Source organism: Mercenaria mercenaria, chromosome 15, assembly GCF_021730395.1.
Source record: "Mercenaria mercenaria strain notata chromosome 15, MADL_Memer_1, whole genome shotgun sequence".
In the NCBI taxonomy this organism is placed as follows: Eukaryota; Metazoa; Mollusca; class Bivalvia; order Venerida; family Veneridae; genus Mercenaria; species Mercenaria mercenaria.
The window spans coordinates 56,278,567-56,332,191 of record NC_069375.1 but is presented as its reverse complement, the minus strand read 5'-3'; the positions used below and the strand labels follow the sequence as shown (position 1 = coordinate 56,332,191).

The following is a 53,625-nucleotide window of genomic DNA, read 5'->3' as shown; positions in this document are numbered from 1 at the left end:
CAAAAATGCAATGGCAAAGAGGAACTGGTGAAGTGGGGAATGTATAGGAGTTCACTGTGGATGAGAGATAATAAGATACAATATCAAGAAACTTGACAAAAAAATTAAAATACAAGAACAAAGAGGGAGTAGGAGGGGTTGATGGATACTAAGATGCATTATCGATAAATAATCTGAAAGTTAAAAAACATATGGACTGAAACGTGGGGGAACTGGGTATGTGTGTGTGGGGGATGTCGTATTAGAGTAACCGTAAATAATACTATAATACAATATCAAGAAACTGCACTGGAAGTACAATATATGGGTTAAAAACGGGAGGGTGAAGGAGTGTGTGGTGGGGAAATCTGGATAATTTTTTTCTTTGCGTGGGGTGGGGGGATTTAACGCCGTTTTTCAACAGTATTCCAGTCATGTAACGGCGGGCAGTTACCTATCCAGTGTTCCTGTATTCTGTACCAGTACAAACCTGTTCTCCGCAAGTAACTGCCAACGTCCCCACATGAATTATCAGACGTGGAGGACGAATGATTTCAGACACAATGTCTTTTATCAAATCGCTACGGAGAACATACGCCCGCCCGGGGATCGAACTCGCGATCCCGCGATCCGTAGACCAAACGCTCTACCTACTGAGTTAAGCGGGCGGGCAAGGGATACTAATATACAGGGTCAAGATACTGGTTATATGACCCAGGGAAGTGCCTACGCCTTTAGTATCTTGAACAATGGTTTGGGTCCAATCGTTAAGGTGACTATGTCTTAGACTAGCTGACAAACGATGTAGAATGTCCTTTGTTAAAACGTAGAGCTGGTGAGACCAAATATCTCATATATAGAATTTTCCTCTGGCTACCTTGCCTAAATGATTCGTGTACCAATGATTCGTAAATGATTTCTATTATGAGCTAGACAATTTCAGGGATCAGGCAAATCACTAAATGTTTCAAACTAACAATCTTCAATTAAAAATGATTAGCTCAAACTCCTAGAGGCTGGAGACTCTGTACTTGACTGGTCTTTTTTTGTTGAAGTTCCCGTCAGACAATATCTTTGTATCAACATCATACGAGTCCTATCGCGTAGATGCTCGGCCTCTGTCCTCTCAAACTCTATATGATTGCCCTGACTCCTGGATACCCAGCGCCTATATGCTATCACATGAAGCATTCAACTACCATATAGGTATATCCCCTATGCCTTGGCTGTACTTCGCCAATAATGCTGAACCGTCTATAAGCTGGAACTCTCCTACTATCTCAGTAGATTACCAAACTCTGGGTGTCTGTCTCAGCTTCCCGATGCTCAGCCTATATATGCTATCGTCTATAGCATTCAATTACCTTTAAGGTAAAACCCCTATGCGCTGGCCCTATAGCTTGAAACCTTATCGAAATTCTGCCACTCTTCTTTAGTCTGAGAACTTCCAAAGTCTCCTTTTTAATATTTTATCCGCCCTGACAGGGTAACTGCAATAGTCTCCTTCTCAAGGTACTGGGATAAATTATTAGTTGAATTCTCGATGTGTCGTCTTCAACCGCTGGATACCGAATGCCCTCTCCGTTATCCATCTATCTATTTATACCCCAGCAGACATGCTATTTTTAGAACTTGTTTCTGATTGGGCCAAATTTAAACATAACGTTTTACAACGAGTTCTTGCTCTATCAAATATCTGGTTCCCTTTAACTTTTGTACATGACATAATGTGCGATGCTGGGATCCCGCTATCCACATTATGAACCCAAATTAGCAAGAAATGACCCAAAGTCTATTATAAACAGCAATTCAACAATAATTATAACGAAGATAGCATGAAAAGGGAGTCGAGCACTATCTGTGCTTATGTGTTACGTTAGCAATACATCAAATATACAAATTATTCTGACATACAGTATAAAGAAACTGAAGTAAAAGTAAAAGTTACAGTGGAAGAAGGGGTTATGTGGAGAATGCAGGTTATGTATGAGGTATACTAAAACGGTATTACGAAAATGAGAGTAAAAAACTGATGGTTGAATGCCCAAAGATGTACTTTATATTGTTTCTATTCAGTTCTCATCTGTAAAATGACTTAAAGTATGGATACATTGGGATCTATCCATCGAGGTAACACATCAAGGCAACAGCAAGACTAACCAGTTTCTGTATATCTCAGAACATGATAAATTGCACGAACAGAAGGAATACCGGCTCCAGGTTTTGGTAAAACGTTTCGAATTCAGAAAGTAGCTTTGTTCTTATTTTATTTGTTTGTAAAGTTAAGTAAAAAAAAATAGACCAATGTGACGTATTTACAAAAACGAAGTTCTCCCTTGAGGAGATATGCTGTATCAATGTGACGTAAAACAGAAGAAATCAAGTTGCGATCTATAAAACTGAATGTTGATATGTAATAGTACAATATAATATGCAGTGCTTGATATTGTGATATTCATCCGAAGGCATTGCTCCTCACTGAATGGATGTCACCGAGCTGCTCAGTAGTAACAACATTGGTCGACAGAATTTTAATAGTATATACGCTCCTGTAATATATGGACAAGTAAAACTGCATGTACATAAATACATCGTCGAAATGGGAATTTTGCAGTACACATTCATAAAAAAGCAATGCATGACCAAAATACATATAAATGGTTCAAAGAAACACGGTTACCAGTAGAATATATTTATATTTAGTACAAAACCTGATATATACGACTTGTTTTTATTTCAAAATATGGAGGATATTACTCGGTTTAATTGGTTAATTACTTCGTACGAGACAAATTAGTATGTTCGATGAATTAAATGATGTAGCAGGGAAACAAATCTTGGTAAATCACTATTTGATTATAATTTATTGTTCTTATGACTAATTATTACTAATTTTTTCTTGTTTCAGCAACTGACTTTGCATTATAGTATAAAACAAACATATATGCTAGTATACTATTGTAATGAATTCATTCTGTAACACGGACACATAAAATGTTGTCAAAAATATTTGCCCGAAAGACGATTTGAATAAAATATTTCATTCAAGTTGAAAGATGTTATATACATATAAAAAGTAAATTATCATGAATTATGTAATTAGGATTATGTAAATTCGATCAGGATAAAACAAAAACGATAAAATGCACATATCTTCCTACGGGAAAGCTTATGTTATACGCAAAACGCGATATTGAGATGCGCGACGGAACGATACGACGCGCGACACTTTGATTATAGAAATGTTGGTTGTCATTCCGTTGTAACATTGTTTTATCGCACCGTATCCTAACTTGACATCACTTCACTACGGTGGTCCAAAACCAATTCAGAAATATGTTTCGATATATTTTTGCTACACTTAGATGAAACAAACGCACATCAATTATGCATTTATTAAATATTTCGAAAAATGAAATCAATATAAACATAAAAACTATTTCATTTCTTATTATCGTTTAATATCATAGCTTTTTCCAAGAACAAAAAAAAAACATAATGCTAAGTATGAATTTCAAGGTAACGCTACGCCACATACAATAAATTTTACCTTTACAAAGTCATTGATAAAAAAACAGACAAAGCAATATATGCCCTCTTGGGAGATGTACCTAGCATAATTATTTCTTCCCTGTTTGAACGATTGGTATATTTTTATCTTCTTGTGAATAGTTGGGTATAAATCGCCCTAAAACCTGGCTTTCTAAATGCTGTTAGATATACACCAAATTGTAATTTCAAGTCTGCGTACACAGCTAGTTTACATAGTTAGCTAAGTTAAATATATTTCAATATCTAATGTTAAATATTACGGTGAAAATCATTAACTAAACTGTTCTTGTAACATATTAAGATTGCTAGCAATCCCATGCTTTGTAGTTGAAAATACTATTCTTGAATTTCTCTTCCGCCACTCTTTCTATCTTTTCATTTTGCGCAACTGTGAAATAATTCTCCCAGTCTCCAATGATACCTGAAACATATTTAATTTATGAATTATACAACTCACTTGATGCAGCATTATGACTATTCCGTCTTTGAAAATAGTCTTATATATGTAATTACTTAGGCATATACAATAACTAAGAAATGTAATGCATTTTGTAGTATGCGTTAAGTGTTTTCATTATCTTTTTATTTATTTATTGATATTCTTCTTTTATATTTGTTCTGGTTTCTTTTTCCATCGAACGTGAGTGGAATATATATTTACGATAGCATTCAGACGTACAGAATATATTATAAACTTTCTGATAAATGATTAAGTAGATCAAAACGCACAGCAAACAAATCGTATATAGCGGATATATAGTATTACTGAATAAACTGTGGTTAATATGTAGTTACCATCTTGATGTAAAATACAAAATACAATAGGCTGTATAAAGTATATTAAGCCAAATGTATTTTATTCTATGACCTTAACTAATGCAGCTGCAAACATGGATTTCAGAGACAAAACATTCTGACGAAATCTTATGAAGATTAGGTACACGGTGTAGTCTATACAGTGTTAACCAACATTTTCTATTAACGACACAGCGGCCTAGTTTCTGAAGTTAAATAACCCAATATAAAGCTTGGTCTAGATTTCACAGAGACAAATATTTTAGCTTTAGACCAGTTAGTATCTAGAGTATTTCCAAGATTTTTTTTTCTCTCGTTTCCATCGTTTTAAACTAGTGACCTACTTTTAGACCTCAGGCAATACATATTTTAAACTTCGCCTAGATTTCTCAAAGACAATCATTCTGACAAAAATTTACGATGACCAAAGAGAACGTGTGGCGTCTAGAGTGTTAACAACGGTTTTCTTTAAGATTTAACCTTGTGGCCTAATTTTGACCACCGTTAATACAACCTAGTTTCCATAGTGTCAAACACTTCAACTAAAGATAATGATGATCAAGAAAAATGTGGCCTCTAGAAAGTGAACAATATATTTCCATGATTTGATATACCACAGGTAACATAATATTTTTAGGTATTTTACAGATAAACATTCTGACAAAGATATATGATGATCAAAGAGGAAACATGGCCTCCAGAGTTTTAACAAAGTTTTTTCTATAGTGGAAGCTGGCGATTTGATGTTTGACCAGAAGTAGCCAAGTTTCGAATCTGAGTTAGGTTTCATTAACGCAGACATTCTAACAAAAATAAATATGATCAAATGGAAAACGAGTTAACAAAGGTTTTCTATGATTTGACATGGTGACAGAGAATAAAACCTCGAGTAACCTGGTTCTAAACTTGACCTAAAATCATTTTGTTTGTTTTATGAAAATTAAATGTGGATTCTAAAAGGTTAACAATCTTTTTTTTCTAAGATGTGACTTAGTTATTGACCTCAGATAATCCACTTCAGACTTTACACAGATTTCTTAGAACCAGATATTCTGATACTGATTTATAGTGATCAAGTAGATCATGTTGTCCCTAGAGTGTTACAACATTATTTATGATTTGACCAAGTGACTTAGTTTTAGACTTCATGTAACCATATTTCAAACTTGATCTAGTTTTTTAGAGATAAACAATCTGACTAAGTTTTATGAAGATCAAATAGAAAAAGTCTCATCCTGAATGTTAACAAGGCTGTTCTATGGTTGGACCTAGTGAAATTATTTTTGATCTCAGATGACCCAGTCAAGAACCGTCATGGGATTTTATTGCCGTTGACATTCTGACAAAATGTCATTGCGATTTGGTTAGAATTGTGAGTTCGTCAGTGCTATTATTCAGATTTTCACTACAGAAGAAGAACTCGGGGAGATCTAAACAGTTCATCCCTGAACAAGATTAGATACATAACAATCATTGCAAAATACAGCTTTGTGACTCCTGCAATACTCTGTTGGTCGGAGGGGTCATGAAAATTGTTTTGCCTCAGTTGTATATAGCTTTATCTAAACGAATATATTTTGACTATTAATATATATCTGTAAAACTAAACATCCTTATTATGAAATTTAATTAGAAAAATGTAGTACGTCATTCTAAATGTATCAAAAACTCTTGAACTATCCACTGCATTGTTTTGTAGTGGAACTGGCAATTCTATTATACCTTAAATGTCGATTAAAAATCAACATACTTTTGTTTGTTTTAGTATCAACCGTCTAAACTTATGTATGTATTATAATGTAAGTAAAAATATTATAAATGTCCTGCATATTTACATATACCTCTGCACAGGACATTAAGGATACGTGTATATTTTGGTATGCAGTTACCTTTCCTATAGATAATGGACTTTCCTTCCTCATCAATCAGAGGTGTTTTGACCTTTCCACTCTCTACTTCAGCCTTTAGGTTTGAAAGTGAACATTTGTCTAACACAGCTTGAAGTCGTTCGTCTGAATGATTCAGTCCAAGGTAATACTGAATCTGCCGAAGTTGATTTAAGCTGTCCTACAAAGCCATAACATATAATATGAGCCGTGCCATGGGGAAACCAACATAGTGGGTTTGCGACCAGCATGGATCCAGACCAGCCTGCGCATCCGCGCAGTCTGGTCAGGATCCATGCTGTTCGCTAACGGTTTCTCTAATTGCAATAGGATTTGAAAGCGAACAGCATGGATCCTGACCAGACTGCGCGGATGCGCAGGCTGGTCTGAATCCATGCTGGTCGCAAACCCATTATGTTGGTTTTCTCATGGCACGGCTCAATTATAATATGTACAACTTAACTTTTGTGACTCTGTGTATTTCATTGAGAGAGTATAGCCTTACATGTAAGGTATATATAACACAAAATAAAAAATGACCCTTTTAATAGTAATATACGCACATAATTATGTACATAATACATTTCGTCTTTATCTAATTTATTATATAACGATTGTAATTTCTAATATTTCCCCTTTACTAAATGTACAAATATCGATATTGTACTTACACTCAAGGACTTTAAAACGCCTCATCCCTAAATGGCAGTTATATTATTCTTGCAACATGTATTTAGTTATTTTATATTCACGAATTAATATTCATTAAATCTGATACGGTGGTTTCGTTTATGATACTTGAAGCGTGACCATTATCGCTCATGCTATAATTATAGGTTATTAGCTTTGTATCGGAAAATATGCACGAGTTCTTCAGCGGAAATATTGCGCGACTTTAGCTGCGCAATATTCTTCCGCTGAAGAACGAGTGCATATTTCCCGATGCAAAGGTAATAACCTTTTTATTACATACGCATCTACCCGTATAAATATTATGTAAATATCATATATATGTTCAATAGCCTGAATATAATTGACAATACTGAACTAAATAGAAATAAATAGTGCAACAACACACACTGAATTAAGTCACGCACCCGATATGAAATTCAGGCGTCAGTGTATGGAAAAATATCGACGTTGTCGGTAACCGATAAATAGGTACTTTTATAAAGATTGATTGCTATTACATGTTGAAAGTGATTACAAACTCACGAACAACATCTTCATTAAAATTTACTGACTTTTATTAAATAAGTTAAAATATTAAAATAAGTTAAAAAGAACGGCCGTATCTTTTGGGTTTCTAAAAACTACAATTGTTTTCCCGCCTCTTTCAAAATGCTCGGTTGGTAACCGTTTTGGCGGGATATGTGACGCTATGATTCTATTGCCATCTCGTTTTTATAGGGCATTCCTGATATTTAATCACGTCTATTAGACAAGGTGCAAAAGATGTCAACGCGTCAAGTGGGCCATCGTACATCAGGCAATGTAAAAGATAGGAAGTCCAGTGTGTCCCTGAATAAGAAGGAATTGGAAACACAAAGTAGCTAAAATAGTTAGTAACATGCATTGTTTATAACATTACTTGAAGGATTTGGTCATTATCTGATATTCTATTCAGTCATTTCAGGCATTGTGCGTTTTCCGTTTTCATTGAGAACGTTGCTGTTGAAATTTCAAAATTTGTTTTCTTTTAATTTAAATCAAATGAAAAATATGCTGAAATAAGGGGGATTATAATCACAAAATCTAATCCCTGAATTTTACAAGATAACTGATATTGCTGACCGTCACTAAAAACAAAGAGCATTCAATTTTATAAACTAAGCGCACCTTAAGAAAATGACGATTCTCAAATCGAATCAGAAAAGCTTTATTCGAGCATTTGATAAAATATCGACCCAAAAGTGGTTGAAATCTTAAAAATGTAAAGAAAAAAAAAGTAAACATGCATGCACTTCCAAGGCAACCGATACTGGGTCTAGGCTCAATGCTCCGTTACCAAAGCGACAGTTTCCGAGTACTTTTTTGAAACAGATCAATATAATTCTAAGACTGACCTTCGAGTTAAATTGTTTATTCTATAGTTCAGTCTTCTTTTAGGAGGTTCGATCGCGACCTAAGCGGATCATGAGCCTTCGACATATTTGCCATGTAGAGTACTGCATGAGGGCTGCGTTCTTTGAATTTGGCTTCTCTGGTGGACTTTTACTTCAACAGCAAGAAATATTGTAAATGTTCGGAAGTTTATAATATACTGACGAGATAAAGAAACGCCTCATTGAAATTTGGCGTTATTTTTTTCCTAACGCTTTTAATTGTTGTGAAATGTAGTAAATCTACATGTACTCTGACCGACAAACACAGTGAACAAAAACTCGCGCGATTTCATTCAGCCATTCGTTCACTTCATGTACCTGGTCATGATTTCCTCGTGCAGTCCGTGCATGTAAACCATGTGGTTTGATTGAACGATTTTTGCACATGTACATGTGTAATACGACACACAACCATATTTTCAGCTATTCTCTGAAAAAAACATTAGTTTTCATAATGCCGAGGCTGAATTCTGAAGAGAGGGCTCAGGTTTTGGCTATGCTTGAATGTGGGCGAACGCAGGAACAAGTTGCTAGACGTTTTAACGTCTCTCGTTCGACAATTGTGCGTCTTATTCGACGTGTTAGAGACACGGGAACGTCTATCGATAGACCACGTTCAGGTAGACCGCGTGTAACGTCAATACGACAGGATAATTATATACGTCAACGTCATTTACGTGACAGATTTGTGACGGCGCAATCTACGTCACGTATAGTTGTAGGTAACCGTGGACGTCCAATTAGTCGACATACAGTGAGAAATCGACTCAGAGAACGCGGAATTACCTGTCGTAGGCCCTACCGCGGTCTAATTCTAACGTTACGCCACCGTCAACAACGTCTTAATTGGGCCCGCAACCATCACGGCCAGCGTTGGCAGAACGTAGTGTTCAGTGACGAGTCGCGTTTCAACTTGTGGAACGCCGACGGACGTATCCGTGTCTATAGACGACGCCATGAACGCTACGCAAACAATTGCGTTTTGGAGCACAATCGTTACGGTGGAGGTGGAGTAATGGTGTGGGCAGCAATCAACCATAGGTTTAAGTCCCAACTCGTCGTTTGCCAAGGTAATCTCACAGCCAGGCGTTACATCGACCAGATATTACGTCATGTAGTTGTCCCTTTATTCCGTCAACGTCAAGGATTAGTCTATCAGCACGACAACGCGCGACCTCACGTTGCACGCGTCACCAGGGACTTTCTACAGGCTAGAAACATTAATGTTTTACCTTGGCCGGCGTGTTCACCGGACTGCAATCCGATTGAACACGCGTGGGATTATCTCGGACGGCGGTTACGCCAACGTCAACCCCAGCCAGCAAACGTCCGGGAACTGGTAGCAGCGCTGCACCAGGAGTGGGCCAGAATCCCACGGTATCTGTTACGCAACTGGTGCGGCTCTATGAGGCGTCGCTTTGCTGCTGTGGTTGCTAGCAGAGGTGGCCACACGCGCTACTGATTTTTCTAATGCAATTTCTCCGACCGGGCTATTAAAATTCAAGATTTAAGCAAAATGCGACAATGAAATGATTTCTTATTGACCATAAATTCTTGTAAAGCATCTAATTTGCGAATGGAATGGTTCTTTTCTAATTTTGAATCACGGTTAACGAAAAATTGTATACCGAGTTTGAATGAGGCGTTTCTTTATCTCGTCAGTGTAGATGCTTTAAAACTTAGAACCACCTAGTTCATTTGTCAGGATATGCAAAGTTCTCACTTATTATGCATTATCATACACCACACTATATGTACTTGCTTTTTACTATCAGTTATATGATAAATGGCGTCTTACGTCTATATACCGAAATGTTGAAATTGAGTGACTGATAAGCTGTATTGTCTTACCTCGCCGTTATATATAGTTGCAAATGTACTTGCTTTTACTATCAGTTATATGATAAATGGCGTCTTACGTCTATATACCGAAATGTTGAAATTGAGTGACTGATAAGCTGTATTGTCTTACCTCGTCGTTATATGTAGTTGTATTGTATGTATTATTTCTTACGTATCATGATAATAAATATTGAATAATAATGATGATGATAACAGTATTTGTTTAAATCAATCTACAGATTCTTGTATAGATATCAACATTATTGAAAACAGAAATTAACGACTAAATAGATGTAACGTACCTGTTTTCAAGTAGTTACTAACAAGAACGTCCCCATCTTGATATGGAAAACTCTTTATGTAGGACAGCCGCGTATCTAACCTCATTTGCATCATTGCAGTTGACATAACCAACTCTTCAAAGGTAGAGAATTTAAACTGTTCCCCGTTTTCATATTCAAGGACAGAAACATTGCTTGACTCTTCTTCTGCTTTATTGTCCTAAAAGATGACCATTCACCATGTTCACCGATAAGATATACATCACACATATTTCACCTATCATCCATACCTTAGATAATTTATCTGTGATATATACCACTGGTAAATTACCTTTCAGATATACCTCAGATAATTCACCCATCATATATACCACAGATTATTTCTACATGTATCAGATATTTCGCAGATAATTCCCCTAACAGATATACCGCAGGCAATTTACCTATCATATATACCTCAGATAATTCACCTATCAGATATACAGCGGACATTTTCATTTACCATACATACCATAGAAAAGTCACCTTTCAGAAATACCACATATAATTTACCTATCTTATATACCTCAAATAATTCACCTTTCAGAATCCACCTACCATATATAACCAAGAAAAATCACCTTTCAGATATACTGCATATAAATTCACGTATCATATATAATTCAAATAATTCACCTTTTAGAATCCACTTACCATATATATCCTAGAAAATTCACCTTTCAGATATACCACAATTAATGCACTTATCAGATAATCATATATACCGTAGACAATTCACCATTCAGATATACAACACATTATTCATTTATCATATATACCACGGACAATTCTGAAGACAGAAAATGATCGTCAACTTATCCTAAAACTGCAGTACTGGGCATTATATGCGGAACTTGGCATTTACGTGAATTTTCCACCTGATACATGTAGCGAGACTATAGCTTAAGGTAGAATGCGCCATCAACCGATTTTCAACGCACCGTTATGAAATGTTCACAAATTAAAATTGACGATATTTCCGACAGAATGGTATTTTTTCAGGTATCTATTTTTCTCCATTTCATTGCGTTTGCCTCTATGTGACGTCACAATAATCTTTACAAATTATATATCATTGGAAAGATAACTTTAACACAAACTTGAAAATAAAGAATTTTATTATTTTAATTTTATTTTTACAGCTGTAAGTAGTGTTTAAATATTGACGACGTTTTCCTCCCTCTGAAGATTTTGTTTGATCAGTTAAGAGATTTTAAAAAGGTTTATTTACTTTTTGAATACAGTAAAGGAATACAAATCTAAACGTACCAACACCTAGTCAAAACGTATTCAATACTTATCCCAAACTAGCAAGTTTCTCCACCTTTTGAACATGCACCAAAGTTTGAGCGATCCGTAGCCATTTGAGCGTGAATTTTGTCCAACTTGGTTGAAACTTATTCATCCGTACTTAAACGTACTAAAACGTAGTTATCAGTACTGAAACGTAACTTGCAGTAGCTGAACGCCGTAATCCGAGGCTGCCATATACAACATCAATCACTTTTCTACAATATCAACAGCTTTTCTTCAACTGCAAACTCCTCACCTAAACATCAAAGACCTCTCTACAACATCAAACACATCTCACAACAACGACAAACACCTTTTTACAACAGCAACACCTGTCGTCAATAGCAAACATATCTCTGCAATAACAAACGTTAACGCCTCTCAAAAACAGCATTCCCCGCTTCAACAGCAAACACCTCTCTACCGCAAACAAACATCTCTCTACAACAGCCTACACATGACAAGCAAACACATCTCTTGAACAGCAATCATTTCTCTACAACAACATACATTTTTTTCTAACATGATCAGTTTCTTAAAAATCAACCCTTCAAGAGCAACAACCTCTGTATAACAAACACATTTAAGTATTTCCAGTGATGCCCGCTCCAAAGGGAACACACTGTACTGCAAAAGTTAAAACCCGGAATGGCACTGTCCACGAGTTGTGCATTTTTTACTAGTTAACAAATTCGTATTTTTTGTACTTCGAAATCTACCTAGCATTCCATTAAACATATCAGTTAGATGCAACAAATAGTGTTTCAGCATTTTAATCACCTGTCTGATAAATAAATAAATAAATAAATAAATGCATCGTTAAGGTGCATCGAAAGTGTCTGGAGACACCCCTCAGATGAATTTTAAATTTTGAAATTTATACCTCATAGACCATTACAGTTACTATTTATAACTTAATTGTTCAGAGGAAGGAGGACATATTTTATACATTTGGAAATATATATTTTGTCTAATAGTACATGGTACTTCGATTGTCAATATTATATTTTGTAGAAAATATCAAACACTTTTTTCAAAAGTATCAAAAGTATTTTTATCTTTGAGTTTGTTTTTGTTGTGTGTTTAGCATATTTATCTAGGTACTCCCAAAATGAAATGAGCCGTGCCATGAGAAAACCAACATAGTGGGTTTGCGACCAGCATGGATCCAGACCAGCCTGCGCATCCGCGCAGTCTGGTCAGGGTCCAAGCTGTTCGCTTTTAAAGCCTATTGGAATTGGAGAAACTGTTAGCGAACAGCATGGATCCTGACCAGACTGCGCAGGCTGGTCTGGATCCATGCTGGTCGCAAACCCACTATGTTGGTTTTCTCATGGCGCGGCTCAAATATGGTTAAGTTATATATTTTATCAAACATAGGAGTATTGTGTCATTTTGAAAACGCTAGTTTCATTTTGCAATTTTTGCAACGTTTTGAAATGTTAATGTTTTGTAACATTTTCTATATTAAGAGTCCCTAAAGAAATATTTGAGGCACATAAAAAGTAAAGACATGATATCAAAATATTTTTGAAAAAGAAGTTTGGTATTTTCTGCAAAACAGAATGTGGATAAGCAAGGTACATGTTATAGAAGAGAAAAGTTATTATTCCGAACAGAACAACCTCTCTTGAAAGACGCTTTATACATTTTCTGAACAGTTTAGTATACATTTTATGTAAAACAAAGGCCTATATGAGGCATAAAAACATAAAACACTTTACATGAACCTTCACGTAGCATCAATAAGGTTACCTCAGCTTTTGTTTTATTAATAGCCTTATCTCCTGACATTACAGAAAATCTAAAATCTGATGTGTATTGCACGCGGCCTTTATGTACTAACCTAAAAATTGTCCTATTTTATTTAAACCCTAACAATAGCGACTTTACACAATATGCATTTGGATGTGGAATATCAAATTACTTCATACTTTACAGATATAATACACACTAGTTGATATGCTTTAATGCGGCTTTTTTCGTTCTTACTTGCACGTGATCCGTCACCCCTATCCAAACTTAAGAGGTAGTTAGTTCATCGCGTGTGTAGTTGAGGGGTGGGGGTGGGGAGAGAGAGAGCTGAGGGAGTGCGCGCGCGCGTGTGCGTTTGCATGAGATACACGTTCCGACATGCTCTATTGTGCTTCAAAAACAAAATTAATAAATCCAGATTATCTTTCATTTTAAACTTCTCTGCCTATTCACAAAATGCAGTAAAAGATTCCACCGTCACACAATAAAAATTCACTAGCAGACAAACCGTTCAGTTGTAAAACACTACCAAAGAAGATAGTTGCATCACTGAGGTACTTTACTACCAAAGAAGATAAGTGTTGCATCATTAAGGTAGTGGGCCCGTACTTATATTCGTCATTTTTCGTTCGATTACGTGTATTTTTGGTACATGTAGGAAATTCGGCATTGTTTGGACGCGAAACGTTGCTTTCCGTAAAAACCGGAGAATGTCGAAATCGCATACGGTGAAAACTTAAACTGCCGATTGCCTTTACGAGTACTTTGCCTTTAATCGATAAAATGAGATTCTAATATCCATACTTTTAACTATAGCACAGTAAAATCTATATAAAACTACGCTTCCAGCATAACATTAATCAAGTTTACATTGCATACATGTTGTAAGTGTACAGTTTATAAAATTATGCTGTTACGTTCATTGTACGTAGTTGTATACTAACTAAATACTAAAAACCGACATAAACCTCTCATTTCTGTTGAAATTTATGAAAGCCTAGACGAAAACGCACCAAAGCAAAATAATAGACGCTGTTTGATTGAGTCTGTTCACGAAAGGTAACGCACGGCGCGTCATTCGTTTTATGTATAATACAGATGATGTTTAACTTCCTTTGGAACGATGTCCCATGGGAAATAAAATGTTTTCCCGGGGGAACGCTTTCCAATGGGAATTTGTTTTAAAAACGCTAAAAGTGTAAAAATACTATCAGAACATTTTTATGCTATGGTATGTAGATGATATAGATATTTAATACTTTGTGTTTCAAGGTGGTTTCTTAAAATTGTTTCCCGTAGGTAAAACTTGCGTTCCGTTTGGAAACAGTTACCGTATGTTTCCCATGGGAAAGCCAATTTCAGGAAATGTGTCAATTTTTCGTTGCTTGTAACTGCTTTAAAATGCAGTAAAACGAAATAAGTAAGAAATAAATAAGCTATTCATACCTTTTAATTCGACGCATAGAGATCTTTGTTGTAGTGTACAGATGTACTTGCTGCTTTTGCCAGTTATTGGCGTGGCAAAAATAAATTGTTCACTGTTAAATATAACTTTGCAGTCATCAGCCATACCGTTTAACGTATAGCTAACTTTGGACATGGTACGTTTTCTGAATTACAAAAAAGGAGGGTCTTTTATAGACATGTCTATTAATCTAGATATTAATTAAATGTATGAGGATAAGGATTTTCAAAAATGAGTATCCTATGTGTAAAAAAGATAAATGTTTTTATCGATTTCCCTGCCGCCATAGAGCCGACACGTCTGACATATTTCCTAAGGTATAAGTACCTTGCCAAGACGGACTCGAATCAATATTTATGTAAATTAAGTCACATTTGCGGCAAACTTACGTAAAATGTTAAAAGAAACGTTTCAGAAGAAAATATTGCTTACGTTGATGTCTCAGGCTTACAAATTACTCACCCTTTACAGTTCAGCAACGTGCACAATATACAAGAAAGATCTGACTAGGCGCTCAGTTTGGGTCATTTTCGCCTTAAGATTTTGTGTCCTAAAACGGATATTTGGCTCGTCATTTAATTTACAGAAACAACTGAAATATAATTCGATATCTGAGCCACGCCATGAGAAACCCAACACAGTGGCTTTTCGACCAGCATGGATCTAGGCCAGTCTGCACATCCGCGCAGTCTTGTCAGGATCCATGCTGTTCGCTAACAGTTTCTCTAATTGCAATAGGATTTAAAAGCGAACAGCATTGATCCTGACCAGACTGCGCGGATGCAAAGCCATTATGTTGGTTTTCTCATGGCACAGCTCATTTTGATAACTATGTGTTATTATTCTCTTATTTTCCACTTTGTTTCATTTCATCATTTTCCTTCAATGTAGTATCAACACATTTTAGCGGACTTTTCACAGACCCGTATTTTGAAGTTATTAATCTCCTATATGTACACAAACGATATCTCCTCCTTACATTCTAACATTCTGTTCATTATATTGGACTATCTTTGGCCTGTGCTTGTGAACAATGCCTTATAAAAATTTGGTGTAAGTAAGGCAATATGCCATAATTTACAAGAATATTACAGTTGTCAATTTACAGCCATGATTAATAGAGCCATATACTCATACGGCTTCATTGGGATTTCCATTTCGCTTAGCAACGAATCAAAGGTATCTACTTCTAGCTGATCCAATGCGCTTTCCATAGAGACCATTCACAACTAAACACAACTTTGCAATCACCAGCAATACTATTTTAAGTACAGCGAATTTTGGCCCGGTTACGTTTTATGAATTACAGAAAGCAGGGTCTTTTATTAACATGCAAATTCATCTCGCTATTAATTCTGTTTATGAAACTAAGGATTTCCAAGAATGCGTGTCTTTTATGTAAAATGAATAAATTGTTTTCTTTAGAGTCGGACACGTCAGAAACAATTCCTGATGAATCCAAAGCCAGCAGTCAAGACGGAATTGAATCACCATCTATCTAGATCACCTTTGCAGAAACTTAACGAAAACAGTAAAAGGGCAAGTTTCTAAATACAGTAACAATGCGACGTAAAACGGAAGACGTCTAGTTGCTATTTATCAAACTGAATGTATATAGTAAAATGCAGTGTTTGATATTGCTATTGGGCAGAAGGCATGCTCTCACTGAACGGATGTCACCGGGCTGCTGAGTAATAACAACAACATTGATCAACAGAATTTTGATAGTATATTGTCAGCGACAGATATGCTTCTGTAATATATGACATTAACAAAACGATATAAATACTATGTCAAAATGAAAATGTAATTGTACATATTGAGGTAAAAATCAATGCATATAGAGTACTTTTTAAATAATTAAAACATAATTGCCTGTGAAATATATTTATATATAACTATAAAAATAGATGATTCTTTTTCGGCATAAAAACAGCCTGTTTACATTTTAAAATATGGCGGATAATGCTCGATCGGTTGAGAAGGGTTGTTTATTTCGTGCTTGGAAAATCAATATGTTCGATGAATTAGATGGTATCAGGGAAACCAATCTTATTGAATTATTACTGCTGCGGTCTACGACTACAACTGCTTTACCTACGGTCTGTATAACTGGTGATACGATTAGATATTCTGTTGTAATTTATTGTAATTGTGACAGGTTTTTTCATGTTTCTGCAACTGATTAAACATTACAGTTTATTCATAGAGCAAAGGCAGCCAGTCAGGGTGCCAAATTGATCTTCTACTTGTACAGACACAGAAATATCTGACCGGAGGGACAGAGTGAGGCAATGCCCCTACAACAGAGAGAGAAAAATCTTTTTAGATACAGGCCTGTCTGTAACTTAGCCTGGATCTTTGCGAATAAACAGTCTGGTCGTTTACCGTTTTCGGTGTATAGCACTGATACACGAGAAGCCGTCTTTCCTAGGAAGAAACATATATATATATATATATATATATATGTAACTGACAAATTATTCACCTCATACATGGGGGATAATAAAAGCCACACTGCCTTCAGTCAAACTTGCCCGCGCACTAAAACCTGGCTTTCTAAGTGTTGTTAGATATGATACCAAAATGTAATTTCAAGTCTACGTACATAGCTAGTTTACATAGTTAACTATGATAAATATATTTTGATAGATATTCAATATATAATGTTAGAATATTACTGTGAAAAAGGGTAGATTTATAGTCTATCTTTAACGAAAATGTTCTTGTTAACATTTAATTTGCTAGCAATCCCATGCTTTGTAGTTGAACATGCTGTTCTTGAATTTCTCTTCCGCCACTGTCTCTATCTTTTCATTTTGTGCCACCGTGAAATGATTCTTCCAGTCTCCGATAATACCTGAAACATAATATATTATTTAACTTTGTTAATTATACATTTCATTCACTATGAAACATAAGAAAACCGAGTATTTCGTCTTTGAAAATAGTCTTATGTATACATAAATAAAATGGCTATGAAATTGTTACTCAGTAATGTATTTTGCAGCTTACGTTTAGTTTTTGTCTAAGACATGTATGTTCAAATCACATATAAATGCTTCAAGATCCACTGCTGCGGAAGTATATTTATCAGTTCTTAAAGACATGATTGAGAGTACACTGAAAATGTGTTGAATGGGTTAACATGTTTTTTTGTTTTGCCTTTATTTTCGAACATGAGTGGAATAAACGATAGCATTGAGAAGAACAGAATATATTACACATTTTCTGATAGACGATTTAATAGATTAAAACGCACAGAAAACAAATAAAGTATAGCAAAGACTGATTCTTTTATAGGGTAAAATGGGATACATTCTAAATAAGTAGTGGTTACGTAGTTACCCTCTTGATGTAAAATACAAAATACATTTGGCTGTTTAAAGTATAGTCAGGCCAAATGTATTTTATGTCTAGATGGTCTCTACCACATTAATAAGGTTTTGCTATGATATGATCTAGTGCCCTAGTTTTTGACCTTAAATAATCCAGTTACAAACACGGATTTCAGAGACGAAACCATTCTGACAAAATCTTATGAAGATCAGGTTCACGATGTATTCTATAAAGTTTAAAAAATAATTTTCTATTATTGATACAGTCACCGAGTTTCTGAAGATAATAACATAATATCTAGCTTGGCCTAGATTCCATAGAGGCAAATATTTTAGCTTTAGGTCAGTCAGAAAATGTAGCATCTAGAGTATTTGCAATGTTTGTTTTTTTTCGTTTACTTTTTCTAAAATAGTGGCCTACTTATCGATCTCAGACAATACATTATTTTAACTTCGCCTAGATTTCTCACAATCATTCCGACAAAAATTTACGATGATCAAATAGCATATGTGGCGTCTAGAGAGTAAAAAGCCGTTTTTTTTTTTTGTTATGTTTTTGTCAGATGTAACCTAGTGACCTAGATTTTGACCACAGGCAATACAATCTGGTTTTCATAGACTAAACATTATGATGATCAAGAAGCAATATGGCCTCTAGAATGTGAACAATATTTTTCCATGTTTAGACCTAGTTTAAGATCACAGGTAACCCAATGTTTTCTAGGTTTTATACAGAATCTGATAAACATTCTGAAAAAGATATATGCTTCATCAAAGACAAAACATGGCCTCTAGAATTTTAACTAAGTATTTTCTATTGTGAAACGTGTTGACTTGATTTTTTATCAAAAGTAGCCAAGTTTTGAATTTGGCCTAGGTTTCATGAACAGAGACATTGTGACAAAAATAAAATATAATGATGAAATGGAATGTGATTTGACCTGGTGAAATATTACAATACCTCGAGTAATCTGATTCCGAACGTGACCTAAAATCATTTTGTTAGTTTTATGAACATTAAATGTGGATTCTAAAATGTTAACAATGTTTTTCTAAGAGGTGACCTAATTATTGACCTCAGATAATCCATTTCCGACTTGACCTAGATTTCTTAATGACAAACATTCTGATAATGATTAATGTTGATCCTGTTGTCCCTAGAGTGTTTACAACATTTTTTATTATTTGACCAAGTGACTTAGGTTAAGACCTCAGGTAACCTTATGTTAAACTTGATCTAGTTTTTAGAGATATGAAGATCAAATAGAATCTCCACTTGAATACTAACAAGGCTTTTCACTGGTTGGACCTATAACTTTTTTGACCTCAGATGACCCAGTCACAAACTGTCACGGGATTTTATTGCGGGTGACTGTCATTGAGATTTGGTTAAAATTATGAGTTCTTCAGTGTTATCGTTCAGATTTCGACTACAGACGAAGAACTCGGTTAAATCTCAACAGTTCATTCTGATTATATACAAAACAAATATTGCAAAGTACAGCTTTGTGACCTCTTTAATACTCTCGGGGTCGGAGGGGTCATGGAAATTGTATTGCATCATTTGTATATAGCTTCATCTACACGAATATATATAGACTGTTAATATATGTCTGTAAAACTAAACATTCTTCTTATAAACTTTTATCAGAAAAATGTATGTCATTCTCAGTGTATAAAAAAAAACCTTTGACCTATCCATTACAGTGTTTTATTGTGAAAATGACAATTCTTTAATAGCTTAAATGTCGGTCAAAAGCCAACATAGCTTTTGTTTGTTTGTTTTGTTTTATGCATCTCTGTACAGGACATTAAGGATACTAGTCTTGTAGATTTTGATATGCCGTTACCTTTCCTATAGAGAATTGACTTTCCTTCCTCATCAATCAAAGGTGTTTTGACCTTTCCGCTCTCTACTTCAGCCTTAAGGTTTGAAAATGAACATTTGTCCAACACAGCTTGAAGTCGATCATCTGAATGATTTAGTCCAAGATAATTCTGAATCCGACGAAGCTGATTCAAACTATCCTAAAAAGACATCACATTTAATATGTACAACAAAATTATGGTCGCTTTGTGTATTTCATTGAGAGTGTAACGCCTTGCAAGTAAGGTATACCAAACCTCGAAAATACGGTGTTGCATTTTGGAACAGGACATGTACTACATATTTCTTACATTCGACCGTTGGAACCGTTAACACACTTATCTAGTCTGCCAATATTTCTAACCTTCTCAAATACTTGTCATTTAATTATGTATTTATCTTATTACTCAAATACTTCTTGTTATTTATTTATTTATCTTTTATTATTTATCAAGATTTAGTCATTATTCCGATCCATTGTTCTAATCAAGGTATGATAAGAAGATCTCTAGATACATTGTACTTTGTAAATAAACACATTATTGCTACGGTATAAACGGTGTACATACCCTCTTCAAGTCTTCATATTGAACCACTAAAACATTCTGTTCAGGTTTCTCTTCGATCTGTTTTTGCCAGCTGTTGTAGTAGTCAAAGAAGGAACTACTTGGGACAAAGGCAACTTAAACATAATATTTTCAAATATACAAATTGTCAAGTGATTCATTTCATGTGTCAATAAAATCTACGTAAATGAAACTGTAACACTTCCAATGCCGGACAAGCTGTACTATTCTCGATATTGGACTTACAAACGTCTCCAAGAACCCCGACTGATAGTGAAATTTTATGTTTTATCAACTATTTCATTACCTAATGTTCGAATCCTAGAAAAATAAGAACAATCATGCTAGTTTATTAAGATCCAGTTTTAAACAAAATATTTTTTTTGTGATTATTTTTAACTTTAAATAGTATTTAAGAATTCATTAATTCAGATATTGGCTTTTTAATCCGAAAAGAAGAAACAAATAACATATTCTAGAATAATCCAAACTAGACAAAGTAATACAGAAATATTATCACTTCTAACACGGCCCGATTTATATTTCTATTTAACAATGATTCCTGAAACTACGTGTTATTATGCAACACACATACACAGTTTGTACGTCACAGTTACTACATCATAGCGTCAAACGTCATACGAGCGCATTGAAAAAGAAAACCACACAAAGCAGACACAGACTTGTTGAATTTTTTTAAAGATATAGATGGTAATCCTTGATAAGAATTGAATCTCAAACTGTGATTTGCTTTTAAATCAATTCATTGTTTATCGTTCATATGCGTATTATTATAGACTGTGACTACAAAAGGAGATGGAGCGCTGTGATAAATAACACACTCCGGTATATTCCGGATTCAAGCTATTCAAATTACTAGAATCTTTTAAGTATATATTGTGTAAAATCATGATAATCCTAACCCTAACTTTTAGTCAGTATATTATACATATTTTACACTAAATGCGTGCAGACATGCAATAATCTTCGTATTTTTGCCATGCGCTCCGATGCTAATGATTTTGTGTAATGAGCGAAAGGATCGCTCCAGATCTGTAGTGAGCAACATCAATTATTATATCACTCAGACTGCGCCCTCGTGATATAATGTGTTTGCATCTGAACTCCAAACAACTTTATTCAACAACAAATCACTAAATATGTATTATTATGCGAGATTTGAACATTCACGAGGATTCACTACAAACTTCACACATCCTATGCGCCAAGAAGTCAACCATGGATATAAATACGTGTTTTAAACTATAAAAACTACTGAAAATACTATGCGGTGTTTATGAAGTAAGAAGTAGCCACTGCGGAACTGAAACACTTTGAAGAAGGATAAGTATGTAACATAGACATTTGCAAACATGTAAAAGTGAAGCTGTAATAATGCTGTTATAAAATAACCTTTTCTTTGGTTAAGAAATGATATATCCCAAGCAGCGATTTGTCATTCAATCAAATCATTATTTGGAGTTTAAATGCGATGGAATTACATATATATAATTAATACGCATCTAAACGACAAACAATGTTTTTATTCAATAGCAAATCACTGTTCTAGATATATTATTCCGATTCTAACACGTTCTCAATGATTATTGTTATGTAAATCCTTGACAACATTCATCAAGTAATTGACTGTTTTCTGTCGGTATCTTTTTTCAATACGCCGCTATGTAGTTTTTGACGCAATAACGTATAATTGTGACGTCAGAAAAATTTGTTATTGTGCATAATAACCCCCCATTTTTTCCATCCTTCTTTGCTTAATAGGGAACCAAAACAGATCCTGTAAGAATTAACACTAATTTAGAGGCCAACTAAGAGAAAGGCATAAAGTTGTCTCTTAACACAAATGGTTTCTTAATACAACATGCTGTGCTCATCATTAGCGCAAAAAGGAACTGTAAACATGGCATCTTGATACAAGTGGTCTTTTAATAGACCTGGTCTATCGAGCAAGTTTTATTGTATCTTTCTTTATCGGTATATTTTACATTGAACATTCTACTTAATCTAAAAATAAGAGACATTGTGCTTATTACTCATAGTTACTACACAGTGTATGTTACATTATGATACTGTCAGTGTCTTACTTTTGCCTTCAATCCAGTAGTTTATATAACTGTTCCAAGATAACTTCATCTCCCCAAGTTGTTTGAATTTCCGCATCTGATGAAACATTGAAACAGCCGTATCCTTTGGGTTTCTAAAAACAACAATCGTTTTCCCGCCCTTTTGAAAATGCTCTGTTGGTAATCGTTCTGGTGGGAGATGTGACGCCATTATTCTATTGCCAACCCGTTTTTGAGGCCATTCCTGATAGTTAAACACATCTAGTAGACAAGGTGCAAATGATGTCAACCCTTCAAGTGGGCCATCGTACATAAGGCAATGTAAAAGATTTGACGTCCAGTGTGTCCCTAAATAAAATGAAATCAGAAAGATAGAGTAGCTATAATAGTGCGCAGCATGCATTATTTATTACAATATATAAAGTGTTTTTTTCTGATATTTTATGAAAGTAAAAACAATTCTGTCATATTCTTAGCCTATCATCATTTGCCATTTTGCGTTTTTCGTTTTAATGTTACGAATATTGCAGTTGCAGTTTTGAATTTTGTTTTCCATTCAGCCAAACAAAGAAAGGCTATAGTAAGGAGAATAAAATCAGAACATCCTTTAATTTTGCATAATGACTGATGTTGCAGAGTGCCACTCAAAATGACGAGCTTTCAGTTGACATATCTTAAGAAATTAATGGTTTACAAACAAAATCAGTGAAACTTTATTCGATCATTTGATAAAATAAGTGCGCCATGATGGTCCTATATCGCTCATCACAGTTTATCTGGCCTACTGACCTAGTTTTTGACCCAAAATGATCAAGTTTCGAATTTGACCTAAAGATCCTCAAGACAAACATCCTAACCAAGTTTCATATAGATTGAATCACAACTGATGCCTTTAGAGTGTTCAAAAACTTTTCCTTTGATTTGACGATGTGACCTTGTTTTTGATTCCAAATGACCTAGATTTATACTGGACCTAGAGATCATCAAGACAAAGATTCTGACCAAGTTTCATGAAGATGGAGTCACAACAGTGGCTTCTAAAGTGTTCACAAGCTTTTCCTTTGACCTGGCCTACTGACCTAGTTTTTGACCCCGAATGACCCAGTTTCGCATTTGACCTAGAAATCATTAAGGTAAACATTCTGACAAAGTTTCATAAATATTGGGTCACAACTGTGGCCTTTAGCGTGTTCACAAGCTTTTCCTATGATCTGGCCTACTGACCTACTTTTTGTTCCAACATGACCACATTCAAATTTGACCAAAAGATCATCAAGACAAACATTTTTACAAAATCTCAAAAAGATTGAGTTACAACTATGGCCTCTAGAGTGTTCACACGCTTTCCGTTGATCTGGCCTACTGGCCTAGTTTCTGATCCTAAATGAACCAGATTCAATCTTTACCTAGAAATTATAAAGTCAAACATTTTGGCCAAGTTTCATAAACATTGCGTCACAACTGTGGCCTCTAGAGTATTCAAAAGCTTTTTCTTTGATTTGGCCTACCGACCTAGTTTTTAAACCCACATGATCCAATTTCAAACTCGACCTAGAGATCAACAAGATTAACATTCTGACAAAGTTTCATAAAGATTGGGTCACAAATGTGGCCTCCAGAGTGTTCACAAGGCAAATGTTGACGGACGACGGACGCCGACGGACGCCAGAAAATAAACGGTCACAATAACTCACCTTGAGCACTTTATGCTCTGGTGAGCTAAAAATCGAGCCGTTATTGATATCTGCGTACGATATATTTCCTCGAGTTAAACGAATATATTTATAAAAGATTTGATGCATTTGAGGTATTTCTTTCACTATATAAGTACTAGTAGTGATTTAAACCATTGGTACTATCACTTTAAATGATGCTGATCTAATTAATTCGGTAACTTAGATTTAGATTTTTTTGTTTTCAACATCAATACAATTTTAAAATGTTGTTTCCTCCAAACTTACCGTCTGACTTTTTTCTTTTTTTATTTAAAAGCAGACCTGCTAAATAATATGTATGTCCGAGTGGCTTCTGTACGTTAGATGATGCCACTTATATTCGGTAGAAATAACAAGTGACCGAGTACTGCAGTGGCAATACAGAAATTCACTAACGGAAGAAAACTTTGTTAGCTTCAAGGCATTTAGGAGCTAAGAAACGAAACCTATTTTACTAAAGTTTCAATAGTGACCTTGGCCTACGAGCATAGATCACGTACGGTACAATTTTTCTCACCATGGGGAACTTTTGTGTGCAGAACTAAGACTTTCCATCAATACACATAAAAGTTATGGAGCAGCAACAATTTTACTTCACCTTTAACAGTGTTCTTGAACTTTGACTGACAACAATGTTTCATATGCACGACACATAGTCTAATCACGAGGAACATTTCTGTTTAGTAATAAAAAAAAAATCCTTCAATGCATATAAAAGTTATGGAGTGGAATTTATTTTACTTGACTTTTCGCCGACTAGCGTAGATCATGTCTAAACATATTGTCTCATCATAGGGAACGTTTATGTGTAGCACTAAGATAATCCATTAATACATATTCAACTAATAGAGCAGAAATTTTAACTTGTCCTTAAACAGTGGCCTTGAGCTATGACCTACAAGCATAAGTCATGTACATGCAGACTTTACATATTGCCATATATTGCCCTCTATTCGCATACCAAGTTTTATGAATCTACCTTGAATTCTTTTTGAGTAATTGCAGGCTTTAGATTTGCGGTCGAACAAACTGACGGAAGGAGGGCATTCCTATAGTCCCCTCCGATGTTCCACCGGCAAGGGAACAAAATGTAGAGAAGGAAACATGCATCTATTTCCAAAACCTGTTCTCGGTCCAGGCTGAATGCTCCGAATTTCCCAGTATTAATATGAAATTGATTAATATGATTTTAAGATTGATCTATTCATTCAGCAGATAATGAGCCAAAACATTCGTTTCATGTTGAGTCTGTATGAGAACTGCGTTCTTTGAATGTGGTTTTACCTGATGAACATTTACCTATACTTCAACAGCATGTTTGGAAGTTTATTATAGATGCCTTAAAAATTAGAACTACCTAGTTCTTTTGTCAGGTAATATTATGTCCTCTTTTTTATATATTATCATACACCACATTATATGTACTTGCTTTTACTATCGGTTATATAAGGAATGGATTCTTACTTATTTATATCGAAATGTATGTTGAAATTAAGTGACTGATAAGCCTCATCTGCCAAAGGATTGGTCTTATCTTACCTTTATATATACCTTACCTAGTATATGATTATTTCGTACTTATCACGGTAAGAAAAATAAATATAAATAATGTTCATAATTATGTCTGCATAAATATCAAACTGACTGAAAACAAAACTTAAAGACGAAATAAAAGGCACTGTACCTGTTTTCATATAGCTACCAAAAAGCACGTCTCCATCTTGATATGGAAAATCCTTTACGTAGGAAAGCCGCGTTTCTAGCCCCATTTGTATTATTTGAATTGGCATTACCATCTCTTCAAAAGTAGCAATTTTAAACTGTTCCCCGTTTTCATCTTCAAGGACAGAAACATTGCATAACGCTTCTTCTGTTTTGTTTTCCTGAAAGATGATAATTCCCCAATTAGATATACCACAGAAGATTGGTATTATATATACGACAGGAAATTAACTTATCATATGTACCTTAGATAATTCACCTATCGTTCATTCCAAACATAATTAACCTATTCCAAAGATAATTAACCTATTAGATATGCTACAGAAAACACCATACTTATATACCACAGATTAATCCCTTCAGATATTCCACACATAATTCACCTATTACGTATACCACATATAATTCACCTATCAGATGCAAACAGATAATTCCTATCAAATATATCACTTAAAAGATATACATCAGACAATTCACCCACAAGATAGCTCTAAAATAATATACATATCAGGTATACAACAAACAATTCATTAATATCAGATATACCACAACCAATTCACCTATCACATATACAACACCCGAATCATTTATCATAGGTCTATATACTGCAGAAAATTCATTTTTTTCATATAATTATACGATAGATTATTAACGTATCAGATACACAAAAGTCAATCCTTTATTATACAAACCACGGGTAATTGACCGTTCAGATATTCCTCAGATAATTCACCTATCATATATTGACAAAAGTATGAACATTTTCACAAACCTTAAATAAATTAGACATGATTTCAGTCCTTAATACGGCAGTTACAAAGATATTCTTTAGTTTTTTAGTCTTTGTGCTAGTTATGTCACTTTATGTACAGATTAATGTGTCGCTAGCAAGTTATGTGTGTTTACTTTAAATTTGTACTTTTTCATAACTAACAACTAACTTTTAAAACTTATGAATCATTTGAGTTAACTATGCAGGTAATCACTTTTTCCAGATAAGAAAAGAACAGTACAATCTCTGTTGACGAGACCTCCGTGCAGCCTAACACCTCTCCACAACAACAAACACCTGCCTACACTATACATCAACATACACATTCAACAAACACCTCTTTACATTAAGTAACTCTTCAATACATCAACAAACACATCTCTACATCAACAAACACCTCTCTTCATCATGTACATCAACAAACACCTCTATTTATATACACATCAATGAATACCTCTCGACATCAACATACTCCCTTCTACAGCAATAAAGCACCTCTCAATATCAACAAACATCTCTCTTCATCAACAAAACACCCCTGTACATCGACAAAATACCTCTCTGCATCAACAAACACCTCTATATATCAACAAACACATAAATGCATCAACCGACACATCATTTCATCAACAAAACACCTCTCAACATCAACAAATATCTCTATATATTAACAAAACACCTTCAACAAACACCTTTCTACATCAACAGACACCTCTATACATCAACCGACACATCACTTCATCAACAAAACACCTCTCAACATCAACAAATATCTCTATATATTAACAAAACACCCCTCAACAAACACCTATATACATCAACAAATACCTCTCTACATAAACAAATACATACAGGCTAATGGGTAAAATGACCTTGCAATATTGTTACCAGTTATTTATGGGTTTAAAAATAAGTACAAACGTCTCATAAAATCATATGACCGGGAGATAAAATTACTACATCTAAAATAATATTGTAAAAACGTCTCGCGTTATTTGATATCCACAAAACGATGTGAAATTCGAAACTAGAATGTCTTGTAAAAATGGAAAACCAAACAAGAAAAATAACTGTTTCAATGACCACAATGTATTTACCTTAAACAAACATTTTAAACGTCCATCGATCCACTGAAAAACACTGTAAAATAAACAGCGTATACATGGAACTTACACATTCACCGAGATTTTCTCACTTGATTATGACAACAGTACACTGTTGTGATTGTTTATTTGTTTAAGAAAATAGACTATATGGAACTTAACACTTGGAAATAAAACAATCTCTAATGTAGCTTTCTTGTTGGACTTATACAGGATCTGCAAGATCCTTTAAAATGCAAACATCTGTAACAAAATAAAATAAATATTGTAGCATATATTACAATGAAATTCACGATACATTGTTATTCTTGCAAGTGTTTATGCATTAGGTTAACAACAAAAATTAAATGACAACACTGGTTTCTGTTTGAATGGATTAAAAACACAAGAACAACCATCGGTAGAACCACAAATATTATGTCAGTTAAAAGGCAGGATTTTAGTATTCAAAGATACCGTTTAAAAATAGTTTCTACTTAGAGTTTATAATTTTTATTTGTTTACCATGAAACAATATATATTTAAAATACCAGTTTACCTCTAACTAAAATAGAAACGTCCGAACTGGTTAGCTTTTTTATGGTTTTGAAAATCGTCTTAAAGTTTCTGCTTTGGTGTTCGGCATATATGCCAACTCCTGCCCTTGCACGGTTATATATCGAATAGAACCTTATCTTATTCATCAACGACAAAGTTCAAGTCCAGTGATGCATGCGATCATATTTAAAGAAAAAAGAAACAAACAACAAACAAACAAACAAACGAGTTTTACAATAACAAATGTGTCGGTTTATGGTGCGCACATGAACATAGTTTTAGATTTCTTGTGCAATGATGTACGTGGTCATATAAAAGAAACATCAAACTTCCAGATACAATTTATTGTGCAATAGTCCACGTGATCTTGTTTACAAACAAAAAAATTTAGTTACTTTTCTTAAATAAATTAGCAAAATATATATATTTAGCAAACTGTAAAAGAGAAAATGTTCCATAATTGTATAAAGTTTTTCATTTTACGACTATCTTCATAGTAGTTTGTCATACATTAATTGTATGTAACTTATACCCTGTTAATCATTATTTTCATAGTTTTCTCATATATTAACTTTTTGAAACCTTGTTTTGTACCGTCATATTACAATGTTATATCCATGTTCGGCAATGAACATATTGTATGTTTTTGTCTAAATAAACTATCTTGAATCTTGAATCTTGAAATCTTGTGCAAAGATTAACGTGATCATATTTCTTGTGCTATGATGAACATGATTATATTTCTCGTGAAATGATGCACGTGTTCATATTTGGAAACAAATTTCTTGTGCCATAACGCATGCGACCATATCAACAACTTTTTGTGCAATTATGAATTTAATAAGATTTGAAAACAAATAAACAAAGAATTTCTGATACAAATTTATTGTGCAATATCGCACGTGATCTTATTTGCAAATTTCTTGCGCAACTATGGATCTGGTCATATTTCTTGTTAAATGATGCAAGTGATCATATTTCAAAAAAGTGACACATCTTTATTGCGAAAATGCACGTGATCATATTTAAGAAAAGAAAAATAATATCAGCAAACGTGTTTTTCTGCTACATATTTCTAGTGCAATGATTCACATCCTCATTTATAACTAAACAGCAACTTTTCAGTAACTGGCTTCTTTTGGTGTGATGCTATAGATAACATATCCTGTGCATTATTTACTATTGCACGTGCTAATATTTCTTGTTCAGTGATACACGTGATCCGTTTGTTTTAAATGAAATCACTGACAAATTTCTAGTTCAACGGTGCATGTGATCATATAAAAAACAACAACAAATTAACTCTTTTTTTTAAGTTTTAAATTTCTTTTGTAATAGTGCATATGATCATGTTTGTAAGTTTCTTGTGCAATGATGCACGTGGTCATTCTTACAAAAGATGAAAATAAAAACATTTTCAGATACGTATTTATTTTGCAAAAGTGCACGTGATTTGATACACAAACACATGTTTTTCAGTTATATTTCTCTTTTGTAATGATGCACGTAAACTTATTAGTAAATTTCCCTGTGCCGTGATGCGCATGGTCATATTTCAGGTTCAAAATCTAGTGTGCAAGGTGCACGTGATCTCATTTGCAAACAAAAATTTTAGAAAAGTTTCTTGTACAAAGATGAACGTAAACATATTTCTCGTGCAGAGATGGACGTGGGAATGGGAGTGCAAAATCGAATTTTCTTATGAATATTTTATTGTGAATTTCTGTTGCAGGGAGAGCTTATGGTAACATGTCCTTGTGAGGGGATATACATTATAGAAACTGGAGATTAGAAGAAACGTTTTCAATTACAGGGGCTGTACTGTGATGCAAGTGGTACAATTTAAATACAGTGTAATTGCAATAACACATGTCCTGTTTGAGGAAGTACATATGTGCACATGGTAGTGTTTAGGGTACATGGATTGGTTATTTATAGATGTTCTGAACACCAGTAACCATGTAAGTGGCATTGTTTATAGTTTATACACATACATGTGGAAGTGATACTGCAGCAGCCGCAGTGTAGAATGCACCATTTAGCAAGGATTTTGAGTCGAACTTGTTTACAACGGGTATGATTAAAGCGCTTCGAATAAGTCTAGCAAGCAGAACTTATAATAATTATGTATTCGGTGAATCATAGTATTACGAAATTTATGAAATATGATATCACACTTCAACTGAGACAGTTACACACTTGATTGTAAAGTTTTAGATCTACGGGAAAGGTCAAAGGAAGGCTGTGTTATCGGATGAAAGATACAGTGTCATTATCAAGGAAACTTACAGTTTTCTTACATCCAAAACTATGATAGATGAGTGGAAACATAGGACCTCTATGTGCCCCGATTACGATGCGTAACTAGGTCTGACTCAGTTATTTCAGTCAGATTTCATGAAGGTTTGGATATTTCATTTTTTCTTTTAAAAAAGAAAAGTGTCAGAACATATGTTGAATATACATTCTTATGTTGTCTTTCTCCTTTCTTTCTAACATTTTAAGAAAACTCACAGTGTTCTTAGATTCATTTCTATAATATATGAGGGGAAAGATAGGACACTTGAAATACATAACTATCTGTTATGTTTTACCTATTAACAAAATCATACTACTTAATTTGCTAGCTCCGTACCATTCAAGGCAATTCACTTTTTGCAACTGTTATAACATTTTATAATAAATTCAGCCATATAATCGCCTTGACCGATAAGTAAGTAAAAGCATCTGTAACATAGCATAAATTAAAATTACATTACCTCAGTTTTTGTTTTATCCATAGCCGTATCTACAGACATTATAGAACATATAAACTCTAACGTATACTGCGTTAAGCTTTTGTATTATGAGTGGCAGTTTTTGCAGCTTGTCTAGCCTTACAACAGCGACTTTGCACAATAGACGTTTTGTTATTGATTTATCAAATTACACCGTGCATTACAGATATAATAGATATAATATGCACCAGTTGATATGCTTCAATGCTGCTTTTGTCGTAAGATTTTCTAACCCTAACCAGACTTAAGAGGAAGTAATTCGTCATGCGCGCGTGTGTGTGTCAGTATAATTTGTATATTTGATATCTTGATGATAACACATAAGCACAGATAGTGCTTGACTTACTTTTTAGGCTACCATTGCTATGATTATATTTAAATTGCTAAAAATGATAGGATTTGGGTCATTTATGGACGATTTGGATTCATTATAATGATAGCTGGATCTCAGCATCACACATTATTTCATATACAATAGTTAAAGGGAACCAGATATGTGTTAGAATAGGTACTCGTTGTAAAATACTATGTATAAATTTGAACCAATCAGACACAAGTTATGTAAATAGCACCAGTCAAAGCTCACGTCTGCTAAGGTATAAATAGGTAGATGGAAGACAGAGATATCATTCTGTATCCAGCAATCGAAGAAGACACATCGAGGATTCAACTAATAATTAATCCCAGTACCTTGATGAGGAAGTTATTGCAACTACACTGTCAGGGCGGATAAATTACTAAAAAGACTAAAGAAGAGTTGCAGAATTTCAACAAGGTTTCGAGCTATAGGGCCAGCGCATTGGAGTTTTACCTTAAGGGTAGTTGAATGCTATAGACGATAGCAAATATAAGCTGAGCACATGTAAGCTGAGGCAGAGACATGGGTGTTGGTGATCTATTGAGAAAGTAGGAGAGTTCCAGCTTATAGACGAGGTTCAGCGTTATTGGCGAAGTACAGCTAAGGCATCAGGGTTGTACCTAGATGGTAGCTGAATGATATAAGTGATAGCATATAGGCGCTTAGCATCCAGGAGTCGGGGCAATCTTATTGAGTTGTAGCTTTTATTAAGAGAACATAGACTGAGCATCTATGAAACATTGATTTTTGCCTGATTCCTGAAATTATCTAGCTCATAAATGAAATCGTGTATGAATCATTGGTACACGAATCGTTAAGTCAAAGTGGCCAGAGGAAAATTCTATATACGAGATATTTGGTCTCACCAGCTATACGTTTTAACAAAGGACATCCTACATCGTTTGTCAGCTAGTCTAAGACATAGTCACCTTAGCGATTGGACCCATTCCATTGTTCAAGATACTAAAGGCGTAGGCACTTCCCTGGGTCATATAACTCGTACCCTGACAGTGTGTGAGAGGGTGTGTGCTAGAAACATGTTCTTGTAGATTCTATAAATATCAATAAATCCAGATTACGTTTTATTTTAAGCCTTGTTTGCCTATTCACAATATACGATACTTGAATACACCATGAAATTTGAGTATACTAGCTGACGAAAGTTTAAATGACCACTAGCAAGGATAACCGATGGGTTGTATAGCACTATGAAAGGAGATAAAACAAATTGTGATGTTGCATCATGAAGGTACTGAATCCGTTATTATGATCGTCAATTTCCGTGCTATATCGTTTCATCTAGGAAATTCGTCTTTCTTCGGGTTTAAAATAGGTCAACGCGCACATGGCTTTCCGAAAAAAGAAACAGAGAATGCCGAAATCGCATACGTAAAATACCGAGTCTACTGATTGCTATTACAAGTTCACTACCTTTAATCAATAAAACGATACTCTAATACCAACACTTTACAAAAACATGTGGTAAAATATACCCCCAAAAAATGTGAGTTAACGATTACGAAAATAACTCGATAATCGCGCTGAGAAGAATATAGCACTTTGTTTTGTTTATGACGATATATATTTATATTACACTGTTTTCTATATAAAGCTATGCTTGTTACATGACATTATATAAGTTTACAATGTACAAATGATGTAAGACTTAGTGTACAGTTTGTTAAATTATTAAATGCTGCTTATGGTTAATTGTACGCAGTTTTATATCCATGACAAAAAATCGTCATATGTGTTTGTGGCAATGGACATTATACAACTCTAATACCGTATGGATTGGAACTTGAACCTTAATTATACAGTCAGACGTATGCAATGTACATTTGGTGAAGAAAGTCTTGGAACTAACTGGCTTTCTTATGGTAATACCATATAGAAATAAAGATCAGTTATTCAGTCATTTCTATGGACTTTGATTTTTCTACAAAGCAAAATACTTCCAAGTAAACAAAAATGGCTGAAACTCATGAAACTTTATTTATACATACCACACTTTTAACTTCAGCAGTTTCAGACATACAATATGTGAATTTATAGATCGAAAAATATGTAATAGATTAATAGATTATCTGTTAACTAGAGATTATTTATGTTCACGACAGGTAGTCTGCGTTTTATTCAACCTGGAGGGGCGGAGTTAATCTCTGACTTATGCAAACAATGGTAATCTCAATAAACGAGCAAAAGAGGTAGAGCAATATATTTGTTTAATTCCGTAATCATTCGGTGATCAACGACTAAAATGCAACGATACATTGGTTACAATGTAAGGGAGATGTCCATTGAATAAGAAATCAGGTTGCCGAATATACTACCTAGCTTGCACAATAATGCAGAATAGTCCATTGTAGAAATTTAGCAGGGTGAAGGTTGAGATTACTAGTAAGCAGAATGAGACAATGTATCATGTACACAATTTTGAAAACCCTGTACAGCCGAGTACTCACAGTATTTTTATTAAATAAAATATCTCGATTGCTCTTTATTAAGTTAATTCTCTGTCTTGTGTAATGAATTACAAATTACAAAAATATATAGGTCGCTAAAAGGAATAAAATTTTCTTACCCACTTTTAAGTTTTCGATCAAGGCTTACAAATAGAGGTAACCGGCTATACTGTACTTTATTCGTTGTTCCCTGATATAAGGCCTTCTGTCACAGAATTTCTGAGAGAAAAGTTTGCTTCTGAATCAGTTTATTAAAAACAAATGTCCAGGGAGTATATCCTTCTGGCAATGCTGATATAAGCCTATAAGCATGACAATAAGGGTATAAGATTAATACGAAGGCAGAGAGCAAAACTCAACGATACTCTTCCCTCATGTAGGACACAGTTAAACTTTTGGGCGCAAGGAGTTACACCTAGCCTAGATCAGCACTACCGATGGGTAATTCCCTTTCTTGATGTTTGTTTGATCATTTTAAAGAGTCACATTAGTGTATAATTATGTTTATATAATGTTTGAATATAATAGAAGAACACTAACGTTTATATAATACTGGTTTTGACAAAAATGTGAACATTTTTATAACCTTAAATGTAGACATGATTTTAGTTTATAATTATATACAATTAAGTATCGCAAAAGATATTCTTTAAGTTTTAGCCTGCTAGCAGCGAGTGAATCTGCCTTTGCGACCAGTGCAGACCAAGATCAGGCTGATCAGGCTGATCATGGTCAGCATTGTTTGCTATTCAGTCAGTAAATTTTCAGTGAACGCCCCTTTGAAAAATAAATGGTATTGGCTAAATTGGTTGATGGACCAGTCCATGTTAGAAATTTAGCAGGCTAAGGGTTAACTTTTTATGTCTGTGCTAGTTATGTCATTTTATGTACAGAGTGGTGTGTCACTGGCAAATTATGTGTGTTTACTAACTAATAACTAACTTTTAAAACTTAATATAATGTGCCAAATATTTTTCTTTACTAAGGTGGTAGTCAATGATTTCAGATACAAAACACAGTTCAGTCTCTGTTAACTACACCTCTGTGCAGCCAAACACCTCTCTACAACCGCAAACACCACCCTACACTATACATCAACAAACACTTCTCTATATCAACAAACACCTTCCTACATCAACAAACACCTCACCTTCCTATATCAAAAAATACCTATTTACAGCAGCAAACACTTCCTTATAACATCAAACATCTCTCCACAGCCAACATCTCTATTAAAGGTAAACATCTCTCTAGAACAGTAACCATCTCTCTACACAAACAAACACCTCTCTACAACAGCGAACACTGCCTTACACCATCAAACATCTCTACAAAATGCATCGCCTCTATATGATGAAAAACACCAATCCTCAAAAGCAAACGTCTCTCTACAGCGCCAAATACCTCTCTACAACACTAAATCACCTCTCTACAGCTGGTTTTAACTTCACACTGATACAATTTTAGGCCGTACGAAGGTTTTCCAGCTTTTGATGGTGGATTAAGATCCCTTGTATCCTCTGAACGTTACTTCAGGCATGGCTAGGCATCTGGATAGTAACGCTTTATTAAACGTAAAACTACTAGCGTGCATATTTAATCACAAAAAAATGATATATTGAAGAACCATGTTTACATATCAAAGCAATTTGAAAAGCTTTATACGCCTGCGGAATAATTTCACGAGTGCGAAACCCAAGTGAATTATTACACATGACGTATTAGCGATTCAGAGTGTTAAGATATATTTAAACATGACCTTACTATGTCTTATTTCGATTCTTAAATCGTTTTCTGGCAAGACTTTTAAAGTATCGATTTAGTGCATGTAGTAAATACTGTATACATATATGAACAAGTGAATAACCTCACCGGTGGCCGTGTTTTTAACAAACTAGAAATATCTTTGAACTAACTTCGTATTTGGTCACTATGAAACATTTCTTTGATATTATTTCAAGTGGATTCCACAGCTACAAATAATTTGACCATATTTTATAGAAATGAGGTAGATCATTTACTAAGAGTTCCAATGATTTGACCTGGTGACCTAGTTTTTCACCCAAATGACCAAGTTATAAATTGTTCCTAGATTTAACACAGACAATTGTTCTCACATAGTATCATGATGATATTTATGAAGATAAGGTATAAAGTTTGGCCGTTTGAGTATTAACTGGGTCTTTCTATCATTTGATCTAGTGACCTTGTTTTGACCTAAATAATATACATGTAGTTTAAAATTTGACATAGATTGTATAGATACAAACATTCTAAGTTTTATGAAGGTCAAGCAGAAAATGTGGCCTCTAGAGTGTTAACCAGACGTTTTCAATGACTTAATTTAGTGATCTAGTTTTCTACCTCAGTATCCTATTGTTGAACCAAGGTTTCATAAAGACTCGTATTATTTCAAAGATTTATGATGATAAAGTAGAATGTGTGATTTCTAGGGTGTTAAGAATGTTTTTCTATAACTTAACCTGGTAACTTAGTTCTTTATCTCAGGTAAACCAGAACTTTAACTGTTCTGACAAAGAATCATGATAATCAAAAACACAATGTAATATCTACAATGTTTCTAATATTTGACCTGGTGACATAGTTTTAGACCTCATACAAATCAGCTTTAAACTTGCCCACAATTTCATAGAGAGAAATATTCTGGCAAACTTCAAGGAAGACCAAATGAAAAATGTTGCCTGTAGAGCGTTAAACAAAGTATATTTTCTATGATTTAACATTGTGACCAAGTTTTTGACCTGAGGTATCCAAGATCTTACATTGATAGGGAGATATATGAAATCAACTGGACTTAATTTTTATTTTCGCTGCAGTAAACAAAGCTAGGAAAATGACTGTTTATGAATCATATTTATTTTAGCCTATTTTATATGAATTTATTCCTTTGAAATGAATGCCTAGCAAGTGCAAATTAATTGTTATTTCAGTACCAGGGTAAAAGATTCCTTCGAATGTCAAACTGTGGAAAAAAACTGTAAACAATAATCTGTGTCATATTTAGTGACCCGCCAGAAAACATTGTGTGTGTTTTTTAAAGAATTGAATGGTTCCTAAGTGCTCAGAGGCTAACTGTTGTTCGTTTCTCGTCCCTCCCCTCCCCTACTCCCCTTAACAACGAAACGCTAACACACTGTCTATTTCTATATCTATCACCTGACTGAAAAAGAACAGCCAATTGTATATTTTATATATCTGATGTCCAGTGAAAATAAAATGTACATTCTTTTTTTATATTTCAGACAGGCGGGAAGATAGATATCTAGGAGTTTTATTTAGTTTATAGTAACAACTAGAATCCAGATAGAGCATATGTTTCGAATAAACCAAACCATCACAGGACATGTGTTGCGACATTCAGTTCGCGACTTCCGTTCGTGACCTTCAGACATTCTGCAGTCAATGAACATTCCAGCACTCAAGTACCCAGATTTTAATGTGTAACAGTTGCAGTAAACGTATTCTTCTGTACATTTAGTATCTGTTGTAATATATATTGTTGTGATTTGTTAATAGTTTCAGTGAAACTTTCATCATCCATGTTTTAGAACTATGTAGGTTTTGCCACCAAGGAATTATATATTCTAAGTGCAAAACATTGATATATGATTTTGCAAAATATATTTTGTTTTATATTACAAAAGATTTGTTTGGCTCAATAAGTATCTTTATAATGAAATATTCTGAGAGTGTTTTGCACAGTCAGGTGCGTTGGTGTAATTTCAATATCCGTGTTCTCAGTAACATGAGACAGAGGAATCATTACATGTATAACACAGCAAGCACCTGCTGTGATCATCGGGTGCTTAGTGCACGGAAGTGTCTTTTTGTGAACAGGTTTGCATCTAAATTTGGTTACAATTACAATGTTCTGAAATGTGACATTCCAATCGCTCATAGCAAGTCATTCACTTACACTGTGCTGTTCAGTAAATCGCAATCTTTTTGAAAGCATATGTTATTGAGGCAGTCATTTGATGTTATCATTTGTTGTATTGGTTGTAACTGGTAAATAAATCATTAATTATTATAAAGTTTGTATGTTTAATGATGTGAAAATAATTTGTACAATGTTGTCCAGAGTCCCATTTAAATGTGGAATAAATTGGGTTATTGCAGCAGATTACAGCTCCGGGCATGCTGTTTAATTACAGGTTGGGGGATTTCGATTATGGTTTCGATCGTTCGTAGAATGTACCTGAAGTTGTTATAAAAGCCACAACTGACGAAACCAGAATTCTATCCTATTGATGGACGGTAGTTGAAATACATCCTCTGTCCATGGCCGTGTTAAGCAGAACTCAACTAATATACATATGACATGACCAAAACACAATTTTGAGACATCGGTAGATGAATTCATACAGTACATGTTCATTATCTTTGTAATTATACAAGGGGTTTCCTACAAACTTCTAAAAGTCTTTTTTTCCCAACTCTCACCAACATCATGATTATTACGGTTCATAACTCTGTCTACAATATTTCATTAATTACTAAACCTGTGGTTAAAATCTCGACTAACATCCATTCTGATTTGTAACTAATTTGAATTTCTTCACTGATTTGGCACAGAAATGACAAGGTTGAACAAATACTACATGAATTACATGTATGTTCTAGCCTTTCTCGAAAGTTTACTATTATAATGGTTCGTTCTCGATAACTCGATAGAATAGCTTTAAATATTTGTCATAACACATGTCATAAGGTACGGAATACGAAGAATGCGTCGGTTCCCAACCATAAAGAAATAAGATGTCCATACCAAAAATGAAACAGCTTTTGGTAGGGAAAGTATTGTTACTTTTCGAAATTACAGCTTTCGATGTGGGACGAAGAGCACCATACCAGCCTAATAGTGTTCTACATACACCTTGGGTTCTGTCCCGAGACCCTAAAGAGATGACATGAACACTTCCACAATAACATCAAATGATATGATTTTGTTTGTTTGTTTTGGGTTTAACGCCGTTTTTCAACAGTATTTCAGTCATGTAACGGCGGGCATTTAACCTAACCAGTGTTCCTGGATTCTGTACCAGTACAAACCTGTTCTCCGCAAGTAACTGCCAACTTCCCCACATGAATTATCAGAGTTGGAAGACGAATGATTTCATACACAATTTCTTTGATCAAATCGTCACGGAGAACATACGCTCCGCCCGGGGATTGATCTCGCGACCCCACGATCCGTAGACCAACGCTCTCCCTACTGAGCTAAGTGGGCGGGCTTGAAACAGAAGCTGGCTTTAAAAGTGTTCAAATCAGAGTTATTATTATTGAGCTGTACTCATTATCTTGCTACCATCTATGTCTATTTGATAATGGCATTAAGTTGTGATCAATGGATTTAAAATGATTGCCCTGTATGTTCCAACATGTGAAACATTTGAATACAAGATGGGGGATAATTTTGTAATTTCTTCAAGGCAGCATTATAGTTCAATCAATTGTGATTTTCCTTTTCCCTCACTTCCACCTAACATTGTGTAAATTTAGATTTGCTTTACTTCGAGACAAACGGCGAGGGGACGTGGTCGCGGACGTGATAAAATTATCCAAATACTCTTCTTGTTGGAGTATGATTATGAATTATGTAAACACACATGCATACATGAAATTTATTTATTAACATTATTAGAATACATGTAAAACAGAATAACAGCAATTTCATAAACACTAAGTTAAGTGTGTAAATGGAATGTATAGAGTAAAAGATGAGGGAATGAATCATATGTATAAGTGAATGTGAATAAAAAGTTTGATTTGAATAAAAAGTTCATGGTCGAGTAATCCTAGAACACATAACATATATAACAAAACATGCTATATGTAGTAATAATAACGCTAAAATCTATGGAGAATAAATGATCGTATATTCTTTCCGACTTCATTATTATGCTTTAAATTCAAATGGTGTCAGTAATAGTAGCCGTGAATGGCTCCAAAATTGCCGATTCATGATTGTCGCAACACTAAATTTTGTGCTGATGCCAAATAATGCCGAACAATCACTTTGTTGAATTATTTCTGGGATCCATTAATACTTATCGATATGTACTTTCGACAGTTTCCTTCACAAACTATTCGAATCATTCTTCTTTCTGGTAACTACTGTACTGTATTACCACAAGTTATTTTATGAGATTATACGTAATTAAGATAAGAACCTCTTGGATGACATATAAAACCTTAAACACGTTTTTCTTGAATTTTCACGTTACCTCCTTTTGAGATAGCGTGTTATATGGCACTCACGTAAATCTAAGAGACTATTGATTAAAATAAAATACAATCTAAAATCATAGTTAATAAATTCATAAGAATAAAGAATATTAACATATTCAAGTAGAATCCTAACTAATCTAGACATTGAAACATATACTAAGCCCCATCCCACCCACTTTAACAAACATATTAACAAATATCATGAAACACAGGGTGTGGCAATTTATCTGCTGATGCGTCAAGTGTGGTGTGCTGTGTGTTGTGTGCTTGTCACCTTCCGCTTTCAGCCTCCACCGCTGGCTAGCCTTCTGGTGAAAAAGGAGCCGAGTGCGTAAGTCTTCCCTGCCAGTACATAGCCTCTCTGCAGACAAGCCCTTTTGCAGTGCCTCTGAGTTGGCGCCACACGGTAACTGAGCACCTTGCGGCCTCGGGCAGAACTGCAGGGGACTCGGAGGAGGTCTGCCCCCAGACATGTGGCATGCCAGGCCCACCGGTGTGTGGACACGCCCTGATGCCTATGAACAGACCCCCAGCTATGGGACAAATAGCTCCTGTGTTCCCAGGATAGGGTTTTAACTCGGAACTAAGGGTGAGGTAACCCCGAAAGAAACCTAGAGAGTTGAAGACAGAGGTGCTGGGCCATTGGCACTCTCTTGACAAACCACAGCACCATGCAATATCGCTATGTCTACACAGCCAACCGGTATTCAACAACGTGGTGCTGAATCTCTGACGTCCATCCTGGGGGATTCAGTGCCGGGCTCTGAGCCTCGACAGAGTCCACCCACAGCTACTGGGGGTCCCTCCTTCAATCCGCAACATGCAAAGAGAAGAAGGAGGAACATACCAAGGAGAAGAACCAATCCACATCAACCTTTCAGGCTGATGCATTGGAATGCGGAGGGTGTCTTCAACAAGAAAGCTGAACTTGAGCATATCCTCCATGAGAAAGACATCAATGTCTGTTGCATTCCGGAAACTCACCTACAGCCAGAGAAATCCTTCAAAGTCAGAGAATACCAGTGTTTCCGCTGTGACAGAATTGGCAGACGAAAAGGAGGCATCATGACATTGGTCAGGAACAACATCAGCGCTGTCCAGACCAACACGCATATGGATGACTCCGAGTTCCAAGTTCTGAGCCTCAGAAAGAACGATTTCAGTTTGAAACTTGTGAACATATACTCTCCAATGACAAAGCTCTGTCCCTTGACAAAGTTACAACTGATGAAACCAGGTTCATCATTGTAGGAGACTTTAACAGTCACTCACAAAGCTGGGATATGACCACCTGGATAAACGTGGAGAGGAAATTGAGACCTGGCAAGATGATAACAAGCTAAACCTCATCAACAAGCCAGATGATCCACCAACTTTTTACTCCAGAAGCTTGTGAACAACATCAACCCCTGATCTTGCTTTATGTACTGATGACATACATGGACATGTCAAGCGGGAAGTCAATGAACAACTAGGAGGTAGCGACCATCGCCCAGTCCAACTTAGTATGGACCGTATAGTCTCTTCTTCACCTAACATCCCCAGATGGAACTACAAGAAGGCCAGGTGGACCTTTTACCAAAATCTGAGTGATGAGCTCTGTAAAGATATCAGAGTGGAAGGTAGAGACATCAACCGGGTTGTCAAAGACTTCAACGCCAGTATACTTAAGGCTGCCTACAGCGCCATTCCAAGGGGAGCAAGAAAGGACTATAAGCTATACTGGAGTGATGAGTTGGAGAATCTACAGGCAAAGTTATCAGAAGCCAGGGAGGAAGCAGAAAACAATCCCTCACAAGAAAATAACCTCTCTCTACAGCAACCCAAGGCCAAATTCCTCAGGCACAAACGGGAAGCACAGAGGAAGAGCTGGAGAAACAAAACAGCCTCGCTCAACCTAGAGCGAGGTGACCAAAAGCTGCGGAGATTGACGAGACAGCTGAACGATGAAGAAACAGGAAGAGGCTCAGTAACTTTGGAAGAGAAAGGTGAACTGTTGACGGGTAAACAAGCGGCAAACACTTTTGCCTCTAACTACAAAGATGTTTCCAACATCCCCATCAACAGGGAACGGCAAAGGGAAGCCCGAAGAGAAAAAAGGGAAAGGCAGACAAGCCAAGATGCATCAGGATGCATGAAGCAGGGTCTTAAACTGCATGAGCTACAGACAGCTCTTAGGCAGTTGAAGACAAAGAAGTCTCCTGGACAAGATGGAGTCACAAATGAAATGCTGACCCATCTAGGCACTGAAGCAATTTGCAAACTTCTGGAAATTTACAACTATAGCTGGACACAAGGACTGCTTCCACAGATATGGAAAGAGGCAGTCATGATCCCCATCCACAAGAAAGGGAAGAATCCAAAGAAGGCTGCAAGTTACCGCCCAATCAGCCTAACCAGCTGTGTTGGAAAGACCATGGAGAGGATTGTGAATGCACGCCTGAAGTGGTACATAGAGACTAACAACCTATTTGCAACGCAACAAGCTGGCTTCAGACAACTCCGCTCCACTGAGGACCAGACCACTTATCTATCGCAAGAGATAGAGGACGCCTTCCAAGAGCAGAAAGTTGTGCTTACTGCATGGATTGATCTGCAGAGGGCGTTTGACAAAAGTCTGGACTGATGGACTCCTCGTCAAGCTGATGAGGACTGGAGTAGGAGGTCACATGCTGAGGTGGATTAAGTCATACCTCTACAACAGGAGAGCAAGAGTCAGTTTAGAACATGCCAGCAGTAGGAAGTTCCTGTTGCGTCATGGAGTCCCACAAGGCCGAGTCTTATCCCCTACACTCTTCTTGCTTTTCATCAATGATCTGGTGTCTGAACTACCGAAAGGAGTTAAGGCTGCTTTCTATGCTGACGATCTGGTGTTATGGTGTAAGGAAGAACATGCCACTACAGCCACATACAGGATGCAAGTAGCCATCAACAAGCTTTCAGGTTGGGCTGAAGATTGGTGTATCGGTCAATACAGAGAAATCGTCCACCACACTATTCTTCCTGTCGTCAAAGCAGAGGGCGGGTAAAATCAAGATGGGAAATACTTCGCTGATTGAAGCAGACGAGGCAAAATACCTTGGAGTGACCTTTGACAAACGGCTAACCTGGAAGCCCCACATTAGTCAAGCAGAAGGGAAGGCCCGTAGGAAGCTTGCCATGAGGCGCAAACTTGCTGGAACAACGTGGGGAGCAAATGAGCAAATACTCAAGACAGTATATCAGGGAACAGTGAGACCCCATTTAGAGTATAGCTCAACTGCCTGGTCCACAAGTGCCAAAACTAACCAACAGGCTTTAGACAAGGTTCAGAACCAAGCATTGCGGATCATGACAGGTGCTACAAAGTCTACACCAATCTCCTTCATGGAGAAGCTAACAGGCATACAGCCGTTACAAGACAGAAGACATGCAAAGGTTCTGCTTCAAGCAGAGAAGTTCAGGTCTTTTCAAGACCATCCCATGAAAGCCAAGCTAGATGGCTACACAAAGAATCGGCTCAAACGTAGCAGCTTCGTACATGAGGCAAAGAAACTCAACCGAGAGTTCAAAACTGAGCTGAGCATACCAACGACTCCCCTAGGTAGTGAAGACATCATAAACCCACTAGCGGATGATCTGTCCTCAGTGACTGTGAGACTTGCTGTTCCTCGTCTTGACCGCGGGAAGCAAGAGGATGAAGGCATTCGGAAGAGCCTCACACTTGCTATGATCAATGAAGACTATCCTCCGGAATTATGGACTCATGTCTATACAGACGGATCAGCCGCATGCGCCGTCAAAGATGGAGGAGCAGGAGTTTTCATTCAATACCCATCTGGCAAGAGAGACACACTACATGCAGCCACAGGAAAACACTGCAGCAATAACAAGGCAGAGACTGAAGCACTCATGAAGGCCGTCTCAATGGTTGAAGACTCGGCAGAAGAAAGCTCCTCAGTCGTCTTTCTCACAGATGCACTCTCTGTTATGGAAGCTCTGATCAACAATAAAGCCCCGCAGCTAGCCAGGAGAATGCAGAGCCTGAGTATAACCTGCAAAGTAGCATTTCAGTGGATTCCATCCCATTGTGGACTTGCAGGCAATGAAGAGGCAGACAAACTGGCTAAACTAGGAGCTCAGTCAGAACAATCAACAGAACCTGTGAGTTACAAGGAGAAAGTCACCATCATCAAGGCACTAACGAGACCAAGGATGGAGGAAGATGCTTTTCATCTCCTTGATCGGTCTGAACAAGTGATGATGGTCAGGCTACGCTCAGGGCACTACAAGCTCAATGCTCACATGTACAAGAAATACAGACTGACATCATCGCCAACTTGTCCATGTGGTGAAGAAGATCAGACTGCGGAGCATATACTACAGAGATATAAAAGGCATGTCCAGAAGCAAGTTGCGACTTGGCCGATAGATACCTCAATCCACCAGAAACTGTATGGAGGCATTTAGGATCTTCGGCAAACCACAAGTTTCATCGAGGCTACTGGTCTGACAGTGTAGATGCGGACGGCAAGAAGAAGAAGAAGATTAAACACAGGATATAAACAACGCTCTGTTTCGTTAATTTTCTTATTGTTTTGAAGGGTTTGCTGATGTTTATTTCTTTGGAGGAGCAACATTTTCTACAAAAGAACCGACAAGATTGCCAGCTGGGCGATAATTAGCCACGACTATGACTTTGCCTCCTGATGTTTTGGCTTTCCCAATGCCCATTTCTTTGCTGCCTTTCCAGACCATCTGTGTAAAATGACCTAAAATAAAACAAAAGTGTTTAAAATCATTGTTCCGTTGTTTTTGTATGATAATTTAATTTATTAATATTTCGGATTTTAAGGCGTTTTTTTCTGAAAGCATTCACTGTATGATATAATCGAGACTATATCTGAGATGGTGCAACGAGTGAGTGTACTGGAGATCAATTTAAACTGTTTATTAGCCAAAATGATTGTCGCTATAAAAAGCAGTAGGTTGTTTTCTTTATATCTAGTTATCTTTCTCATTCTCATGCCTTAGGGACATCAGAACTTTCAATATTTACCCAATCTTTAAATATAAGGCGCCCCAAAACGTAGTATTCTCAATTTTATGAGCTAATCGTAATGCCCTAGGCTCAACAAAACGTACCATTGTCAATACTTACCTTATTTTTATGCTCTAGGCTCACCAAAATATGCTGTACTCATAATAACCCTGACCCTTCGTTTCAGGTATTAAACATATACCTGATCCCAATATGTTCTAGGCTTACCATAACATATTATTCTCACCTGATCTTAATGTTCTAGGCTCTGATGAAAAATCATGTTTACTTATTTCACTGTACCATTGTTCACAAGCTTCACGCCCTGTAATAAAATATTTTAAATCATAGGCAGATAAAGTAACTTCCATTCAGTTTATTTTTCTGATCATATTTGTTCTATCATATGTTCAGAGAACAGCTTCAGCAATCTGTATTTTATAACAAACTGCTGCCTCATACAGAAAAATGTTATACAGAATTCCTTGACACAGAGAAGTTTAATTAATTGACTAAGATAGTCATACGTCGATCATACATTAGCTTGTAATCAGTTGTTCATTAAGTAGGAAACGCGATGCCGTTCTTAGAAACTTGTACACCTAAGTAACGTTTATTCTGTATGTCTACTGTCTGCACGCCTACAGCGTTTAAGATAATTCTGCACGTCTATAATATTTTAAGTACTCGCAACAAGCACCTGTGTAATCAGCCCCTGATGATGACCATTTGCAGCAAATATTTTCACCAATTCTTTCCCTCTTAAGCACACATGCTGGAATGCATTCTTGGCTGCCAAGTTTTCTACCCATTTCTGTGCATAGTCTGACAAGTCTTTGGCATGCTTCAGTTTTGATGCTCCGTGTTTTGCGCTGAAACATTGGATTTACGCTATTTTCATATTTACCACTGTATTTCAAAATACCGCAAATATATGTTTAAGTTCAAAGTTCAGTATACTACTGTATTAATGTACTCATAACACTTACGTTCTATCGCTTCTTTAAATCTAAGTATCTGTTTACATACATTTACACAAAATTGTACTCATTAATATTTGACTTTTCTACCAGTGAAGATCACTTTAATCTTGCTCAAGTGGTGACTTATTCCCTAATATGAAGGTAAACCTGTCAGGCTGCTATATCTTTGTACATATGTAGATTGTTCTTTGGGTAAAATGGCGGCTTTCCAACGCATATCCCAGATACCCTTCCAGACATTATTTCAAGTTCAGTCATGTACTACCAGCGAAATTTCTCTGCAAGTTGTCTGGCTAGATTAAAACTTAGCAACCATTACTAGCTACAGTTGCGTTATGAAATACCTTACAACATGTATATTATCTTACCGTAATTCATTATGAACTTTAACTGCATCATCTATAAATTCTTTGATATTTTGTGGCTTTTTCTTCTTTGATTTTTCGTCATCTGATGACGACGATGATGATGATGAGCTTGAATCTTTCCTCTTATGCTTACTTTTTGAGTCTTTACTGCCCTGCAAAGGCGAACAATGCATTACTTTACTTACTGCATAGTAAGTACACGTTTTAGTGATTGACTGTGTTCTAAGATTGCATTCATAAAACAGAATTTTCGAAAAAAGAAAAGAACAGTGAAAACGTTAATACATATGTATTCAAACATGGCGGAAATAAGTTACACTGATGATCTAATAATTATGTTAATTATTACAACAATAATTATCAGCATAATGTATTAGTGTTTTCAATCTGTTATCCACAAAATAACCCATGGTCGTGCCCGATTATTTTGAATATGTGCGTCATGACATAAAAAGAAACATTTGTACGAGAAGAGATGTTCATTTTTAGAACTGACAATTTTAAGCAGCGTAACTATAAAAATAATTTAAATTGCGTGTATCGAGTCCGTTTGCACGAAAGACAAACATACTGAATTGGGCGGTCATGCTATCATTTCAGTTAAATAACAAAGCTCCTGCTGAGCAATAACAAACAATTACCTTGGTGTCATCAAGACTAGGTTTTCCAAAATCATCTGTACCCTGTATATAGAATATGGAAGCTAAAGCTATATACACTGATATAACTTGTAACAAACTAGAATATTTATATGGTAGTTATACTGATACATATTACATGCAATATATTTTGCAGTTTACATAAAAAGGATAGAAAAAGCATGTAAGTTTCTTCAAGTTAAGTAAAACGCAAATTACAGATTGCATGCATGACACAACGCGTAAATCGTTAATTACCATTTGAGTTTTGTTACACTGGAGATAACTATTCTTGTCTAGTCAATGTTTATCTTTACACAACTACTTCCCTTTCCTTAACAATATTAGTATATACGTACTATACAAGGGAACATTTTGTTAAACGAATGTAAATTCAGTAAAATATCTCGGAGAAAGTGTGTACGGATAAAGTTTACGACCAAGCTACTACCTACCCGTCCGTTTTGGTCAAAAAAATTCAACAATTCGTATCAGGTAACACAAATACGCAAATATTAAACCATCTGTTCATTTGTTTTATAACCGTTCTTATCATCTGATAAAGTCACACAACAATATCAAAGGGACATGAAAGAAACTTTTGTACGGGAAGAGATGTTCATTTTTAGAACTGACAATTTTAAACAGCGTAACTATAAAAATAATTTAAATTGCGTGTATCGAGTCCGTTTGCACGAAAGACAAACATACTGAATTGGGCGGTCATGCTATCATTTCAGTTAAATAACAAAGCTCGTGCTGAGCAATAACAAACAATTACCTTGGTGTCATCAAGACTAGGTTTTCCAAAATCATCTGTACCCTGTATATAGAATATGGAAGCTAAAGCTATATACACTGATATAACTTGTAACAAACTAGAATATTTATATGGTAGTTATACTGATACATATTACATGCAATATATTTTGCAGTTTACATAAAAAGGATAGAAAAAGCATGTAAGTTTCTTCAAGTTAAGTAAAACGCAAATTACAGATTGCATGCATAACACAACGCGTAAATCGTTAATTACCATTTGAGTTTTGTTACACTGGAGATAACTATTCTTGTCTAGTCAATGTTTATCTTTACACAACTACTTCCCTTTCCTTAACAATATTAGTATATACGTACTATACAAGGGAACATTTTGTTAAACGAATGTAAATTCAGTAAAATATCTCGGAGAAAGTGTGTACGGATAAAGTTTACGACCAAGCTACTACCTACCCGTCCGTTTTGGTCAAAATAAGTCAACAATTCGTATCAGGTAACACAAATACGCAAATATTAAACCATCTGTTCATTTGTTTTATAACCGTTTTTATCATCTGATAAAGTCACACAACAATATCAAAGGGACATGAAAGAAACTTTTTACTGTTACGTATTCAAATTGCAATAAAAATGCAGTCCGTGACATGAAAGATGTTCTGTATTTTGAATATTTATTTGTAATATTTAACGGTCATCATTTTTTTACATTTTTATCTCAAAATGCCGAACAAACTATTTCTTACATGTCAAAATTATCATAAAGGAATGTGCCGCGCAAATTAAATCATAAATAATCATAGCTGTCAACTACTTACGGATTAGGAGATCTATGAACTTCAGATAAAATTTAATTTTATTATTAAACAACACCTGGTAAAAACATGTACATTTTGTTTTACTTTAAATTTATGTTACAGATATGACATATGAACAACATGCATATACACAGGTTAAAGCACTATATACAGACAGACAGTACATTCATATGAGCCGCACCATGAGAAAACCAGCATAGTGCATTTGCGACAAGCATGGATGCAGACCAGCCTGCGCATCCGCGAAGACTGGTCAGGATCCATACTGTTCGCTAACGGTTTCTCTAATTGCAATAGGCTTTGAAAGCGAACAGTATGGATCCTGACCAGACTGCGCTGATGCGCAGGCTGGTCTGGATCCATGCTGGTAGCAAAATGAACTATGTTGGTTTCCTCATGGTGCGGCTCATAACTTGCTAAACGGATCAGTTGAACCACCAGATCTGACTGTCTCTTTGGTCGTAGTAACCTTAGATCCATCCGCTTTGATAATGGTCTCCTCCACTATAGTCTTCGTGACTCCACCTCAAATGAACATTAAGTTATTTTAGTACCCAGATGAGCATCGTAGTGACATTTGCAAAAGATGCATTAACACACGATGAAAATGCATCTTTTGTCATTAAATTTTGGTCACTGTTTAAAACAAGAGGGTCATGATGACCTGGATCGCTCAACTGAGTAATATGAGCTACATGTTTCAAATGTCAAACTGGTGATTTTTAGAAATTTTTTGGAAGATTTTCCGATGAACAATCAATCGGGGCCAATTGTATGTACAATCAAGTAAACCCTGGGCCTGTGTCAATTTGACCCTGATGGTGGGGGGTCAAGATTTGAACAAACTTTGTAGAGGTCCACTAGGCAATGTTACATGTCAAATATGAAGAATTTTCTATGTACAATCAAGTGACCCCATGGGGCGAGATCAATTTGACCCCGGGGGTCATGATTTGAACAAATTTTATAGAAGTCTACTAGGCAATGCTACATGTTAAATATCTGAAATCTAGGCCTTCTGGTTTATTTTTAGAAACTTTTTGAAGATTTTCCTATGTAAAACCAAGTGATTCCTGGGGCGGGGTCAATTTTGACCCCGGGGTCATGAACATATTTTGTACAAGTCTACTAGGCAATGCTTCATGCAAATATCTAAGCTCTAGGCCTTCTGGTTTATTTTTAGAATTTTTTTGAAGATTTTCCTATGTAAAATCAATTGACCCCTGGGGCGGTGTAAATTTTGTCCCCGGGGGTCATGATTTGAACAAAGTTTGTAGAGGTCCACTAGGCAATGCTACATGTCAAATATCTAAGCTCTAGGGCTTCAGGTTTATTTTTAGAAAATTTTTGAAGATTTTCCTATGTAAAATCAATTGACCCCTGGGGCGGTGTAAATTTTGTCCCCGGGGGTCATGATTTGAACAAAGTTTGTAGAGGTCCACTAGGCAATGCTACATGTCAAATATCTAAGCTCTAGGGCTTCAGGTTTATTTTTAGAAAATTTTGAAGTTTTTTCTATGAACAATCAAGTAATCCCATGGGGCGGGGTCAATTTGACCTCGGGGGTCATGATTTGAACAAATTTTGTGGAGGTTCACTAGGCAATGCTACATGTGAAATATCTAAGCTCTAGGCCTTCTGGTTTATTTTTAGAATAAAATTGAAAATTTTCCTATGTAAAATCAAGTGACCACTGGTGCGGACCTAATTTTACCCCGGGGTTCATGATCTGAACAAAATTTGTAGAAGTCTACTAGGCAATGTTAAGCATCAAATATCTATGATCCAGACCTTCTTGTTTATTTTAAGCAAATTAATGAAGATTTTCCTATGTACAATCAAGTAACCCCTTGGGCTGGGTCAAATTGACCCTGGAGGGTCAAGATTTGAAAAAAAAATTGAGGTCCACTAGGCAATGCTGCATGTCAAATATCTAAGCTCTAGGCCCTCTGTTTATTTTTAGAAAATTTTGAAGATTTTTCTATGTACAGTCAAGTAACCCCATAGGGGTCAATTTGACCCCGAAGGTCATGATTTGAACAAATTTTGTGAAGGTCCACTAGGCAATGCTACATGTGAAATATCTAAGCTCTAGGCCTTCTGGTTTATTTTTAGAATAAAATTGAAAATTTTCCTATGTAAAATCAAGTGACCCCTGGTGCGGACCTAATTTTACCCCGGGGTTCATGATCTGAACAAAATTTGTAGAAGTCTACTAGGCAATGTTAAGCATCAAATATCTATGATCCTGACCTTCTTGTTTATTTTTAGCAAATTAATGAAGATTTTCCTATGTACAATCAAGTAACCCCTGGGGCTGGGTCAAATTGACCCTGGAGGGTCAAGATTTGAAAAAAAAATTGAGGTCCACTAGGCAATGCTGCATGTCAAATATCTAAGCTCTAGGCCCTCTGTTTATTTTTAGAAATTTTTGAAGATTTTTCTATGTAAAGTCAAGAAACCCCATGGGGGTCAATTTGACCCCGAAGGTCATGATTTGAACAAATTTTGTAGAAGTCTACTAGGTAATGCTATATGTCAAACATCTTAAATCTAGGCCTTCTGGTTTATTTTTAGGAAATTTTTGAAGATGTTTATATTTAAAATCAAGTGACCCCTGGGACAGGGTCAATTTTGACCCCGGTGGTCATGATTCGAACAAATTTGGGAGAGGTCTACTAGGCAATGCTACATGTCAAATATCTAAGCTCTAGGCCTTCAGGTTTATTTTTAGAAAACTTTTGAAGATTTTCCTATGTAAAATCAAGTGACCTCTGGGGCGGGGTCAATTTTGACCCCGGGGTCATAATTTGAATACATTTTGTAGAGGTTCATTAGGGAATGCTACTTGTCAAATATCTAAGCTCTAGGCCTTCTGATTGTTTTTTTATTTTTTTTCAATATTTTCCTATAGAAATCTATGTAAAATCAAGTGTCCCCTGGGGCGGGGTCAATTTTGACCCCGGGGTCATGATTTGAACAATTTTAGTAGAAGTCTACTAGGCAATGCTGCATGTTAAATATCTAAGCTCTAGGGCTTCTGGTTTTTGAGAAGAAGATTTTTTAAGATTTTCCTATGTAAAATCAAGTGACCCCTGGGGCGGGGTCAATTTTGACACGGGGTCATGATTTGAACAACTTTAGTAGAGGTCTACTAGGCAATGCTGCATGTTAAATATCTAAGCTCTAGGGCTTCTAGTTTTTGAGAAGAAGAATTTTTAAGATTTTCCTATGTAAAATCAAGTGACCCCCTGGGCGGGGTCAATTTTGACCCGGGGTCATGATTTGAACAAACTTGGTAGAGGTCCACTAGGCAATGCTTCACACCAAATATCTAAGCTCTAGGTTTTCTGGTTTTTGAGAAGAAGATTTATATTTTTTTTTTCATTTCGGTTGCCAGGGCAACCAGAGTTCTACATGGAATTCAATTCTTTGAATAATTTTTGTACAGCTTCACCCAAGGAACATTCCTGTGAAGTTTGGATGAATTGGCCTAGCGGTTTATGAGGAGATGTCGTTTAAAGTAAAAGTTTACGGACGACGGACAACGGACGACGGACGGTGAATGATCAGAATAGCTCACCCTGAGCCTATGGTGAGCTAAAAACTATATAAAGTCTTTTTTTTTTTTTCGTACCTTCTGTTTTTGTTATTTTTCGTGTTGTTTTTGTTTCTCTTCCTCCTTCTGAAGCTCTTCCCAAACCTTCCTCAAACCGAGTAGAAAATGGGCTCGAACCAAACCCGCCGCCGCTTTGCTCTGAATAGAAGTAAAATATACTGTGTTTCTGGTAAAGTGCGGTTGCAACATAATCAAGTTTTAATTACATGTACATTGGAGCAATAACTTTCATTAGACTAATTCATGTTTTAAAGCTTCAAAAGATGTATGCATTGCCCTTCAAACGTTAAGAGACAAAACGCGAGTATTTACAAAATTGCTGAAACCTTAAATATGATATTTTGTGTATTTGTGATTTTTCTTTCTGAAACATTTAATTAAATTTGCTTAATTATCATTTCTTAGCTGTATAATTTTTTTTGTTGTATTAATGCAGAAAACTACAGACAATTTTATGGGTCTCATTTGTATTCTTATTTTGAAGAATACTGTATAATATATATATATATGTATATACGTTTACCTTCCTGTACTTTCTGTACTTTTGGAGGGAGAACATTTTCCCCAAACTTGCCAATCGTCTGTAGCTGGCTACCACTATTGTTTTACTATCTTTAGCAAGCGCTTTGCCAACTTCAAACTCATTGCTACCCTTCCATACAACTTTAGTAAAGTGCCCTGAAATCTATAAATAGATTTAAAATACTTTTTTTTTTTTTTTTGAAATTTAATAAGTATTTCTATTTTTTTAATTAAAAGAAAGTATAGTATGTAGATATCGATAGATACACTTATGGACGGTACAATATTTAAAAGATAATTGTTGATAACGCAGTAAGGATCTTATGTAAAAC

At 35.6% G+C, this 53,625-nt stretch overlaps 3 protein-coding genes across 4 annotated transcripts in view; all 3 read right to left on the bottom strand.

Moving 5' to 3' along the window:
• Positions 1-3,836: 3,836 nt before the first annotated feature.
• LOC123565644 (uncharacterized) lies at positions 3,837-16,215 on the bottom strand. The gene is made up of 4 exons (XM_053524250.1): positions 16,099-16,215; positions 10,462-10,660; positions 6,216-6,338; positions 3,837-3,952 (listed from the first exon to the last, which is right to left on the bottom strand). The coding sequence occupies exons 1-4, from the start codon at positions 16,213-16,215 to the stop codon at positions 3,837-3,839; spliced, it is 555 nt and encodes a 184-aa protein (XP_053380225.1).
• Positions 16,216-16,702: 487 nt separating this feature from the next.
• Positions 16,703-31,585, bottom strand: LOC123555370 (sulfotransferase 2A8-like). Of its 2 annotated transcripts, none has more exons than XM_045346015.2 (6): positions 31,456-31,585; positions 26,247-26,445; positions 22,869-23,195; positions 20,767-20,879; positions 20,181-20,358; positions 16,703-17,852 (listed from the first exon to the last, which is right to left on the bottom strand). In XM_045346015.2, exons 1-6 carry the CDS (start codon positions 31,492-31,494, stop codon positions 17,737-17,739), a joined length of 972 nt encoding a protein of 323 aa, XP_045201950.2. In that variant the 5' UTR covers positions 31,495-31,585; the 3' UTR covers positions 16,703-17,736. The 2 variants fall into 2 exon arrangements, with proteins under 2 accessions (XP_045201950.2, XP_045201956.2); XM_045346021.2 differs by lacking the exon at positions 31,456-31,585 and adding an exon at positions 28,698-28,825.
• Positions 31,586-45,144: 13,559 nt separating this feature from the next.
• LOC123565543 (Golgi-associated plant pathogenesis-related protein 1-like) overlaps positions 45,145-53,625 on the bottom strand; it is a 9,827-nt gene continuing 1,346 nt past the window's right edge. Inside the window, exons 2-8 of the mRNA XM_053524249.1 lie at positions 53,295-53,449; positions 48,339-48,380; positions 47,561-47,602; positions 46,920-47,071; positions 46,256-46,440; positions 45,816-45,893; positions 45,145-45,299 (exon numbers count right to left, since the gene is read on the bottom strand). Of these exons, the coding sequence (XP_053380224.1) occupies positions 45,145-45,299; positions 45,816-45,893; positions 46,256-46,440; positions 46,920-47,071; positions 47,561-47,602; positions 48,339-48,380; positions 53,295-53,449 (809 nt within the window). The remainder of the gene's footprint in view (positions 45,300-45,815; positions 45,894-46,255; positions 46,441-46,919; positions 47,072-47,560; positions 47,603-48,338; positions 48,381-53,294; positions 53,450-53,625) is intronic.

Excerpts from the sequence above, each read along its gene's own strand:
- LOC123565644 (XM_053524250.1), bottom strand. The coding sequence starts at position 16,215 with ATGGTCTCTATGGAAAGCGCATTGGATCAGCTAGAAGTAGATACCTTT. Across the intron at positions 6,339-10,461 it reads TAGTAACTACTTGAAAACAG|ACGAACGACTTCAAGCTGTG; the intron begins GTACGTTACATC and ends TGAATCATTCAG. Across the intron at positions 3,953-6,215 it reads GTCCATTATCTATAGGAAAG|GTATCATTGGAGACTGGGAG; the intron begins GTAACTGCATAC and ends AATATGTTTCAG.
- LOC123555370 (XM_045346015.2), bottom strand. The coding sequence starts at position 31,494 with ATGTCTGTAGATACGGCTATGGATAAAACAAAAACTGAG. Across the intron at positions 26,446-31,455 it reads TGGATAAAACAAAAACTGAG|GAAAACAAAACAGAAGAAGC; the intron begins GTAATGTAATTT and ends ATCATCTTTCAG. Across the intron at positions 20,359-20,766 it reads AATATGAAGACTTGAAGAGG|GATAGTTTGAATCAGCTTCG; the intron begins GTATGTACACCG and ends ATGTCTTTTTAG.